Source organism: Apium graveolens, chromosome 6 (assembly GCF_009905375.1).
Source record: "Apium graveolens cultivar Ventura chromosome 6, ASM990537v1, whole genome shotgun sequence".
Classification (NCBI taxonomy): domain Eukaryota; kingdom Viridiplantae; phylum Streptophyta; class Magnoliopsida; order Apiales; family Apiaceae; genus Apium; species Apium graveolens.
In genome coordinates, this window is record NC_133652.1 from 140,372,982 (window position 1) to 140,445,070 (window position 72,089).

At 35.9% G+C, this 72,089-nt stretch overlaps 1 non-coding gene across 1 annotated transcript; it reads left to right on the plus strand.

The window, feature by feature from the left end:
* The first annotated feature begins 24,609 nt into the window (after positions 1-24,609).
* LOC141669580 (small nucleolar RNA R71) lies at positions 24,610-24,717 on the plus strand. Its single transcript, XR_012553851.1, has one exon. It is a non-coding gene; the product is annotated as a small nucleolar RNA R71 (small nucleolar RNA).
* The last annotated feature ends 47,372 nt before the right edge of the window (positions 24,718-72,089 follow it).

Here is a 72,089-nt window from a genome sequence, read left to right on the forward strand (position 1 = left end):
TCTGAATATCTTTGCAATTCTTTTTCTTGAGGCTGAATCAGCTGGATCTTTGTAGAGGAGAATAGATCTTGACAGAAGCTTCTTTTCATCAGGCTTGGGTGTCTCATACACAGAATCCATAGGGTTCTTCAAAGATGACTTTGGATAGTTTGCCCTTGGTTTAAGAGTTATCTCAGCCTTTGTAGTCTTGATGCAGGAAGATTGTCCTTTCTCCAGATAGTTCATGCTCATCTCATTCACATTAATTGGCTTGACATGAGAGTGATGAATGGCTGACTGATCTGGTTCCTTGACTAATTGAAACTTTTTTTGTATTTCCTCATCAATCTTTTTCCAGTTGATCAGAGTCAACTCTTCTTTATCAGCATCTTTCAAATTTGCTGCTGCTGCATTTATAAGATCTATACCATCTGCAACTGGTGGCTTGGAGATAGTAATTGAAGGTACAATTACTTTGTTGATTTGAACTTGAAGTTTCTCCCCCTCAGTTGGTCCTTTCTCCCCCTTACTTGATTCTCTCTCCCCCTTTTTGTTATCATCAAGTGGAGGAGTTAGGCCTTGTGCTTTAGCTAGTTGCATGAGAAGATTTGTCTGAGTCTGTTGATTTTGAAGAAGTAGAGCCACTGAATTCTCAATAACCCGAACTCTGTTTTCCAGCTTGGCTAACTTCTTGTCAGAATCTGAATCTCTCCTCAACCTTAGTAGTAGATCATGCATGGTACCATATGGCATTATTAAATCCAGCTTCTCAGAGTTATGTGTCTTTAAGTCAGCTATCTCCTTTTTCAATTCATCCACACTGAGATTCTGTCTTGAGTGTTGGATCTTCATTAACTGTAAGGAGTCTAGGTGAGCTTGAAGAATAGCCTTGGTACCAGCATATGAAGCTTCCTGAAGGGCCTGCTGAATAGCTATGACTTGTTTTACCAAAGACACCTCAAATTGCCCTGGTGAAAATTCCTTTGCCCATGCCCATTTAGGTAAACTGAAAGCAGAACTTGGGTCTTCAGCTCCCCCTATGTTCATGCTTCCATCCAAAGAACCAGAGTCATCATCATCAGAATTTACTCTAAATTCTCCAGATGGCTCTCCAGCTTGAGAAGGCAGTCTGTTCACAGCAGCTTTATCTCTTTGAAGAGATTCTGTGGTGTGCACTAAATTCAAAGTCTGCTCTACCTCCACATTGCCCTGAGCAGCCAACAGTTGATAGGCTGAAACAGGGTGAGTAAAAGTGTCAGCATCCAAGGAAATGTTATCAATTACAGCTTTGTAGTGTTGCTGAAATTGTCTTTCCTTTTCAGCATCATCCATAATCATTGACTCACTAGCAATGGCTGGTTCCATCCTTATTTCTCCAGTACCTGCCTTTCTCTCATGTTTTCTCTTTTGTTGCCTCAGGGTCTCACCCTGGCTCCCCACCCTCACACCCTCACCTTCACCTACTAAGGTGGGACTCCTCTCACTCACTTTTGCCAATCCTGAATGAATGGATTGCTGAGATTTACTCTTTTCCTCTCCTTTTGCCTGGGAGCAACCCAGCCTCTCACTCAATGCACTCTCCTTTCTCAGTCCTAAGGTGATTGTATTACCACCAAATCTTCTGCACTTGAAATTATTGAAGTTTGAAGTTGTGCAGAGACACTCGACGGATAAGTGATATCCGTCGGGTGAGTGGTAAAACTATCCGACGGATAACTGCTGTTAAGCTTATCCGTTGGGATACAATCACTACTCGACAGATGAGCAATATCCATCGAGAGAGTAGAAATGAATGAGGTGGGAAGAGAAACTATTGTTGACTCTGTGTTGATTGAAGTTATTTGAGGCACAGATGTCACAATAGAATCAGAAAGAATTGGCAAGTGAGCCAACAAATCATCTAAAAGATGATGCTCACTTGCACTGGATTTTGGCTTCCCCAACAGAGTTAAAGAAGGGGAATCAGGAATTGAAGTGTTTATCATGTCCACTTCCAGTGAGTTAGTTGGTGAGTATTGTGTTTCTCTGGCTTCTATAATGAGAGATTTTGGCTGTGACTCCACATTTGTTGGAGCCACATCAATCTGAATTTAAGAAGGTGCAGGGACTGTGTCTTTAGAACCAGTTTGCACTAAGTGTGTGCCCTGTGCATCCCCAGTTGTTTTGGATTTCTTCTTTCTAGTGTAAGTTTGGTGTGAGCTTGTGTCCCTAACCCTCTTGGCCTGTGCTCTTGGATGTGAGCTTTGTTCAATAGCCACATTCTTTTGGGAGGATGCAGCTAGAAGTGAGCTTTTGTCCTTTTTAAGCACTACAGTTTGTTGGGAAACTGCAGTGTGGCTAGGCTGGGATTCACTCAACTCTCCAACCTTATCCTTGGGGTTTCTTTGATGTTCACCCCTTCCCTCACCTATCTTACCCTCCTTCACACTCCCCTCTTTGGCTTTAGTAGATTTTTCAACTGGTACCTTTTGAGAGATACCAGAGGGGGTTTTCTTTGATTTGGATTTAGAAATTGCAGTTGTTTTGGCAGCTTTGGTAGGCAACTGTTTGGTCATTGTCACAGTTGCCATAGCTATGCCTGAAGTCAAAGAAATAGAAGAGATTGGAATAGTTGAGGGTCTGGATGAGCTTACCTCACTTACCTGAGGTGTAAGCATTGCAGGAAAATAGAACATTGGCACATCCTTGTGATGGTTGGCCCTGTTCAAGTCTGCAATGATTCTTCTCTCTTGAACCCAACAAGCTAATTTGTTGTTTGGGTTCTCAAGTTCAATCTCTTGACAAAGATGGTTAGCCAAAAGCATAAAAAATCTAGCATAGTAAATATTCTTTCCTCTTTTGGCTAAGTCACCTAATTTAAAACCTAACTCATACACAACAAGGTCACTGAAATTGTAATATTTGTCTGTAACTAGCATGTATAGCATGTTAAGCATGGAAATGTTCACAGAATCAAAATTACTGATTTTTCCAGAAAAGACTTTAGTTACTACATCACACAAGTAACTCCATTCCTTCCTAAGACCTAGTCTTCTAATTTCACTTAATTTTGCAGTAGGAAGTGCATAATGAATGGAATTGAGCATGTTGACAATATCAGTGTCAGTGTGTGGTGCAGTTACATTATCATCAGGAATCTTGAAACATGCTTTTGTGACATCACTATTGATACAAAAATCATTACCTTTGATGGTTAGAGTGATGGTTTTGTCAGTAGAGTTGTAGATTACTGTTGTCCACATCTCCTCAACAACTTCACAATAAATTGTGGGTTATTCCAGCATGGCAAAACTTAAATTGCAGTTGTTCACGAAGTCCATCATCTTATGATAGTCTTCAGATTGCTGAATCCCCTTATTGACCAAGGCCGTGAAGTTGTTCTTCTCATAGATGAACCCAGTCTGTGATATGATCTTAACTACGGGTGCCATTGTTAGAGAAGAAAAGCTTGAAGAGAAAGAGGATTTTTGCTTGAGAGAGAATGAAATATCACAGTTGAATTTGAGAATGATAAAAGAAAATGATTAGAATGAAATAAGCTTTTATACTTTACTCAAAATCAACTGATAAAAATAATGAAGAGAAGTAAATTACCCAATAGAAATTGTCTAAAATAGCCGTTTTAAAATAAACTGTAAAAATTCCACCCATTATCCGTCGTGTAATGCTTACAAACTGTAAGTATACTCGATGGATAATGTTCAGGGAATTAACGGTTAAGATTTAGACACTTCGACGGATGAGGATAAGTTGATATCCGTCGAGCTTTAAAATACTCCAGAAAAGTAATTGATTTTTATTTATAATTTGTATATCGACGGATGACTCAACTCGATGGATAACGGTCATCCGTCGAGATGCAAATTTTGACTTAGCCAAAATTTTTTTATCCAAGACTAAAAATCAGTTAAATTTCTGGCTACTTTTCAACTTGCAAAATAGTTTAGATAAATTCAAGAGTAATTAAGCATACCTAACTCACTTACCAACCTAGAAAAGGTGGATTCATCCAGTGGCTTGGTAAAAATATCTGCAAGTTGCTTCTCACTTAGAACAAAATGTAACTCTACAGTACCATTCATTACATGTTCCCTTATGAAATGGTACTTGATGTCTATATGCTTTGTCCTTGAATGTTGCACTGGATTTTCAGTGATGGCAATTGCACTTCTGTTGTCACAGAAAATAGGAATCCTTTCAACTTGCAAACCATAGTCTAGCAATTGATTTTTCATCCACAAAATCTGTGCACAGCAACTGCCAGCAACAATATATTCAGCTTCAGCTGTAGAAGTAGAAACTGAATTTTGCTTTTTACTGAACCAGGACACAAGCTTGTCTCCTAAAAATTGACAGGTTCCTGTTGTGCTTTTTCTATCAATTCTGCAACCTGCATAATCTGCATCTGAATAACCAGTTAGATCAAAGCCATAATCTCTAAGATACCAAATGCCAAGGTTTAGTGTTCCTTTGAGATATCTGAAGATTCTCTTAATAGCTATTAAATGAGACTCTCTAGGATCAGCCTAAAATCTAGCACATAAACATATAGCAAACATTATATCTGGCCTACTAGCTGTTAAGTACAGAAGTGAGCTAACCATGCCTCTATAACTTGAAATATCCACAGACTTTTCAGTAGTGTTTAGTTCAAGCTTAGTTGCAGTGGCCATGGGAGTTTTTGCAGATGTGCAATCCATTGGATCAAACTTCTTTAAAAGATCAAAAATATATTTAGTTTGACTAATGAATATTCCATCACTAACTTGCTTAACTTGTAAACCAAGAAAGTAAGTTAGTTCTCCCATCATACTCATTTCATACTTGCTTTGCATCAGTTTGGCAAAATTTTTACAAAGTTTCTCATCTGTAGAGCCAAAAATAATATCATCTACATAAATTTGAACAAGTATGCTAGAGCCATTCACATTTCTGAAAAATAAAGTTTTATCTACAGTACCTCTTGTGAAGTGATTTTCCAAAAGAAACTTTGATAAAGTGTCATCCAGGCTCTAGGTGTTTGCTTCAGTCCATAAAGTGCTTTCAGTAGATAATAGACATACTCTGGGAAATTTGGATCTTCAAAGCCAGGAGGTTGACTTACATACACTTCTTCCTCCAAATCTCCATTCAGAAAGGCACTTTTGACATCCATTTGATAGACCTTGAAATTGGCATGGGCTGCATAGGCTAAGAAGATTCTGATGGCTTCAAGTCTTGCAACAGGAGCAAATGTTTCATCAAAATCTATTCCTTCTTGCTGACAATAGCCTTTAACAACCAATCTTGCTTTATTCCATACTACTATGCCATTTTCATCCATCTTGTTTTTGAATACCCATTTGGTGTATATTGGATTATTTCCTGTAAGCTTAGGTACCAGCTTCCATACTTTATTCCTTTCAAATTGGTTTAGCTCCTCCTGCATAGCTAAAATCCAATCAGGATCTAATAAGGCTTCTTCTACCTTCTTTGGTTCTTCCTTAGACAGGAAGCTGCTGTATAGACATTCTTCTTGAGTTGCTCTCCTGGTTTGAACTCTGGAAGAAACATCACCAATGATCAGTTCAAAGGGGTGATCTTTTGTCCATTTTCTTGGTTGAGGTAGATTAGCCCTAGATGAAGAGACCTCAATGTTGTCTTGATGTGTGATTGAGTTTTGATTGCTAGAAACTCCCCCTGAGTTTGTGGATCTTTGATTTGAGATTGGGGTGCTATCTATGGGTGATCTGCCTTGACTTTCTGCTCCTTTTGATAACCCGACGGATGGTGAATTTTGAGTACCGACGGATGAGGCAGGTTGTCTTACGACGGATAATACAGATTGCCTTCCGACGGATGAAGCATTATGTAACTCGACGGATGTTGAGTTTTGTGCTTCATTTGTAGTAGATTTGTCTGCATTATCCTTAGACACTGTTTCTTGATCACTCTCATCATCACTTCCATCACTGACCATCTCAACATTATCGAATTTGAGGCTCTCATGGTAATCTCCATCTTTTAGTCCGTCAATCTTTTTATCATCAAACACAACATGTATAGATTCAACAACAATGTTGGTTCTTAGATTGTAGACTCTATATGCTTTACCAACAGCATATCCAACAAAAATTCCTTCATCTGCTTTAGCATCAAACTTCCCATTTTGATCAGTTTGATTTCTCAGAATATAGCATTTACAGCCAAAGACATGAAGAAAGTTCAGAGTTGGCTTCTTGTTCTTGAACAATTGATAAGGTGTCATGCATCTTGCTTGATTAATCAGAGAGATGTTCTGAGTGTAGCATGTAGTGTTTACAGCTTCAGCCCAGAAGTATGTTGGTAGTTTTGATTCTTCAAGCATTGTCCTTGCAGCTTCAATAAGAGATCTATTCTTTCTTTCCACTACTCCATTCTGTTGTGGAGTCCTTGCTGCTGAGAACTCATGCAAGATTCCATTTTCCTCACAAAATGCTCTCATGACATAGTTCTTGAACTCAGTTCCATTATCACTCCTGATTCTTCTAACTTTGAAATTAAGATGATTGTTCACTTGCCTTATGTGATTAATGATGATTTCACTAGCTTTATCCTTGGACTTTAGGAAATAGGTCCAAGAGAACTTTGAGAAATCATCTACAATTACTTGGCAAAATCTTTTCTTTGAGATTGACAATATATTGACTGGTCCAAACAAATCCATGTGAAGCAGTTGTAGAGGCTCTTCAATTGCTGAATCAAGTTTCTTCCTGAATGATGCTTTAATCTGCTTCCCTTTTTGGCAGGCATCACATAGTCCATCCTTTGTAAACTCTACCATAGGAATGCCTCTAACTAGCTCTTTCTTTACCAGCTCATTCATGGTCTTGAAGTTCAAATGGGATAACTTCTTGTGCCATAGCCAACTTTCATCTTGACTTGCTTTACTGAGAATACAAGTTACAGATTCTGCTTTAGTTGAGTTGAAGTCAGCTAGGTACACATTTCCTCTTCTCACACCAGTGAGAACCACTTTGTTGTTTTGATTATTAATCACAACACAGGTTTCTTTGTTAAAGGTTACTGAGTTGCCTTTATCACAAAGCTGGCTGATACTCAACAGATTGTGTTTGAGACCATCCACTAAGGCAACTTCTTCAATGATGACATTGTCCTTTGAAATTAAGCCATATCCCACAGTATAACCTTTGCTGTCATCTCCAAAAGTGATACTTGGGCCAGCTCTCTCTTCAAACTCTGTGAGCAGGGTAGAATCACCAGTCATGTGTCTTGAACAACCACTATCCAAGTACCAAAGATTCCTTCTGTTTCCCTGCACACATCAAAATCAAATCAAGTTGATTTTGGTACCCAAGTTTCCTTGGGTCCTGCCTTGTTAGCTTTCTTCTTCTGTTTCTTAGGTCTCAACTCATTTGACTTAGGAATTTCAGATTCTTCCTTAGTCATTTGGGTTGGGCCTTTGAAACCACTAGATGCAACAGAATTATTATGCTTGTTATGGCTAACAGGAAATGGCATGCTTGGTGCAAACATATTATTCCAGTAAGGCATGATAAATGGCATTTGAGGCATATTGTATGCAGCATAATATGGATTAGGTGCAAATGGCATATTAGCAAACTGTGCATTTATGTTCTGTATAGGCATAGCATTTACAGGCATGGGAGGCATGGCATTCATGTTAGAGAATTGAGGCTGAACAGACATGGGAGTAGGCATGGCAGATTTGCAATTAACAGACAAATGATTTACACTACCACACTTGACACAGATTTTTCTAGGAGCATATTTGTCAGGTGTGTAGTTATTATGTTTGTTAATCCCTACTTTACCATTCCTATTGTTTTTCCTTTTAGTCTCTGTTTTTACCTCTATCTTTTCAAGTCTGTCACTTAACTGTTTGACAGTCATGTGACCAACATTAGCCTTCTCCCCTTTCTTGGCTTGACTTGACTCTCCTGAAACAAAGTTCTTGGAAACAGACTCATACTTTTCATTTAGCTTGGTTAATTTGGCTTTGCTAATGGGTTTGCTCACAGCCGACGGATGAGGATTTTTATCATTCGACGGATAACACTTTTTGTTATCCGACGGATAGTCCTCATCATCCGTCGAGTCTACATCTGTCAGCAATCCATCTACCAAAATAGGTTCTAGTTTCTCCTTATTCTTTTTCCAGGCTTCATCACAAAAAGACTCAATTCCTTGAACCTTGGTGATTTGAGCATGAACATCTCTGGATGTTTTCCATGCTTTAATCACCTCCTGTTCATGATCGAGCTGCTTCTTTAAAATTTCTTCCTTTTTCAAGGACTCAGTTAATTCCTCCTTGGCAATTCTACACTCAATTTTTAGTTTCTCAAACTCAACAAACTGAGACTCAAGCACATTATTCCTCTCACTCAAAAACAAGTTGTTTTCTTTGATTTTAGCATTTTCTTTAGTGAGGGACTTAAGTGTAACATGCAAATGATACAATTCTGTAGACATATCATTTATTGCATCATTACACTCAGCTTTAGATAAATGTGCAAGGTTTGTAGTGATTACCTGATTGCTTGAAGAACTTGTCTCTGTTTCATCAGACTTGGCCATAAGGGCTAGATTGACATAGCTGACATCCTCATCTTCATCCAAACCATCCGCTGCCCAGTCATTCTCTTGTATAATAAAAGCCATTTCCTTCTGTTTGAGTAGATCAAAGTATTTTTACTTATAATCCACAGACTCAATTCTTTTCTTACTGGAATCTGACTTTCTACACTCATTTGCAAAATGCCCTGCCAAGCCACATTTGAAACACTTGAATTTTGATTTATCCACCATGTTTCTATTTGGCTTGGCAGCTCCAAAGTTCTTCTTGAACTTGAGCTTGGCAAATCTTCTTGAAAGGAATGCTAGGTGCTCATCAATGTCCTCCATGTCATCTTGACTCAATGAATCTTCACTTTCTGCAGCTAGCCCTTTACCCTTTGTTTTCACAGGCCTTTGAAGTTGATTCCACAGCTTCCATCTTCATTTCCTTCTCCTTTTCCAGTTCAGCCACTAGTGCAATGGATCCTCCTTTCTTCTTTCCTCTCTCCATTCTTTCATCCTGCTCTATCTCAAGCTCATAGGTCTTCAGAATGCCATACAGTCTCTCCAAAGTAAACTCCTTATAATCTTGTGAGTTTCTCAATGAGACTGTCATTAGTTTCCATTCCTTTGGAAGAGATCTGAGAAATTTCAGATTGGAGTATTTAGTCAAATAGACTCTTCCATGCAATTTAAGAGCATTTAGTAGCTTTTGGAATCTACTAAAAATATCAGTGAGTGACTCACTTTCTTTATTGTGAAAATGCTCATATTGCTGAATCAGGAGCTGCATTTTATTTTCTCTTACTTGCTCAGTACCATCACAGATTATCTGTATTGTGTCCCAAACTTCCTTGGCAGTCTTGCAGTTGATGATGTTATCAACACCATTGAACAGAATGTTCATGGCCTTTTTATCTTTCCTGACTTGTTCCATATCAGGTTCAGACCATTCATGCCTTGGCTTTGGAACAGATGGTTCATTTCCTGTTGCAGCTCTCATTGGAACATGAGGGCCTCTTTCTATGCAGTCCACATAGGCCTCATCTTGAGAAAGCATATGAAGATGCATCTTTACCTTCCAATGATGGTAATTATCTTTATCAAGAAAAGGAATCTTGACTCCAACATCTTTCTTGTTCATCTTGCTGAATTGTTTTGATCTTTAAACTCTTTGTAGATTAAGAGCTTGCTCTGATACCAATTGTTAGTCCCTTAACAATATAGCAAGAATTACAGAAGGGGGGTTGAATGGAATTCTTGAACTTTTTTCTTGAAATAAAAATGTTCAACTCGATTATGGATATATTTGTTTTGATTAGCACAATGCGGAATGTAAACTTGAATGAATCAAAACATAAGTAATTAAAAACAAGAGTCTTTAAAAACTTTCTGGTGGATTTAAACAATTCCACCATAGATATATTTAATATATATCGAGAGGACTCTGTGTGCAGAAATGCTCACAGCTGCTTACACAAAATAGAACTGCTAAGAACACAGGAAATGCTAAAGATAGTGCTTACAAAGATTTCTCTGTTGTTGTTTCTTAGCTCTCTTAGTTATTTTCTATTTGCTACTCTCTTGGTTTATATATTACCAAGATTACAAAGTCAAAAAGACTGAACAAATATAAAATCTAACAGTCTTGATCTTTGCTGCTTTTCGTCCTCTATTACCCAGTTAATGGGCTTCCACAGTGTGTTTGTATCCAACTCAACGGCTGTGTGTCAGCTTTCACTGTTCAACTGATGTTTGAATTCTTGATATGATCATCCGTCAACTTTCAGATCATCCATCGATGACTTGATTGATCATCCGTCGACTGCTATGTTAAACATCCGTTGATAGTCATTTGATCATCCGTCGAAGCTTTGTTAATCACCCGTTGGTAGCTATTTTGGCACTTGACTTCATTTCACTTATACAGAATTACAAGACATTGCTTATGTACAATTAATCAACCTATTCTGCATATCTAGTTAAAGTCAACATGACTTATATGCTACTTCAGATTCTATACAAAGGTGCATACAACATTGTGCTACAAACTTATTATTACATAAGCTACTCACTCGATGGATAATAAGTTAATCATCCGTCGGGACTATAATGAGTTATCCGTCGGGACTATAATTCTTATCCGTCGAGTGCTACATTATTTCACTAAGTAAAATCTACTTAGATGTTTTGTTTAGGTAATCATCAAGTACACAACATATTCACAACAAAAGTCCTCAGGGGCCTTTGCATTCCAATGCTCCTCTTGTGGTTTCCTTTATCGCTGTCCAATCACCCGGCGAATCACCGCGGGCTGATAATTAACAGTAAGCCCACGAACAACAGAAAACCCATTCTTGTCGGCCTTGGCGTTCGCATAGAAATCGTGAACGATACTCATCAGAACCACCTCAGGTGACTCGCAGAATATAATCCATCCCTTCACAGCAATCATCGGTAGCAACTCACCATCCCTCCCTGATGGAAAGAACCCCATCTCCCTCATAATAGGCTTAGTCAAAATCTTGTTGTACTCTTCTTCAGCAGCTCCATCCAACAATCGGGGCCTCGCAGCAGTAATCCTCGAAGAATCAGTAGAAGTCGGATTGGTGCTACTGTTATCCATAGTTCGTGATCTCTTTGGGGCCATGAGAACTGAGAATAAGAGTTGGAGAGTTTGTGTTTGGTATGCAGGAGAGATTTTGTAGAGTGAAAGTGTGTGGGATGTGTATGGAGAGGTTGTATGTATTTATAGGGCAAAATTGGGGTTAGAATTTAATTAGGGGTGGAGATTGTGGCAAGGTATGGGGGGAGAATCGTGGGTTAATGGATTATATTTTTTTGTGATTTTTTTAGGCTGAAAAATGATTTTTCAAAAGTCAGGGACGCACGCGGCCGCCTGGCACCAGCATGCGGGCGCCTGCTAGCACGCGATCGCCTGCTCCTAGCACGCGGGCGCCTGCTAGGCTTCTGGAAAAAAAACTTCTGCAACCTTTTTTCTGATTTTTTTGGGGTTTTGGATAAAGTACTATATTCTAAGGTGTCCTATGGTCTCATATCTTGGGTTGCCTCCCAACAAGCACTTCTTTTACGTCATTAGCTTGACGTGGAGTTATGCGATCAAGTTGACGATAAAACGGCACTAACCACTTAACGGTTTGCCGTATCCCCATAATAGTGCTTCAATCTCTGACCATTTACTTAGAATGTTTGGCCCGGATCATTCTCAAAAATCTCCACCGCTTCATGTGGAAGCACAGTTTTGACAATAAATGGTCCAGACCACCTTGATTTCAACTTTCCAGGAAAAAGTCGGAGACGAGAGTTGAATAGAAGAACTTGTTGCCCCGGCACGAATGACTTAGGCGATACCTTCCTGTCATGCCACCTTTTTACCTTCTCCTTGTGCATTTTGTTATTTTCGTACGCTTGAAGTCGAAATTCATCAAGTTCATTTAACTGAAGCATTCGCTTCTTCTCAGCTGCATCTAGATCAAGGTTTAACTTCTTCAATGTCCAATAAGCCTTATGCTCAAGCTCCGCTGGTAAATGACATCCCTTACCATAGACAAGTTGAAACGTGGACATCCTAAGTGGAGTCTTGTATGATGTTCTATAAGCCCACACAGCTTCAGCGAGCTTTAAAGACCAATCTTTCCTTGATGGACAAACGACTTTCTCTAGAATGCGCTTGATTTCTCTATTAGACACTTAAGCTTGACCATTAGTTTGCGGATGATAGGCAGTAGCAATGCGATGATTCATATTATAGCATTGCATCATAGAAGTGAACTTATGATTGCAGAAATGCGACCCTTCGTCACTTATGATAACTCGTGGCATTCCAAACCTTGTGAATATCTGCTTATGAAGAAAACTCAATACTACCTTTGCATCATTAGTAGGTAGAGCTTTGACTTCTACCCATTTCGAGACATAATCGACTGCCAGCAAGATGTACTGATTATTGCAGGACGAGATAAATGGTCCCATTAAATCGATGCCCCAAACATCGAAGACCTCAACTTCAAGTAGCATATTTAAAGGCATCTCATCCTTTCTGGAAAGATTCCCAACTCTTTGGAAATGATCACACCTTAAAATGAACTGATGTGCATCCTTAAACAACGTAGGCCAGAAAAAACCTGCTTGAAGAATACGAGCTGCTGTCTTTTCACCACCACAATGTCCACCATAAACTGTGGAATGAAAGTCTCGTAATATCCCCTCCGTCTCACAGAATGGGATACATCTCCTGATGATCTGCTCAGCTGCTTGTCTAAACAAATATGGTTCATCCCATATGTACCACTTCACCTCATGCAGAAACTTTTTCTTTTGAGCCGCATTCATATTAGGAGGCATTATATTGCTAACAAGATAGTTCACAATGTCTGCGAACCATGGCTCTTCCTCCAGAATTGCGAACAACTACTCATCCGGAAAAGATTCGTTGATCAATATCTTATCATGTGAAGTAGAATCGGGATTCTCCAATCTAGAGAGATGGTCAGCTACTTGATTTTTAGTACCTTTCCGATCCTTGATCTCTAACTCGAATTCCTGTAGTAAGAGAACCCAACGAATAAGTCTAGGCTTCGAATCCTTCTTTGAGACCAGATAGCGGATGGCAGCGTGATCAGTGAACATTGTCACCTTTGTCCCAAGTAGATAAGATCGAAATTTTTCGAAACCAAAAACTATAGCCAAGAGCTCCTTCTCAGTAGTGGTGTAGTTCAGTTGGGCTCCATTTAGCATCTTACTAGCATAGTAGACCACATGAAAGATATTAGTCTTTCGCTGCCCAAGAACTGCTCCCACCGCATAATCACTTGCATCACATATTAGTCTTTAGCATCCACTGCGTAATAACTGGTGCAGTGATTAAACTCTTCTTTAGAGTCTCGAATGCTGCTAAGCATTCATCATCAAATTTGAAAGGCACATGTTTCTCGAGCAAGTTGCACAACGGCTTAGATATCTTAGAGAAGTCCTTGATGAAACCCTGATAAAAACCCGCATGACCAAGAAAGCTATGGATTCCTTTCACAGAAATAGGTGGCGGAAGATTTTCAATGACGCCCACCTTGGCTTTATCCACCTCTAGACCTTTACTAGAGACCTTATGCCCAAGAATGATGCCTTGTTGCACCATGAAGTGACATTTTTCCCAATTTAGCACCAGATTGGTCTCAACACACCTTTTGAGCACCAAACAGAGATTATTCAAGCATTCATCATACGAATGTCCAAAGACGGAGAAGTCGTCTATGAACACTTCGACATTATTTCCAATCATATCTGAGAATATGGCCATCATGCATCTCTGAAAAGCGGCAGGTACACCACATAAGCCAAAAGAAACTCTGAGAAAAGCAAACGTGTCAAATGGACAAGTGAAAGTAGTCTTCTCTTGATCTTCTGGTGCAATGCAAATCTGATTATAGCTCAAATAGCCATCCAGAAGACAATAATACTCATAACCATCTAACCTGTCAAGCATCAGATCAATGAATGGAAGAGGGAAGTGATCCTTCCTCGTGGCTTTATTCAACTTCCTGTAGTCCATGCATACCCTCCATCATATGACTGCTCGAGTGGGGATGAGCTCGTTCTTCTCATTTGCTACCACAGTAATACCTCATTTCTTAGGTACACATTGCACGGGGCTCACCCAAGAACTGTCAGAAATAGGATATATGATTCCTTCATCCAGCCATTTTAGAATTTCTTTCTTCGCCACTTCTTTCATGATAGGATTAAGCCTTCGTTATTGCTCAACAGTCGGCTTGCTACCTTCCTCTAGCAGAAGTTTATGCATGCAGTACGAAGGGCTGATCCCTTTTATATCTGCTATAGTCCATCCGATGGCCATTTTGAATTCTCTCAAAATCCTCAAGAGCTTGTCCTCATCACTACCTGAAAGGTTAGATGCAATAATAACAGGCAAAGTAGATGCATCACCTAAAAAGCATGCCTCAAGTGTTCAGGCAGTGGTTTAAGCTCCAAAGTAGGTGTTTCCTCAATAGATGGTTTGAGCTTTCCCTCAGCATTCTTGAGATCAGTATTACCAAGAGATTCAAAAGGCATGTCTAACTTCCGTTTCCAAGGAGAAGCATTCAGATTTTATAACTGCTCATTGCCTTCATCATCTTCACTATCAAAATCCCCCAATAAGGCTTTTTCTAAGGCATCAGACCCTAGCACATGATCAAGTTCTGAAGTAACTGCAGAATCGACCAAATCCACCTTGAAGCACTCCTCATCTTCCGTAAGAAATTTCATCGCATTGATGACATTGAATGTCACATCTTGATCTTGCACCCTCATAGTGAGTTCACCTTTTTGCACATCTATCAAGGTACGACCTGTAGCCAAGAAAGGTCTTCCCAAGATTATGGGAATCTTCTTATCTTCCTCGAAATCCAGAATGACAAAATCTGCAGGAAAGATGAGCTTGTCCACCTTTACTAGCACGTCATCCATGATGCCTCATGGGTATGTAATCGAACGATCAGCCAATTGTAGAGACATGAAGGTGGGCTTTGGATCAGGCAAATTCAACTTTTTGAAGATAGACAACGGCATCAGATTGATGCTTGCTCCCAAATCGCAAAGGCACTTGTCAAATGATAACTTGCCAATGGTGCAAGGAATGGTGAAGCTACCTGGATCCTTAAGCTTTGGAGGTAACTTTTGTTGCAACACGACACTGCACTCTTCTGTCATAGCAACGGTATCAAGATCATCCAGTTTCACCTTCCTCGAAAGAATACCTTTCATGAATTTCGCATAACTAGGCATTTGCTCAAGAGCCTCAGCGAAAGGTATGTTGATGTTAAGTTTCTTGAACACCTCCAGAAACTTACCAAATTACTTGTCCAGCCTTTGTTTTTGCAATCGCTTAGGAAAAGGTGGTGGAGGATAGAGTTGTTTCTCCCCTGTATTACCCTCAGGCAGAGTGTGTTCAACAGTAGTCTTCCTTGGTTCCCCCACTTTCTCCTTTTGCATTCCTTCTTCATCTACAACTTCAACTTCTACATCTTTTGCTTTTTCAGCATCAGCAACTTTTCCAGACCTTAAGGTGACAGCTTTGACTTGCTCTTTAACTTCCTTCCTGCCTGGCACTTCAGTATCGCTGAGAAGTATGCCAGGTTGACGATTGAGCAAGGCATTTGCTATTTGTCCAATTTGATTTTCCAAGGTCTTGATAGAAACAGCCTGACTTTTGCACAACAGCTTTAACTCCTCGAAATCAGCACTAGAAGGTGGAGTAGCACCTCCTTGTTGAGGATATGGTTGCCTTTGAGCAAATTGCTGAGGTTGCTGGAATCCAGGTGGATTAAACTGTTTATTTGTAACTTGCTGATATGACTGCTGAATAGCATTCTGATTATTACTCTAGCTGAAATTGGGATGATTTCTGTTATTAGGATGATAAATAGCGGGCACAGGCTGCTGCGGTTTCTGGAAATTATTCACATACTAAATAGATTCATTAACAAGAGAAAACTGATCTGTAGCATGAGAGCCTGCATAAAGCTCATAGACACTAGATAATTGATTTACGCCATAGTTGGTTAAAGAATCGACCTTCATAGTCAGCACCATGAGCTGTGCTGCAATAGCTGTAGTTGCATCAACTTCCAGAATACTTGCTACTTTCCCAAGCATCATCCTTTGAGTTGGGTTTTGATACTCATTTGCAGCCATAGTTTTAATGAGATTATAGGTCTCAGTATAGCTTTTGGCCCACAAGGTGCCTCCAGAAGCTGCATCGAGCATGGGTCGAGATTGGACCCCCAAACCATTATAGAAACCAGTGATCACCATCCAGTCAGGCATCCCATGATGTCAAATCTTTCTCAACATCTCCTTGTAACGATCCCAAGCTTCGCACATAGATTCTCCTGGTTGCTGCATAAACTGAGTAAGAGCACTCCTCATAGCTGCAGTTTTTGCCATTGGATAGAACTTCACCAGAAACTTTTGTGCAAGATCTTCCTAAGTAGTGATGGACCCAGCTGGTAAAGAATGTAACAAGTCCTTAGCTTTGTCCCTCAGAAAAAATGGGAAAAGCCTCAGCTTGATAGCCTCATCAGTGACACCATTATATTTGAAAGTACTCAAGATCTCGACAAAATTCCTGATATGCATGTTAGGATCTTCAGTCGCAGCCCCTCCTAAAGAAACGGAATTCTGCACCATCTGTATAGTGCCCGGCTTCATTTCAAAAGTATTGGCCTGAATAGCCGGATGAATGATGCTGGACTGAATGTCATCAATTTTAGGCCGAGAAAAGTCCATAAGAGCTGGATCAGCTTGAGCTAGACGATCACCCATTGTTTTAGGTTCTTTCTTTTCACTTTCTTTATCGGAATCTTCAAAAACTATCTTCTCCGGAAAGTCAAGAGTTTTATCTGTCTCCTGAGCTTTATCCAGATTTCTCTTGCGAGTGCGAGAACGTGTTTACATAAACGCTCGCTTGAGTACCTGAAACACAACCAGAAGCAGTAAGTAACATGTCTTAATCAATGAATCCTAATGACCACTGATAGCAAGTACATAAACTAAACAAATTAACACCGAGTCCCCGACAACAGCGCCAAAAACTTGTTAGGCACAAATCATGCGCTAAATAATTCACGCAAGTATACGCTTTCGCAAGTAATATAGAATAAATTCTAGTTCGTTCCCACAGAGACTCTAATTAATTATATTTATTTAATACTTACTCACCAATGTATGATTATTCTTCAATGTCAAGACAATAACAATTAAGGTTGGTAAATTCATAATTACTACGAGAATTAAACACTTGAATTAACAATATTAAACACACATGAGATCCTAACTTCATTACTACTTCATTCAGTAGTTATTGTTATTAACCTTATCATGTAATGGTGATGATATTAATCGAACAACACAAAACTGATAAACGCCAAATTTTATTGTACGAATACCATTCTACCAAGCATCCACAATTAAGATAGAAGTTGTAGAGGCATCAATTATGTTGAGACCTTATATGTCTACAGAATTTGACAACATAATGATTTAAGCGCAAGTTATTCATGATGATTACACAGGGCAAGTAAAATGGTTAGAGTTACCCACTAATCATGTATACAATACATGAACCTATGCTAGCATGGCAAGTTCTAAATCTCAAGATTCATTGTCGCTTCACAAGAGATTAACAGGTTATCTTACATGTTCGCGACGCATATAAGATGAATAAGCACAACCTATACTGGATATCATACAATCACCACATACCAAGGTATTAAATAATTAACTAAAGAATTCCATAGTAAATCTTCTAGGATCCCATGATCACGATTAGCCCATAATAGAACTCATCGTCACCATGGGTTCATATGAAAGCATGATAATAACACAACGATATAAGACTAATAAAAATACTTAATAAATAATGAAGTACGTCACGAGAGTATTAAGGTTCAAAGCATAAAGAAAACTAGCATCCATTGTTACAATGAATTAAAAGAATCACAAGATAAACATATGTTTCCTCTTCTTTGTTGTTGCGTGCTAAAACGGTCTTCTCAATCTTCTTGCCCTTGCTCTAGATGGAGAAAACGTCTTCTCATAAGGTTTATATAATAGCCCAAGAGAACCAGCGCCAACAGAAGCCCAATTGTACTAGAATTAATAAAATCCAGATTCTAAATTTCCGCACACAGGCGGTCGCCTGCTGCCTCCACGCGACCGCTTGCTAGCCCGCGGTCGCCTGCTTCCGGCGCGCGGCCTCCTGCTTCTGGCGCGCGGCCGCCTGCTACCCTTCTAGAAAATACTTTATTTTGCTTCTGCTTTTGCTGATTTCTTCGCTCATCACCCCTAGACTGATTTCTCCTTAAGCTTTATTCGATGAAAACCACCTATCTAAGCAAGTTATACCCTGAAATGCAAAAAACACTAGAAAACGCGTCAAATACACAAAATACTTGAGTTCAAAACACCAATTCAAGACGTTATGAGACGCTCTAAGTGGTTTAAAATGCCACTTATCATACCCCCAAACTTAAATCGATGCTTGTCCTTAAGCATCACATACTCAAACTTAGAATAAAACATGCATGAATGCAACTTATATGAATGCAGCGATCCCCTCGTGATGAGTAAACCAACCAACACATGACCTATTAACAAATGCAATTAGGTGACTAAAACTTCAAAATCCCTTGGTAGATGTACTCACCAAGGTCCACATAATATTCATCATTCAGAATTCCCCATAACAACCTCGCCCTCTCCACTGTAACCTCATGTGCATGCAAAGAAGGAAGAATATTAGCACATATAAACGCATTCCAAACACGAGCATACCTGTTCATCGTGACAGTAGGGAAACTACGATAATCATTGGATCCCCTTTTGAACTTCCACACTGTGCCCGGCTGACAGAGAGTAGCAATAATCAAGTCCAAATCAAAGTCCTCAGGGGCCTTTGCATTCCAATGCTCTTCTTGTGGTTTCCTTTATCGTTGTCCAATCATCCGATGAATCGCCGCGGGATGATAATCAATAGTAAGCCCATGAATAATAGAAAACCCATTCTTGTCAGCCTTGGCGTTCGCATTGAACTCACGAACGATACTCATCGGAACCGCCTCAGGTGACTCGTAGAGTGTAATCCATCCCTTCTCAGCAATCATCGCTAGAAACTCACCATCCCTCCCTGATGGCAAGGACCCCCTCTTCCTCATAATAGGCTTAGTCAGAAGCTTGGTGTACTCTTCTTCAGTAGCCCCATCCAACAATCGGGGCCTCGCAGCAGTATTCCTCGAAGAATCAGTAGTAGTCGGATTAGTGCTGCTGCTACCCACAGTTCGTGATCTCTTTGGGGCCATGAGAACTGAGAATAAGAGTTGGAGAGTTTGTGTTTGGTGTGTAGGAGAGATTTTGTAGAGCGAAAGTGTGTGGGATGTGTATGGAGAGGTTGTATGTATTTATAGGGCAAAATTAGGGTTAGAATTTGATTAGGAGTGGGGATTGTGGCAAGGTATGGGGGGAAATCGTGGGTTAATGGGTTATATTTTTTTTGTGATTTTTTTTAGGCTGAAATACGATTTTTCAACAGTCAGGGACGCACGCGGCCGCCTGGCACGCGGGCGCCTGCTAGCACGCGGTCGCCTGCTCCTAGCACACAGGCGCCTGCTATGCTTCTAGAATTTTTTTTTGCAACCTTGTTTCTGATTTTTTTGGGTTTTTGGATAAATTACTATATTCTAAGGTGTCCTATGGTCTCATATCTTGGGTTGCCTCCCAAGAAACGCTTCTTTTACGTCATTAACTTGACGTGGAGTTATGCGATCAAGTTGATAATAAAACGGCACTAACCACTTTACGGTTTGCCGTATCCCCATAATAGTGCTTCAATCTCTGACCATTTACTTCGAATGCTTGGCCTGGATCGTTCTCAAAAATCTCCACTTCTCCATGTGGAAACACAGTTTTGACGATAAATGGTCCAAACCACCTTGATTTCAACTTTCCAGGAAAAAGTCGGAGACGAGAGTTGAATAGAAGAACTTGTTTCCCCGGCACGAATGACTTAGGCGATAGCTTCCTGTCATGCCACCTTTTTACCTTCTCCTTGTACATTTTATTATTTTCGTACGCTTGAAGTCGAAATTCATTAAGTTCATTTAACTGAAGCATTCGCTTCTTCCCAGCTGCATCTAGATCAAGGTTTAACTTCTTCAATTCCCAATAAGCCTTATACTCAAGCTTCGCAGGTAAATGACATCCCTTACCATAGACAAGTTAAAACGGGGACATCCCAAGTGGAGTCTTGTATGTTGTTCTATAAGCCCACACAGCTTCATCGAGCTTTAAAGACCAATCTTTCCTTGATGGACAAATGACTTTCTTTAGAATGCGCTTGATTTTTCTATTAGACACTTCAGCTTGACCATTAGTTTGCAGATGATAGGAAGTAGCAATGCGATAATTCACATTGTAGCGTTGAATCATAGAAGTGAACTTACGATTGTAGAAATGCGACCCTTCGTCACTTATGATAACTCGTGGCGTTCCAAACCTTGTGAATATCTGCTTATGAAGAAAACTCAACACTACCTTTGTATCATTAGTCGGTAGAGCTTTGATTTCTACCCATTTTGAGACATAATCGACTGCCAGTAAGATGTACTGATTATTGCAGGACGAGATAAATGATCCCATGAAATCAATTCCCCAAACATCGAAGACCTCAACTTCAAGTAGCACATTTAAAGGCATCTCATCCTTTCTGGAAAGATTCCCAACTCTTTGGCAACGATCACACCTCAAACGAACTGATGTGCATCCTTAAACAACGTAGGCCAGAAAAAATCTGCTTGAAGAATACGAGCTGCTGTCTTTTCACCACCATAATATCCACCATAAACTGTGGAATGAAAGTCTTGTAATATCCCCTCCATCTCATAGAATGGGATACATCTCCTAATGATCGGGTCAGCTCCTTGTCTAAACAAATATGGTTCATCCCACATGTACCACTTCACCTCTTGCAGAAACTTCTTCTTTTGAGCCGCATTCATATTAGGAGGCATTATATTGCTAACAAGATAGTTCACTATGTCTGCGAACCATGGCTGTTCCTCTTGAATTACGAACAACTGCTCATCCGAAAAAGATTTGTTGATCAATGTCTTATCATGTGAAGTAGATACGGGATTCTCCAATCTAGAGAGACGGTCAGCTACTTGATTTTCAGTACCTTTTCGATCCTTGATCTCTAACTCGAATTCCTGTAGTTAGAGAACCCAACGAATAAGTCTAGGCTTCGAATCCTTCTTTGAGATCAGATAGCGGATGGCAGCGTGAGCAGTGAACACTGTCACCTTTGTCCCAAGTAGATAAGATCGAAATTTATTGAAACCAAAAACTAAAGCCAAGAGCTCCTTCTCAGTAGTGGTGTAATTCAGTTGGGCTCCATTTAGCGTCTTCCTAGCATAGTAGACCACATGAAAGATATTACTCTTTCGCTGCCCAAGAACTGTTCCCACTGCATAATCACTTGCATCACACATCATTTAAAAAGGTTCTCTCCAATCAGGTGTCGTAATAACTGGTACGGTGATTAAACTCTTCTTGAGAGTCTCGAATGCTGCCAAGCATTTATCATCAAATTTGAAAGGCACATCTTTTTCGAGCAAGTTACACAACGGCTTAGATATCTTAAAGAAGTCCTTGACGAAATGCCGATAAAAACCCGCATGACCAAGAAAGCTACGGATTCCTTTCACATAAATAGGTGGAGGAAGATTTTCAATGACGCCCACCTTGGCTTTATCCACCTCAAGACCTTTACTAGAGACCTTATGCCCAATAATGATGCCAAGTTGCACCATGAAGTGACATTTTCCCCAATTGAGCACCAGATTGGTCTCAACACACCTTTTGAGCACCAAACGGAGATTATTCAAGCATTCATCATACGAATGTCCAAAGACGGAGAAGTCATCCATGAACACTTCGACATTATTTCCAATCATATCAGAGAATATGGCCATCATGCATCTCTGAAAAGTGGCAGGTGCACCACATAAGATAATAGAAACTCTGCGAAAAGCAAACGTGCCAAATGGACAAGTGAAAGTAGTCTTCTCTTGATCTTCTGGTGCAATGCAAATTTGATTGTAGCCCGAATAGCCATTCAGAAGACAATAATACTCATGACCAGCCAACCTGTCAAGCATCTGATCAATGAATGGAAGAGGGAAGTGATCCTTCCTCGTGGATTTATTCAACTTCCTGTAGTCCATGCATACCCTCTATCTTGTTACTGTTCGAGTGGGGATGAGCTCATTCTTCTCATTTGCTACCACAGTAATACCTCCTTTCTTAGGTACACATTGCACGGGGCTCACCCAAGAACTGTCAGAAATAGGATATATGATTCCTGCATCCAGCCATTTTAGAATTTCTTTCTTTACCGCTTCTTTCATGACAGGATTAAGCCTTCGCTGTTGCTCAACAGTCGGCTTGCTACCTTCCTTTAGTAGAATTTTATGCATGCAGTACGAAGGGTTGATCCCTTTTATATCTGCTATAGTCCATCCGATGGCTGATTTGAATTCTCTCAAAATCCTTAAGAGTTTATCCTCATCACTACTTGAAAGGTCAGATGCAATAATAACAGGCAAAGTAGATGCATCACCTAAAAAAGCATACCTCAAGTGTTTAGGCAGTGGTTTAAGCTCCAAAGTAGGTGCTTCCTCAATAGATGGTTTGAGCTTTCCCTCAGCATTCTTGAGATCAGTACTACCAAGAGATTCGAATGGCATGTCTAACTTCCATTTCCAAGAAGAAGCATTCAGATATTGTAACTGCTCATTGCCTTCATCATCTTCACTGTCAAAATCCCCTAATAAGGCTTTTTCTAAGGCATCAGACCTTAGTACATGATCAAGTTCTGAAGTAACTACAGATTTGACCAAATCCACCTTAAAGCACTCCACATCTTCCGTAGGAAATTTCATCGCATTGAACACATTGAATGTCATATCTTGATCTTGCACCCTCGTAGTGAGTTCACCTTTTTGCACATCTATCAAGGTACGACCTGTAGCCAAGAAAGGTCTTCCCAAGATTATAGGATTCTTCTTATCTTCCTCAAAATCCAGAATGAGAAAATCTGCAGGAAATATGAGCTTGTCCACCTTTACTAGCACGTCCTCCATGATGCCTCGCGGGTATGTAATCGAACGATCAGCCAATTTTAGAGACCTGAAGGTGGGCTTCGAATCAGGCAAATTCATCTTTTTGAAGATAGACAACGGCATCAGATTGATGCTTGCTCCCAAATCACAAAGGCACTTGTCAAATGACAACTTTCCAATGGTGCAAGGAATGGTGAAGCTACCTGGATCCTTAAGCTTTGGAGGTAACTTTTGTTGCAGCACGGTACTGCACTCTTCCATCAGAGCAACGGTATCAAGATCATCCAGTTTCACTTTCCTCGAAAGAATACCTTTCATGAATTTTGCATAACTAGGCATTTGCTCAAGAGCCTCAGCGAAAGGTATGTTGATGTGAAGTTTCTTGAACACCTCCAGAAACTTACCAAATTGCGTGTCCAACCTTTATTTTTGCAATCGCTTAGGAAAAGGTGGTGGAGGATAGAGCTGTTTCTCCCCTGTATTACCCTCAGGCAGAGTATGTTCAATAGTAGTCTTCCTTGGTTCCCCCTCTTTCTCCTTTTGCATTCCTTCTTCATCTACAACTTCAACTTCTACATCTTTTGCTTTTTCAGCATCAGCAAATTTTCTAGACCTTAAGGTGACAGCTTTGACTTGCTCTTTAACTTCCTTCCTGCCTGGCACTTCAGTATCGCTGAGAAGTATGCCGGGTTGACGATTGAGCAAGGCATTTTCTATTTGTCCAATTTGATTTTCCAAGCTCTTGATAGAAACAACTTGACTTTTGTATAACAGCTTTAACTCCTCGAAGTCAGCACTAGAAGGTGGAGCAGCACCTCCTTGTTGAGGATATGGTTGCCTTTGAGCAAATTGCTGAGGTTGCTGGAATCCAGGTGGATTAAACTGTTTATTTGCAGCTTACTGATATGACTGCTGAACAGCATTCTGATTATTACTCCAGCTGAAATTGGGATGATTTCTGTTATTAGGATGATAAGTAGCGGGCACAGGCTGCTGCGGTTTCTGGAAATTGTTCACATACTGAACAGATTCATTAACAAGAGAACACTGATCCGTAGCATGAGAGTCTGCACAAAGCTCATAGACACTAGATAATTGATTTATGCCATAGTTGGTTAAAGGATCGACCTTCATAGTCAGCACCGTGAGCTGTGCTGCAATAGTTGTAGTTGCATCAACTTCCAGAATACCTACTACTTTCCCATGCATCATCCTTTGAGTTGGGTTTTGATACTCATTTGCAGCCATAGTTTCAATGAGATTATAGGCCTCAATATAGCTTTTGGCCTACAAGGCGCCTCCAGAAGCTGCATCGAGCATGGGTCGAGATTAGACCCCCAAACCATTGTAGAAACCAGTGATCACCATTCAGTCAGGCATCCCATGATGTGGACACTTTCTCAACATCTCCTTGTAACACTCCCAAGCTTCGCACATAGATTATCCTGGTTGCTGCGTAAACTGAGTAAGAACACTCCTCATAGCTGCAGTTTTTGCCATTGGATAGAACTTCATCAGAAACTTTTGCGTAAGATCTTCCCAAATAATGATGGACCCAGCTGGTAAAGAATGTAACCAGTCCTTAACTTTGTCCCTTAGAGAGAATGGGAAAAGCCTCATCTTAATAGCCTCATCACTGACACCATTATATTTGAAAGTACTACAGATCTCGACAAAATTCCTGATATGCATGTTGGGATCTTCAGTCGCAGCCCCTCCGAAAGAAAGAGAATTCTGCACCATCTGAATAGTGCCCGGCTTGATTTTAAAAGTATTGGCCTGAATAGCCGGATGAATGATGTTGGACTGAATGTCATCAATTTTAGGCCGAGAAAAGTCCATAAGAGCTGGATCAGCTTGAGCTAGACGATCACCCATTGTTTCAGGTTCTTTCTTTTCACTTTCTTTATCTGAATCTTCAAAAACTATCTTCTCCGGAAAGTCAAGAGTTTTATCTGTCTCCTCAGCTTTATCCAGATTTCTCTTGCGAGTGTGAGAACGTGTTTGCATAAACGCTCACTAGAGTACCTGAAACACAACCGGAAGCAGTAAGTAACAAGTCTTAATCAATGAATCCTAATGACCACTGATGGCAAGTACATAAACTAAACAAATTAACACCGAGTCCCCGGCAGCGGCGCCAAAAACTTGTTAGGCACAAAGCATGCGCTAAATAATTCACGCAAGTATACACGTTCGCAAGTAATATAGAATGATTTCTAGTTCCTTCCTAGAAAGACTCTGATTAATTGTATTTAATTAACACTTACTCACCAATATATGATTATTCTTCAATTCCAAGACAACAATAATTAAGGTTGGTTAACTAATAATTACTACGAGAATTAAACACTTGAATTAACAATATTAAACACACATGAGATCCTAACTTCATTACTACTTCATTCAATAGTTATTGTTATTAACCTTAGCATGTAATGGTAATGATATTAATCGAAAAATACGAAACTGATAAACACCAACTTTCGTTGTACGAATACCATTCTACCAAGCATCCACAATTAAGATAGATGTTGAATAGGCATCAATTATGTTGAGACCCTATATGTCTACAGAATTTGACAACATAATGATTTAAGCGCAAGTTATTCATGATGATTACACAGGGCAAGTAAAACGGTTAGAGTTACCCACTAATCATGCATACAATACATGAACATATGCTAGCATGACAAGTTCTAAATCTCAAGATTCACTGTCGCTTCACAAGAGATTAACAGGCTATCTTACATGTTCGCGATGCATATAAGAAGAATAAGCACAACATATACTGGATATCATACAATCACCATATACCAGGGTATTAAATAATTAACTAAAGAATTCCATAGTAAATCCACTAGGATCCCATGATCACGATTAGCCTATAATAGAACTCATCGTCACCATGGGTTCATATGAAAGCATGATAATAAGACAACGATATAAGACTAATAAAAATACTTAATAAATAATTAAGTACATCACGAGAGTATTAAGGTTCAAAGCATAAAGAAAACTAGCATCCACTGTTACAACGAATTAAAAGAATCACAAGATAAATGTATGCTTCCTCTTCTTCGTTGTTGCGTGTTAAAACGGTCTTTTCAATCTTTTGGCCCTTGCTTTTGATGGAGAAAACGTCTTCCCATAAGGTTTATATAATAGCCCAAGGGAACCAGCGCCAACAGAAGCCCAATTGTACTAGAATTAATAAAATCCAAATTCTAAATTTCCGCACACAGGCGGTCGCCTGCTGCCTCCACGCGACCGCTTGCTAGCACGCGGTCGCCTGCTTCTGGCTTGTGGCCGCCTGCTACCCTTCTGGAAAATACTTTATTTTGCTTCTGCTTTTGCTAATTTCTTCTCTCATCACCCCTAGACTGATTCCAAGCACTTCCTTAAGCTTTATTCGATGAAAACCACCTATCTAAGCAAGTTATACCCTGAAATGCAAAAAACACTAGAAAAAGCGTCAAATACACAAAATACTTGAGTTCAAAATACCAATTCAAGCCGTTATGAGACGCTCTAAGTGGTATAAAATACCACTTATCATGTTCCTGATAGCAGCTTGCTGATTAAACTTGTTTCCACGAGTGAATTGCCCTCTAAGCCCTGTACCAAACCTGTATAGCCTTCTCTAGCAATCGAACTCCCTGAATCCTTGTTATCCAAGCTCAACTACTCAGTAACAAATGTTTACACCTTGAACAATACAAGATTTAATGAAAATTACAACTAAAACGATGAACTCTATGAATATAGATATGCGTGATTAAACTAGAGCTCAGAAAAAGAATATTCAATGAATGCAAGTTGTATTTCTCAGATGGTATGGTGTATATTTTGTGGATCAACCTCAAAACAAGTATACCCGATTATATTCATAGACTAAATTAACTTTCAAAATAATAAATCAACCTTTTCGTTCTTTACCAAGTCTCACGGCTTAGTAGTTATTATTTGAATGTTAAACTCATCTTAAATATATTTAAACTAAAGATAAGATAGATAAGAAAAAGTTTGAAAACATCTATCTTTAGTTTAAATTTAAATACCAATTGATAGAAAAGTTGTTAGGATAAAAGGATTTATAACAACTTCCTAGAAAATAGAAAATGGTTTTATAAAAGAGTTTGAACATCTGAGGAGCTCTAATATAATTAACACGTAAATCATATCAAAGATTCCTTACAAAAACTCATTTGCTATCCATCTCCTTAAAAACCGTAATTCTGATTTATCTTGAATCTCTTTCAGGCGGTTATTGTGAGCTAGCTGATAAGATTGTTATAACCATTGTTAGCTGGGTGACAGATTAAGTTTATATCTTCCTACAAAATAATGTTAGTAACATAAAGACATAATATATTCAGCAAGCTATGAGAGTAACAAGATAAGCTATGAGTTTGTTATCAGTGTGTTCATCAAAATCATAAGGGTGTCAATCTCCTCCTTGTTGATGATTACATAACTTTTAGGAAAGTACTTAATACTCACCATAAGTCATATAAAACATGTTCACAATTATATCTTAAACAATAAATAAAGCATACATACGGTGAATTAAGATAAACAGATAATATATTAAAAACAAACCAACATCCAGGTCAAAACACATAACACCTTATGATGAACTAAATCACCAAGTTCTCAAACAACCAGACTTAAACAAACATAGAAAGTAAACTTAATCACTTAGTTCAAAAATAACCACCATCAAATAAGTTTAAAAACCAAATTATAAGTATTTAAACAAGACAGATAAACTCCGATAAACCCTTTTCCTAAATTACTCCCCCTTAATCATTAAAAGTAAGTAAAATTTAGGCATTATCTTCAACATCCTCATCCTTATCCTTGTATTTGTCCTCCTTGTCCTCCTTGCTATGCTCTGCATCCTTGGTGGCAGTAGAAGTAATATGAAAATGCATGCCATACTGATTTGCAGCAGAAGCCAAAATATTTTCCACTGAGCTTCTTATTGGAGTGTATGAAAAGGCACCAGAAGGATCAGATGGTCCTGATGGGGTAGAAATACCCAACAACACATCCTTGAGTATCTACTGATCAACATTAATCTTATCCAACTTTTCTAGAATTCTTTGTCTGCTAGCCTTGACATCAGCCATTAAATCATTGAGTTTAATGGACAAATCCTTATCACACTGAACAACAGTATGAGACAAATGGATAGGGGAGAGCTTAGGAATTTCAACAACCACAAGGGAGCCATCAGCTTCAACCTTCAAACCACCTAGAGACAAGCACTTTCCATCCAAAAATCTTTAGCATTCAAAGTCTTAGTGTCAGAAACATCAACACCACACCACTCAAACACCTTGGTCAACTGAAAACCATAGGGTAACCCAGTGGTTGGTTTTCCATCAAAAACTTCAATCATATTCTTCAAGATAAATTCACTTAAATCAAATCTTTTACCAGCTAAAAGCATACTAACAGCAAGAACATCTTGTGCAGCAAAGTTGGACCTAGTTCCTAATCTAGGACAAACATTCTCCGAACAAATTTTAAACAATAAGCGTGCCATTGGCATCACTTGGGCTGTAATAGGAGAAAAGTACTCTGTCAACTCAGAATTACCAGTAATTAACTTAATCTGATCTAATGCGGTAAAATTATTAACATTCTTAGGTCCTTTCTTCCTATAAATGGATACATTGGATGGACTCAGAATATCTAACCAAGCACTTAACACACCAGCATTTAGATTAATCTTGACCCCATAAATAAATTTCATATATCAGTATTTTTCAACATGCAAATTACCTTAAAACTCTCTAACAAGCATTGGATAACATACTTTAGGTAAATCGTTCAAAAATGAACCAAACCCTAATTCTTGAAAAATCTTAACAGCACCACAGTTGTAGAAAACCTTACCAGCAAGAGCTTTATCGAGAATAATCTTACGTGTGTCAAGATGCTTTGATTTGAACTTTGATCTGAACTTGTCTCGAATCCCAAAGTTCAATTTGACCTTTTTAGAAGCACGACCAACTCAATTTCAGATCTTTGAACACATGACTATTCATCTACACTTTCAACAATAACTGAATTTGCCTCTGTATCATAAATCTCCTCATCCCTGAGTTTTCTCTTTTGCTTAGCATTCACAGGAGTATCATCATCACTCCATCGTCCACCAGCCTGACCCTTGGCGTTTGCCTTCTACTTTTCCTCATGATTAAATGACCGGCTATAGTAGCAATGACGAGAAGGGAATACTTGTTGAAGAGAAAAGTGAAAACCCTGGATCTAATTGAGGGCCGTGTATATAGGAATTGCAAGAGTCTGGTATAATAAGCCTCTTTTAGACTCCTTTTTAGAATTAAATAAGGAGTAGTTTTAGGAATAAAATTAAAACAACTCAACCCGCGAATAAAATTCATGGTAAAGAATAATAGAATATTATATCAATAACAATCTCTTATCTAAAACATAATTTATATACGAGCATAATCAATTCAAAATTCAAATGTGACAAAAAATTAATTATACAATTTTAAAACTAAACAAACACATAGATCAAGATATTTGAAAGTGTGAAAGAAGGATAGAACATGAGTTATTTGAATATATATATATGATGTGTGTATATCTGTGTAAGAGAATAGAGGAAGTAACCCTTAAAACCCCTTTATTGGGGCCTTTTATAGGCCCCCAATTTAGGGTTTTGAGGGTTTGTATATTTTCATCCTGGCCATTGGTGATTCTTGGTTGGTGGACAATTGGACGCTCTAGATGGGGGATAGGGCCCAACTGTCTCCTGGTTGTTGAAACAGCTTGAGGTCTTGACACATGGACGCCCGAGATGTTGTCATGCTATTTTGGATAATATTGAACCATTACTACCCTCAGTGGTTTCCACGTTTCCGGGGACCACCCCAAGTTGGGCTTGGGCCTCTCTCTATTGGGATTTAGTGGTATTTTTGGGCTTAATTGCATTATGGACTATCACTACTCTTAGCCGTTGATAGTCATAACAAGCTTTTGGATTTTCAGTGGTTATCTTAGCAATTGATGTAAAACTTCATCAATGGCTAGTTCCTTTCTTCTTAGCTATTGAGAGTGGGTCATTTTGAACTGTCGGATATGATAATACGTGTGCCAATCATGTATCTATATTCATGATCATTTTAATTAATTGTATATCCCACTTTTATTTTTCAAAATTATATTTTTTGCATAAATTTGGAAATCTCTTTTCACTTCTTCTAACTTAATGTGTGAGAGTATAAATACGGATTTGATGTTGTTAATTCATTCTTACACACCTGGCTGCAATTTAGTGGATGTTTGGGAAATCTTAAAATAAGTAATTTATGACTTAAAATTAATAAACAATTTATAAGTGATAAGTAAGTAAATACTTATAAGTTATGTAAGTGTTTGGATAATTTCACTTACGAGTCAGATATTTTTTTAACAAAATGAACTAAAATAAAATTGTTTTAAATTTAATTATATTAATTTGTGAATTTTACGTTAGAAACACATTTAAAAATATAAATGTTAAAATTAAGTTAATAAAAAATTGAAAATTCAAAATAAGTTGAGAAAAAATATGTTGTTGCTAACATTCAACTTATCAACTAATAAGTTACAAATTCGACTTATAAGTTAGATCGACAAAAACTTGTCGATAAATACTTACAGGCTTATAAGTGGATAAGTCACTTTAATCAGGTCAGCCAAACAGGCCCTTAGTCTAAAAAAATATTTGCTTCCGTTTTTAGGTATAGATGGGATGTTATGTCGGCTATGTCCTTTATGGCACACTCATTCAATCTTGGACAAAAATGACTGAGAACACCACTTTTTATGGGGTTTTGGCGTTCTGGTGCTATTTCTTTTTATTATTATTATTATTATTTTCCTCTCCTCCTACTTAAAGGCCTTCAATTTTGTAGGGGTAAAATTTAGTCTAAATTCCCGATTTTGAACTCTCATACTAAATTAAATAAAAGAATATTGGGATCAATTTTTTTTGTTGACAAGTGATTTAAACCTATTTTTAGTAGATATTTTTTTTTTTAATTTAAAATTTATTTTTATATAGTTTTAGTTGCTTGAAAAAGGGTATTATGAAATAATATGATTTTTTTTACGAGAACTCATAATCATGAGTTTTAGAAGTGGAGTTCTACACAATTTATAAAAATGTTATTTGTTTGATGTAAACGTACATTTAATGTATTGTGAGCATTAAAATTAAAAATATTTTCAAAAAATAGAAAACATGGCAATTTGTACCGTCTGAAAATGGTACCGCAAGTGTGTGAAAATAATACATCAAAATAACCCTAACAGTTGTGAATGAAAAAAGTAATGAAGATGTATAGGTTGTTATTATGTTGTTAACCTTGTTAATTTTTAAGTAATTTTTTTATCATAGGTAACCCGCAGCCGCTACCCTTCGGGATTTTGAACACTATTAAAATAATTAATTAAAATATCAAAAAAAAATTAAAATTATTGATATATTTTGTACACTATTTATTTCATTGCCTAAAAGTAAAAACTAAAATTTATAATAAAAATTATCAATACGTGCAAATTAAAAATTATTTATACATGTGTATATATATTTTAATTTGATTTCATATAATTTTTTTAGTCGGTTTTGAATAAATTTGTTAGCAATTATTTAGTGTTATCTAGCATAAAGAAGATCTCCAAATATAAAATATATTATTTTATTTTCTTTGAATATGTTTATAGAGTTAAAGGTTTTAAATTTTACTACAAATCATAGAATAATGAAAAGTAAAATACATAGAGTTTAGTTTATAATTTAATAAAATAGTTCTATAGTATAAAATACTAAAATTAGTGAAGATTAAAATTAGAAGTTTTAATTTATAAAGAATCGTAAAATCTTAAAATATTGGATTGCTTCAACTTTATTTAGCTATTTCGTAATAGTATTTAGTCTTGTAAAACACTTTAATTTTTTTTGAATATTCATTTAAAATAAAAAAAAATTGGTCATAATCAGTTTAGATTTTAAATTTCCCACTAAATTCGATGATAGTAAAATTATAAATTATTCTGAATATTATAAAATGCTGAATATTATCAATAACATTATAGTTTTATATTTAGTTATATTATTATATACTTTTCATTCATTATACCTATTTGATTCTAATTTTTTTTTATTTCCAAAGAATTTTTTCACACGTTTCATGAATTTCCTTCGAGTTGATAGTTTCATTTTCAATTTATTGTTGTACTATTTTACACACTTTTTTTAGTACTAAAAAATGTCATGTTTTCTATTTTTTTGAAAATAAATTTTAAATGATCAAAATACAGTAAATGTACTTTATATCAAACAAATAATATTTTTATATATTGTGTACAACTGCAGTTGTAAAATTCATGAATGTGAGTTCTCGTCAAAATATGTACACTCCCACCAATCATTTTTCAAGCTACAAAAATCATATATAATTAAATTTTTTAATTAAAATAAAAAATTTATGCTTACGATAAGTTAACATCACTTGCTAACTAAAAAATTTTGATAGAAAAAATAAAATTTATTAATTAATAACAAATGGAAAAATATGACCTTATTAATAATTTTACACCTACAATTATGCGTTTGTCCAAAACAAATAAAGGGAGATGAGGAAAAAAAAATTATTATTCTAGAATGCCACTTTATCCCATTTAAAGTGGCATTATGTGCCATTTTTGAAAAAAATTGAACACATATGCTACTTTTGGAAATTAAACACGAAAATGTGCTGAAAAGGGGACGGAGCCATGTTATGTCATTTACTGAAGTTATAAGAAATCATTTTTTCTCTTCTGAACCAAATGGAGGTGAATGTTCTCGAAAGATTGTCTTGTTAAAATAAATAACAAATTCATTAACATCAATGATTTATGATTAATGTCTAAATCCAAACTAACCGGAGATAACATGTATCTGCTACATAATCGTAACATTTAACAAACTCGAGATTGCCAGAGAAAAACGCAAGGGTGGCTTTGAGATAACGATCAACTCATTTAACCTGTGTCTGCCCTCATCAACCGCAGCAAACTTTATTTCTTTTTATATTTTTTGTTATCAATCTTGTATGATATAGACATTATTATATATATTGAATATATAATTAATTCACAAGAATATTTCTAATTATTAAATCACATAAGCATATAAGAATTAACAATTAAATTAGGAGAAGGGTTTGAGAAAATAAACAGAGATTGGATTTATTCTGGAGCCAGAAAACTGTCTCCTTAAAATAGTTTCGCCCCGCACCATCCATGTTTAGGGACATGCTTCCCAGGATAAAAAAAGATACTAGTATAATCGATAAATCGAAAATACTCTTAGCAAACCTGAAATAAGCCCGAGAACTATCATCGGAATATTTAGAAAATTTAAAACTAAAAAGACCGAGAATTAAAGAGAAGACTCTTATTTTCTCGACTTAATAAAACTGGTGCCCTAAGACTCTATATATATAAAGAGAGGCTTGAAAGGATTTATTATTCTTTTCGATATGGTACATTGTATTTATAAGAAAAATCAAGGAAGAGGTTCGTGCTACTCTTGATGTGGTACAAAACCCACTTTTCACATTAAAAGATTACACTTTGGAACATTAGTTCTCATTCACCTTTTACTCGTTTTAAGCGTGTAAATATGCGTTGGAATCCCCTCAAAGAGGAGAATACGTTCTATAAAGATTCGAAAGAATTTTTTTAATTTAGTGGGTATCGTATTCAACCCGCCTTCTACGATACTTCGGGAGCTAACAATTGGTATCAGAGCTGACTGATTGATACACAAATCAGGATCCTTAAATAAATTTATTTTATTAATTTTTCATTTATATAAATCTATTTTGTAAATTTGATTTAGCAAATTTATTTTATAAATTTAATTTAAATAAGTTTATTATGAACTTAGTTTAAATAAATTTATGTTATAAATTTTTACTAAATTAATTTATTACTTAAATTTTAGTAAATAAAAGATTTTTAATTTAAATTATTTTATCGGATTAATTAGCTGCCAAACTGATTCATTTGTTACTTGAATTCTCCAGCTTCAGAAGGAAAGAATTTGGCAGCTTGTTTCTTTATTTGATTGTTTACTTGCAAATGACTGCGGGACAAAAGAAATGGAAACATAAAAGAGATCAGCTTTGCAAAATGAATGAGAATTGGCAGGGTCTATTTTCGGTATTTCAAACATAAGTGCAAGGCGCGTGGATTCCACTCTCTAGTTTCTTTGTTACCATCCAGCACGTGACTTTCAAGCGCTTGCAGCCTGGTTCCCTCGGAGTTTAAAGATAAAGAAATGCATGCAGTGTTTGTTTGATAAATCAAATAAGAAAAATATTACAAGTCCTTGCATTACTTCTAGGGGTGAGCATTCGGTTCGGTTAACCGAAATACCGAACCGAAATAATTCGGTTCAGTTACCGAGCCGAAATAATTCGGTTTTTAATTCGGTTCTGATTTTTTATGTTATTCGGTATTTCGATTTTTCGGTTTTTTTACCGAAATACCCGAATTACCGAAATTACCGAAATATAATAAAAATATATATTAATATATACATAAATATATTTATTTATATATTACTTATTTTTACCTAGCTCCTTTTTTTCACTCTAATTATCAATTCTCCGTTCCCAACTTCACTTTTCTCTCTTTTCATTTGTTATATTTAATTGCTATTTGCCTAATTTAGATTTTAATGTATTTAGTTTTCATGATCTTCAATTTAGTTGCTAAAAATAAAAAAATAAACTAACTAATTACAAGTACTTTTATTGTAATCAGGACACCACACCATAATAATATTCAGGTGCATGAAAGTGGAGCTAAGAGTATAAGTTAACTGTTGTACGATCATTTGTAATTTATTAAATATTTTATTATTAAAATTTTAAAAAAAATTCCTAATTCAGTTTTCAGTTTTAACCGAAATAATTATTTCAGTTCGGTAAATAACCGAAATTATTTCGGTTTACTATTCAGTTCTGATTTTTACCCTTATTCGGTATTCGGTAACCGAATTATATTTCGGTTCGGTTACCGAATAACCGAATACTCAGCCCTAATTACTTCTCTACCCAGAGTCGCTGGTTAGAAAGCTAACATACAAAAGAAAAATCTAAGGCAAGTGATTCATGTCTCTTTTAGTCGCAAGATAGCAATTCCAAGGGATCCTCTACCGAAGTTTTGGTCGTAGGTTAGGCTGTCCAGAGAGGAAATGTCGCAGGTTAGAGTGTATTTACTTTTGCCAAGTAAAATTGCTCCTACTTCTACTGCTACAAGAGATCAGTAGTCGCAGGTTAGGCTTCTCTGCAGCCTGAAGTCGCCAATTAGCACTTAAGCAATTTAGTAGCCCCAAAATTTTTAATTTTGATTTATTTATTTATTTCAGAAAATTTAAAATTCTTAAATTTAAATTTTTCTTAAATATTAGTTTACGTTTTTATTTTAATTTTAAAGAAAATTCAAAATTCTTGAAAATTAGATTTTTCAAATATATTTATTTTTGATTAATTTATTTTTTAAGAAATTAAAACTTTTGGAAATTTAATTTTTTCTTAAATATTAAATTAAGGGTTCTCAAAAAATTGGTAGACTCGAGATTTATCCGGGCTTTAAAGATAATTTTAATCTTTCGAAGAAAACGAATACCATGTGGTATTTAGACGGAAAATTCTTGAACACAGAAATTGAAGATAATGGTTTTCTTATTCCAATGAAGTTGATTTCAAGACCTACAGAAGAAAATTGTGAAATTTTCTCAAAGACTTACTCCATAGGATACCACTGGGTTTTCAGATGCAGGAAAGGAATGAAATTTCTACGAGTATAATTTTTCACGAAGATTTTAAGACAACTCTAATGATTCCAGATTATACAGTCACACAGTGTTTTGTACCCATGCTACATTTATCCGAGAATCAATGAGATCATAAAGAAAGAAATCGAGGAGATTAGAGAGAATAGTGGGGACATACAAACCTCTCAGCTATATGCATTAAAGTTGGAACCTCATGAAAGAATATAAGAGTTACTAATAGCTGAATCAGAGGAAGCTCAGGTAGAAGTACTTGAGGGACTGGACGTCAGGGCAGTGTTTCACATGTCAAGGAAGTTTAGTCACATCAGATTCACATGGAACACAGAAGATATATCCAAGGATCAATCTTATCTATTCCGAAGCAGAGACTCCTAAAGATTTAGTTCAAGAGGTGGTTACAAGACTGAGATTGGGACAGAAATAAGATTTGATAGGTACAGTTCTGACAAGATATATGTAACAAATAACTATCAGGGCTTTTGCTACAACAGAACAAAAAGCTTGACAAACAAGGATGAGTAGGGATTCAGTTGGAGAGTTGTGAAAAAGGTGAAATATTTTCTAAGGGAAACAGCCAATCAAAACTTATAGTGCATTGGGAAAGAGTTGGGATCGATCAGATGACGAGAAGAAATATCATGAATATCTTGCTTTCATAGCAGTCTCTGAAGATGATCCAACTCACATATCTCAGATTTCAATTTTTTGAACCACTACAATATTTTGTTCTTAATATTCAATGCATGATAAGATCTTAGTATTTAAATGCTTAACACTCGCACAAGCGTGATAACATCACACATATATAATCTTGAATTAGTTCACTAAAATATTTTTCTGGCAACTAGGAATGATTTTTAACTTGTGCATGTTACTTTAGATGATCTTAAATATGTGTTTGAATATTTGTTGAACATGATTAATTGCTTTAGTGAGATATATATTTTCCAGCACTTAAGACCTTTGTTTATACTTACTCTGTATATCCTATTACAATAAGATTTATTCATTTGATCTGAATTGTTTGTTAAGATGTATTAGTTTATAATTGGATTGAGATAGCTAGATGAGATACATCAACATGATTGGACTAGATAGAATTAGTGATTTATTTATTAATTTGGTTTGTTCCAAATCATATTGTTTTGCTTAATTCTTATGGGTAATATTTCTGAATGAATGCCATGTATTCTTAATTCAATGCTCGCTTATTTCAATGCTAGGAATGCATCTCTTAGTAATTACATTAATTATAGAAAAAACATGATTAGAATTACAATAGGGCAAAGACTGCTAGTCCTCCTTATGTAAGGTTGGAACCATTTTCCCCTAGCCTAGAGACAAATTTGTCAAAGGTATTTAAATGGAGAAAATGATCAGTAAAAGATAAGAATTAGCATGATAAGGTTGCAACTGTTATTATTTCTGTTTATAGTAAAATCTCTAACCCAACTGGACTCAATCTGATAAGGTGGGTACCAAGAACTGTTAATCCATTTGTGAGTGCAGGATATAACAGGTCAATTGATTCATATGTATTCTTGGTAATTTATACTCAAGGCATATGATCAAAGAAAGAGCCTCATAATCAAATGTGATTGATAAAATCTATTCTGTCAATAATCCTTGGAGATGACAACAAAGGTTTTCATTACGGGAAAAAGCTATGCAGAAAAAGGAATGTCATCATGGACTCAACAATTGGTATCACTGACAACAACTAATCATTGGTGTCATTGATAACAATTGAAGCATCTTTCTTGCTGAAGAATCAAGGCACAAATTTTCTTATCAGACAGTTCTGCATCAAAGGACAAAATGTCAATTCAATGAATGATTAATGTCTCATCTCAAGTAGGAAGGTTTAGAAGCTTGCTCTTGTTAGAGTAAGGAAAGAAAATGCTCGTGGCTAGACTGAAATCTCAGAAAAAGTGAAGTAAATGGTTTCTACTGTAAAGCTTCATCTGACAAAAGTGTAGCTATGGCATTAGAAGCTCTCACCCTTGAACATCAACTCGAGGAACTCTTTTGTGAAAAGGGGTAGTGAAAGGACTGCCTCATCTAGAATTCAGAAGGATGATAAGAGTGAGGCATGTCAAGAAGAGAAGTCAAAGACAACATCACATCAAAGTAAAGTTATACCTTAGTGATGGTGGTTGACTACTCTTATTGAAAAAAAGCTATTGTTCGTGCATTCTCAAGACAAGACATCACATACGGTGATTAATCACATCAAAGAAGATCAAGTTGGAAGCAACTGTAAGAAATGATCTTGTGGTCAGATAATGGGACTGAATTCAAGAAGCAGTTCTGATTAATATCTGTAACATCAAGAACATTATGAGATATATTCAGCACTGGGAGCTCAGTGTCAAAATGGAGTGGTATAAAGAAAGAACTGGAACTTGATTAAAGCTACAAGGGACATATCAAGCTAATCAAGACTTTCTAAATACCAAAGGGCTGGAGTAGTCAAAATAATTTGCAACAAGTAAGATCACGCCTTGATCAAGATGTATACATGAAGACCACTAATGAGTTAATGGCCAACAAAAGTAAACACTGGATAACCTGAAAGTATTTGGAGAGAATGTTCTACAGAAGCAAATGATAAAATATTTTCAGTTGTTTGAAGATCTTGGCATTTGCAGCTAAGACTAGTTAGGATATTTTCCATGGCTACTCAGTGGAGTCTACAATCTACAGGGCATTTGTGGTTGATCAACAGAAGATGATTGAAAGTCTAAATGCATAATTTAACAACTTCTTCCTTCAAGCTGTTACAAGAGAAATTAATGGTATTGATGATTCATATCCAAGCAGTGGAATGGCAGTGTATAACACAACTCATTATTTCAATGAAGCTAGTCAACAAGGGTAAGGATTTTCAGGAAATCTTAGCAACAGCTTAGGGGGAGCAATAGAAGGATCATCTAGTCAGACACAACACTACATTATAAACCAAGAGGACACTACAAGAACATATCTGCTAAGACAAAGGGTTTGATGTCAATATTATTCTCTGAGTCTAGTTCTTAAGTGATCCAGATGGTAGAGTAATGACTAGCAGGGCTACTGAGTATGAATGATTATTTCTCTAATTTTCTATCTGAAGAAGAAACTAAGAAAGTTACAGAAGTTCTGATAGATCCGGATTAATTGGGTGATTGCAAACCAAGATGAACTCAATCAGTCAGTAAGCAGATTGTAGGGAAGCTGGTATCCAAATACAATAATAATCAAAAGTCAAAACTGGATGACAATGGCATTGTTACGAGGGAAAAGGCCAAACTGGATGCTAGGTTATTACCTGGAAGCAGTATCTGACAGAAAGCACCAGTGACGAGACTTGAGGATATTACGACATATCAGGCACCTGATGCACATTCAAACTTGGAATTGGACTCTAGTAGATGTGTACAAGTGCACTCCTGGTTTGTGAGTCAAAAGAGGAAGTCAATGCACCACAGTTCATGGAATTTGCAGTTGCAGATCTATTGGACTCTGTATATCTCTTCTTCACAAGCTCACTTTAGGATGGTATAAAATGGTATCTTACTCGAGAAATCATCGAGGACATGGTATGACACTCTAACTGAAGTTGCAGTTAATATGAACTAGTAGATTCGTCTTATTAATAACTCTCTTATCACTAGGCACGAACATGATGTTATATATATGCGGTGATATAATGATAATGTTATATGTTGTTCTACTAACAAAGACTTGTGCAAGATTATTTGCTAAGTAATTGCAGAGTAGGTATGTAGGAGCATGTTGGAAAGGTTGTATTTCTTTTTGGAATTACTCCAAGCAAGCCATTAGAATAATTCTTTTAGGATCTCAAGCAAGCCAAAAGAACAATTCTTTTAGGAGCACAAGTAAACCAAAAGAATGATGGCAATACAAGTAAGTTAAGGATCTTTTGGAAATATAAAAATTTTGGAAGATTCTGAACATGCCAAGACTACTTACCAACAGAACCACTAAAGCTTGATCAATGCAACTCAGTTATAATGATAAGCTATAGAGGTATGACAAGCTCACTCTTTTACTCAAATGCTAATAGACAACATGTAATATTCTCAAGATGCAAATGTGTAAGGTTCCAAGTGGATCCTATAGAATCTAATCGTATAGCTATTAACAAGATTATTAGATATATTAAGGGACTATGAACTCTTGGAGTAAAGTACCCTAAAGATATTGTGCTTAACATGTTTGGCTATATAGAGATAGATTACACAGGTTGTAAGAAAGACAGGAGAAGCGTCTCTGAAGCTGTCAACTTCATGGAAGAAGATTGGTTTCTTTTTATGGTTAGAAACAAGTTCAAATCCAACAACTCTGTGGAACACTCTATAATAAGGCACCTTGACGCCATGTATCAATTATTTCGAGAGCATCTCTTTTAGTCAAAGAGTCACTTGCAGAAACACTTATTAAATCATTTGTTAAAGTTAATCTTTCAAGACTGGTTTGTAAGTGTGGGATATCATTCATTGCATATTAGTTGGAAATCTTATATGTAAAGAATTCTTAATAAGTTCACAAGTATTAAATCTTCAATATTTAAAGGACTTGTGAATTTATCGGTAATCCAGTACCTCATACTTAGTGCTAGTATCTTGATTATCATGATTACAATGTCATTTACATTTGTGGTAGTTAAGTATTATAGTATTAAGTTTGAATATTATTTTGATTGATTTAAATTATGATGGTAGACAATTTCATTCCATATCAGTCTCATAATTTAAATTATGTTAAAATAATATGCAACATAGTTATTTGTATCTTGTACGAATAATTGTGGTACTTTTGGTATTAGTGATATTATTTAGAATTTTTATTCTAAGTAATCAATGCTTATTTCTAAAATCACTAATATTAGAAGTTGAAGTATTTTCTAAGTTATGTGTATAAAAATATCAATATTTTATATGCTTAGAAAGTATTTCTAAAATTACTAATTACCCACAGAGTGATTACCATGTATATAAGTCATATATCCTACTGGTGATTATTCAAGGATAATTATAAATATTTAAGTGCTAGTATCTAACTCATAGATATTTAGTATTTATTTATTTAATATTTATTTTAGGTAGTTTAGATTATGGAAATTGAAGCAATTCAATGATTTTATTTTCTCCATAATTCACACTAACTTAAAATAAATAAGCAGCATGATTGATTATAACTAAATCTGTCAACAATTGATATCTAGTATATTGATTGTAACTTATGTGTTATAAGTTAATTATGAGATTTTGGTTTTAGTGAATTTAGTAATGTTTACATCTCAAGAATTCACTGAAATCAGAATCATGATTGTAGCACGATTAGTTGTATGCTAATTTTTGACTTATATCAGTTAATGATATTTAGTTAAGAGTTCAACTATGAAATAATTGTGAAGTATTAGTATTTGTGACATTACTTAGAACTCCTCTAAGTAATCAATGTTTATCCTCAGTCACTTATACTAATATAAAAAGTGTTAAAATCTCTCTTAAGTATAACTATGGTCAATGGGGATAATGCTTTATTAGAAGTAACCATATGTTGTCCACTTAGAATAATTTTTATACTTATTTGTAAATTCCTAAATACTTTGATAATAGATTCAATACTCAATGGATCAAAGTATATGGATTTTAGGATATTTTTCTAAGATTGCAAACAAGACAATGCTGGTTAATGTTGCTTTATTTATCGAACCAGTATTGTCTGAGATATTACAGTTGTTAGGAGTTAACAATTATATAATATATGAAATTGAATGCTAATGTCTATTTGATAGATAATTGGTATTTAATTCATTGATATCTTATTTTAATATATTTGAATTATAATGTTAGACAATCCCATGTTAAATCAGTTTCATGATTTAAATTATATTAAAATAGGGTACAACATAATTATTGGTATCTAAAGTACTTGACAAGTATCAGTCAATGATATATTTTTAATATTTTGCTGCAGATAATTGTGAGATTTTAAGTTCTAGTGAATTTATATGAGTTGCTATATCTAACAGATTCACTATAATTCGAAATCAGAAGCATAGTCATTCTTATTAAAATTATATATCAATAAACAATGTTGTTGGTAATAGTTTTATAAAGATAGATTATGGAGCTTTTGACATGAATGAGAATTGCTTAGACTTTACCCTAAGTGATCAATAATATTATAAAAACTCATTCATATTAAAAGACAAAATCTTTCTATCTCTTCTTAATACTGCTAGGTCATTAGTTTGTGTCTTATCAAATCATTTATCTTTTTAGGCATAAAAACAGACTTGTGCACTCGAACAGTTTTAGAAGAAAATCAAACTTCTTTCTACCATGGTGATTGCTTATTTCATGAAAATCTTTGTGAAATCACTATTTTACATCATTTATTAAACGCATAATTTCCACTCATTATAGATCTTAAGTGCATTTTATCTCTATATTGCCATATGTTCTATAATGCAGGTTCAGCCTCCAATGGCCTTCTTTTAATTGATAGTCATGAGGTTGAAAACCCACAACTTTTATCCCAGAATGTAAAGACAAACACAGAAACAGAACCAACCAACACTCTCTTACCATTAAAATGAAGTATGAATGAGCATGAGGGAGAAAGTGCATTAGTGCACCACATACGGAAGGTTCTGAAGTCAACCCGCAGCTCTGTCTCCTACAAAGTTGAGTAGTAGTTTTCAAACTAAGGCAACTGCTAACTCCCATACATCTTCTCAAAAAGATATAATGGCTAAAAAGGCACAAAAACAGTTACTAGATTCATCCTCTCAACAGGGGGCATTTATTGAAATTCAATTATCGGCTAGGGTATCCGATGTAGTGTCACCATCTCAAACATAAACAATTCTTGATGCACAAGGAGAGGTTACACACACAAAGGAAGAGTTGACAGAAACAAGAGTTTCAACCATTTAATGGTCAGATTTGATTGTTCAAGGTTCTTTAATGGACCAATTGCCTTTACAGGTGTTAGGAGAGGATACTGATCCAATAGCCATATGTCAGTGGTTAGTGTCTACCTCCCCAGACTTAAATTCCATGGATGCATCTGCGGATAGTGGATATGACATAGGTGCAGATTGGAAAATTTTTGATAATGATTCAGATTTACCTGATGAGTCACAAGGAAATATCTTCACATACATTAGAATGAAACTTTGATCTTTATGCTAAATTCTTTGGATCATTGTTTACCTTCTCAGAGTTTAAATCTGGAACCCTCAAAGGGAAACTAGCTACTTGTAGATTAAGACTCAGATTCATCTGACGATTCTAACGAGGATAGGGATTTGCGAACTTCCATTGCACAACTTGTGACCTCCTTAAGGATGACTACGGTGATTTTCCTTGCAGGTACATCTGGATTTTGGAGCTATGAGAGGAGTGATACACTTGTGAGAATGAGTGTAAACACGAGTGGAGAGAAGAGTGAAACACTTGTGAGGTACATGAAATAGAATCACACACTCATAGTGAGGAAGAAAGAGAAATACCATATCCCATTCCCTATCCCTAAACACTGGTTCTTGATACTTCGGGTCTCGAATCTATTTATGATTGGAACCTAACTTTTAGGGACCTAACGTTTACAGATTGGAATGAGAATATTTTGGGACCTAACAAGTTCGGGACATAATAATTGGTAACAATTGGTGATCTCACAGTTGGGAGGTATAAGGAGTTGGGAAGATTGGTTAACAGGATGATCAACGGTGACGTCATTCTTGCAGCATTTAAAGGGACATGGTTGATCATATATGACTTGTTATTTCTTTTCCAACCAAGTAAAATATGAGAACTCCTTCAGACAACGACATATATTTCTTCTCTAAGGGGGAGATAAAAGCTTAAATAATAGTTTGGAGGATTCCTCAACTAAGGGGGAGAAATAGCAGGCAGGAGGAAAAAGGTAAAGCGCATGTACACTACAACACACTATTGTTATTTTTGTAACTACGGATCCAATTGTATGGGAGATTTGGTAAACACGAAGGTGATTTCCTAATGATCAGAAGAAGTGGATTTGGTTCATCATTGTTCTTTCATAAGGGGAGAAGCAGGAGAGATATGTGCTTCTTAACAGGAAATGTGGTTGTACAAAGGAAGCTGCAGATGATTACTTCAAGACTAAGAAGTGTTATCTGGCAGAGATATGAAGAACCAAGGAAATAAAGATGAAACTACTTGAAGATCAGTTCAATTCTACAGGAATAAGCATATTTCATTTCAATTACTCAAGAAATCTGGAAATGCAGTATTTGGTCCAGAAAACCAGTAGCATTATTTACAAGTCCTAGTACTTTACTTTTTCCAAGTTTTTAGTTGAGTTATCCTTTCTATTTAATTTGTTTGTTAGGTTTAACAATCAAATAGGGGGAGATTGTTGGTGAGACTGCGTAGCTGTATGAATAGTTACGTGATAACTCAACACGAGAACAAGACTAGAACATGACAGGTTAATAATACTACGACTACACAACAAATCAGAAGAAATAAAGACAAGGAAAATACAAAGAATCAAAATATTAGAAGAAAGCTTGAAGTCTGTTTACAGATCACTGAAAGAAGTTCATTAATATGTTCATGCCTCAGTGAAGAATAAAGGTTAAAGACTTTCAGGGTTTCAGAAATGATGAAGATTCAGTGTATAAGTGCTACCAGCAGATTTCAGTGTATTGGCATTGATTAAAATAGACAGTGTTTGAAGTATAGGAATCTGAAGAATTGAAGACATGGTATATACAAAGGTTAAAGAAGACAGCTGCAGTCTTGAAGTTATACTCACTAACAGGAGTTCATTTATATGTTCAAACGTCGATAAAGAACAGTGAATGAAGTATTCAAGATTGTAGTAGCAATGAAGATGGTGTCTAAAATATCATAAAGGATTCCAGTGAAAGTACATTAGTTTATTGACAGTCAGTGTCCAAAGCGATAAATTTGTTGCAAGATTAACAATGTAATCAAGGCTATAATACGAAGACTTGAATCGAAGTTAGTCATCTATGAACCGGACGAGTTGCACTAGGTGTCAACAGCTCGTGAAAGAAATTTGGGTATTATTTATAGAAGAATTGTTAAATTGAGGAACATACTTGAATTGAACGTTTATCTGTTAAAGTATGAGAAGAGGTGCACAGGGTATACAGATAAAACAGCTTGAGGGATTGGCCAAGTTCAAAGTTTAAGTGTTAACTTAAATAAATTTATTTAATATACTTTAATATAATTTATTTAATAAACTTAAAATGATTTATTTGATAAAATTTAAATAAGTTTATTTTATAAAAATAAATTAGTTATTTATATAAGTTATATTTAAGTTTATTTTATAAATTAATTTAGTTACAATTTAAACTTAAAAGAAAAGAAAAACAAAAAAAAAGGAAATGAAAGAAAAGAAAAGAAAAAGAAAAGAAAAAGGAAATAAAAAAAATGAAAAAAAAAAAGAAAAAAAAAGCAACCATGTGGTCGCAGGTTGTAAATCAAAGGCAAAAACTAAGTACAATGATTGTACTAGTAAAGCAACGGTCGCAGGTTACTAAACTTTTAGGTTGGCTTTGGATTGAATAAAAACTAAGGCAACCTATGTACAAGCCCTTGGTCGCAGGTTAGGGAGTGTGAAAATATTCTAAGTACTACAAACTCCTCCCCTTGTGGTCGCAGGTTGGTTTTTATGAAAATAAACTAAGTAAAAAGCCCCTTGGCAATCTGGTCGCATGTTGGTTTTTGTGAGAATAAAAGCTAAGTACAAAAGCCTTTCTCTGGTCGCAGGTTACAGGAAATAATCTCTGGTCGCAGCTTACTCCTCAGCCACAATTTTATTGTACTATCAATTAATTTGTGTGGTTTATTTTTATCCACATATTTTGAATTGATATAAAGTCTACACTAAGCAGCAGAAGGATTTAGCTATTCAGATTGTATTGTTCTGTTCATCTTCTCTCCCAAAGAGCTGAAGAACTGAAGCAAAGAGAGACAGAGGAGATACACACACAAATCTATATCAGTTATTCTTCTCACTGGAGTAACGTTATAATGCCCGATTAAACTCTTGTATATTCATAGGGTCGTTATAAACGTTACCCGGTAATTAAATCCTTAAACAAACAAAAGCTAGTTCATTGTATAGGATTTAATTTATTGATCTTTATAGTAGCTAGGAACTTTGTTGTTCTTAGATTGTAGCCGGTTAATTTATTTACCGGAGTGTAGCGACACCACTCACGGATTTATATATGAATATATACTTCCCCGAATATCTTGTGTTCCTCGTTTTATTGTTCCAAACACTATTCATCTCAAGAACACGGAACCACTAAATGAACACTAAATTATATATCCACAAAATATTCGAAAGAATTTTTTAATTTAGTGAGTATCGTACTCAACCCCCCTTCTACGATACTTCGGGACCTAACACTTTACTAGTTATTACACAAGACTTCCACTTGTTATTGATATTAGCAGATTTTAGCGTCCCAAAAACCAGCAATTTAAGTTTTGCATCATTACCAAGTTTAAGCATCCTTAACTGGCAATCCTTATTCACATAGCAACCAATTTTGAGCGTCCTTAAAATGGCAACCCTGTCGTTTATTTGAAGCCATTTCTTATCATAGCAATATCAAATTTAATATGTCATTATTTCGTGTCTATGTTGTTTCACTCAACATGATCACTGAAAATACAGATTTTCTACTCTTGCTTTATCTAGAGCAACCCTCAGGTTCACGTAAATAGATATTTCTCCGAATATCTATTTAGAAAGACCGTCTCAATGTTCATCGATGCACTTTTAAATTTCACAATACGATAATTATAATATCATCTTAATGAACCTTATTCTCAAAACTTGAGAATATTTCATAAATTATATAAGGTTTTGACGGGAATATTTTATTATCAGTCTGACCTTTTGCTTCCTTCAGACCCATATATATTTTCCCAATTTGAAAATTCATTTGGGTCCTAATGTTTCTATCTCATAAGAAGATCCATATATTTTTTAAACAAGATTCTGTCAAACAGAACCACTCTTTCTATTTCTTAACATCCTTTCCCCCACAAAGGACATAGAGAGAACATGCACGATCCATTTTCTAGTACACGTGCTAGAAAATCTTGATTTATTGACTTCTCAATTATAGTCAAATTTTCTCTTGATATATTCACTTATCAAGGAATTATACGAGAAGTGCATTGCTTCTATTAAATTTACTGGTTAACCTTCAAGCAAATTATCAAGACATTCGGGACAAGCAATTATCCAAGTCTTTTGCTCTCAACAGGTTCATCCTCACATTCATCCAATAACTCGTAAGTTCATTTAGATAACTTTTAATTACATATCTACTAGGAACTACTAGCTTATCGCATAAGCATTCCTACATTTTGTAATAGTATTCTTATGAATCTCGCAAATTAGATTCATATATCGGATATTATTAGACTCAACCATTGTCTGTGTATCCATCCAAAATATCTCAATTGATTTTGGATCTCATGTTACCAATTGAGGTATTGGTATCAAATTTCGAGATACCCCCACATTTCAATCATTATCAAGAATGTTCCATTACATTCCACTATTCATAAAAAATTCAATAATTTTCTATTCTAGATACCCCACAATTTTAATATTTCACATACTGTCAGAAAACATTCCAAAATTAATAAGGAATTTAATTATTTCCTTATGTGGTATCTTGTTTAAGGAACGATTAGCCCTTCGTAACTAATATCATCAAATTCAGTGATAGTCTGAGCTGATCACAATCGTTTTGCATCTCCCTCAGAGCGCAACTCAAACCTGCATCTACTCCATTTATTTAACGCGAGTAAGGTGAAATGACATAATGAATATTCACGTTGTAAACAGAATTCACCCGGTGATTATTCATTATTAAATTTATTCATTGCCATCTTAATTATCTATATTAAGTTGGTTTTTACCCTTGAGCTTATAAAGCACATGTCTCTCTATTTAGCTTCAATATTGACCCGATTACGAGTACGAGTGACAAATGTTTTACTATCAAACCAGAAAGTAAGCACATATCGTGTCACTAGCTCTCATCTGAGCAGGTTTTACATCATTGATTAAAAACTCCAAGGTTTTTAATATCATATCTAAAGAACTTCTTGTAGTTCTTGTCACCAGAAATTCAATTATTGAATTTCTCTAAAATTTTAACATAGTTCTCATGAACGAACATTCTTCTTCACCTACTGGTACAACCAGAAGAGAATCATAGGCTTCCAATAAACCCACATTCAGTGATCCTTGATCAGTTAATGCGTTAGGGTTTACATCATTCCGGATTTTTCCGAAATTCAGCTGACATCAATTGTCGCCATATTAGGTATCACATGGATCACCGTAATAGGCTCGTGTGTTACTGCCGCAGCATACCGACACCAACATGAGACATAATAAATTAACTGGAGAATAAAATTCAACCAGAAAATTTTAGTCTCATGCCAACCCATAACCTGTATTTCAGGCATATTAGGTTTTTAACGTTATGAATTTTCACGAGGAATTTCAGTTCACTGAGAGCTTCTTCCTGCAAATCATCCATATATGGACATACCAAATTATTTGATTAGTCAGGAACTAAATTAGCATAAAGTCTCAATGAATATCCAATAAATCAATTTAAAAATTGATTTTGTACCGATCAAACAAGATTATCATATGCCCGTATTTTTCCTCGATTATATTATAACAAATATAAATCAACACTAATGAGCATTGCACATCACAAAATCTTAAATGAATGTCATGTACATCACATCAACTTGTAGTATACTGTAGACTAGCATACATTAAACTAAATTCCACTTAATAAATTAATGTATCACAAATTCAACTAATTAATATACCATTAAATTAACTAGTTATAATGGCAGACCTCCTACAAATCATGTTTTTAACATACTAAAACCATGTTATTGCTCTCTCATAAATAGCCATTATATTAATATATCCAACAGAGATGGGAACTGTTGGTTTGAACAAACAAATATACTAATATATTACGCATGTGCTCAGTATGCCAAACTAGTAATTTATGGCTATATAGGTTTTTAACTAACCCAACAAGCTAACATTCATATATCAAATCAGCCAATGTCATTATATGACTAATTAAAATAAATTCAATTAGTGCATGAAGGACAAATGAATATACCATGTAACCAATTACAATGTCACTAACAAAAATACCTGGTCTATAACAAAACTAAAAAACTCATCACAAAGCTCAAACCCGCATGATCAATTATCACGTATAAATTCGTTGAAACACATTATTTTCTAATTAATATAAAGTAAATCACAAACAAAAAATAACAGCATGTCATGTGATAAATCTATGGTTTTAGCATGCCTATTTGACCATGATTAAACCGAGTATGTGTACAACAGATTAATTTCAGAGTTTTGCAATTTCACAAACATATGGTGCACACCAAAAAGCAACGGATCAGAATCTTAATAATACAAAACAATTCAACCGAATTGTGTAAACCTCTTAACCGTTAGAAAAAAAAAGAAACTGCTTTATTATTGTTATCAATCTTGTACGATATAGACATTATTATATATATTGAATATATAACTAATTCACAAGAACATTTCTAATTCTTAAATCACATAAGCATATAAGAATTAACAATTAAATTAAGAGAATGGTTTGAGAAAACAAACAGAGATTGGATTTATTCTTAAGCCAGAAAACTGTCTCCTTAAAGCAGTTTCGCCCCGCACCATCCATGTTTAATGACCTGCTTCTCAGGATAAAATGAGATACTAGTATAATTGATAAATCGAAAATACTCTCAGCAAACTTGAACTAAGCCCGAGAACTATCACCGAAATATTTAGAAAATTTAAGACTGAAAAGACCGAGAATTAAAGAGACGACTCTTATTTTTTCGACTTAATAAAACTGGTACCCTAAGATTCTCTATATATAAAAAGAGGCTTTAAAGGACTTATTATTCTTTTCGATGTGGTACATAGTATTTATAAGAAAAACCATAAAATAGGTTTGTGCTACTCTCGATGTGGTACAAAACCCACTTTTTTACATTAAAAGGTTACACTTTGGAACATCAGTTCTCATCTACCTTTTACTCATTTTGAGCGTGTAAATATGCGTTAGAATCTCCTCGAAAAGGAGAATACGTTATAATAAATACACACCACTGACACATAATGTGTCTCACTCATATAGTGTCAAAATCATTCACAACTTAGTCTAAAATATAAAGTCTGTCCAATACTTTCATCATATAATTGTTAAGTAGATCAACTTGGCTGTATCAATCTCTCTCTCCCCCATCTCTCTCTTAATTATGAATTTATGTGTTTTTCAGTCTATCATATCACTTGTTTTCTTGTTAAAATATACAACGCTTCTGTGTTATCTTGTCATCTGCAGAACTAGTGATGGGTGTTGTTAGGCCCATTAGTATATTTAGGCCCATTAGTATGTTTAGGACCATTGGATACTCTATAAGGCTGGAAATCCCACTAAATGGGGTTGGCAATTGGATCATTATTTGTGGTTCAACAGTGGCACTAGAAGGAGGGGTGTACCTCTCCAAAACAACCACAAATCAAATATGAACTCTCAGAAATGCATATCGAGGATGGATCATATTGTTTTGAAAATTTTCCTTGTAGTTGCATTTCACACTCTCCCCCTTTCACTTTCTCTCTCTTCCAATCTATACTTATACACTCATGTATCTATCTATGCATACATCTCGTTCCCTTTCCTCAAAGATGAAGAAGCCGATTCACCGCCTCTTGTGAGTTGTCAACTCATCTCAATACACTCTCCTCCGATCCTCAAGTCGGTCTTTGACTCACTCCTCGACTCAATCTCTCATCTCAAATTCGTCTTGGTCACTAAAGCTCCGTATCTCTATAGGCGTTCTGGTAGGTCACCCGCTCATTTAGCGATGGCAGAAGAGACGGTTAAGAACGGGGATGCTCACAACGGAAACACCAACACAGTGTCGTTCTCTGCATATTAAGTCAACCAAGGGGATAAGCTTTCCTTTGTATAAATAAATGAAGCAGGGCTTGTACAAGGATTGAAAAAAAATGAAGTCAAAATCAGCGAAGTAGTTTAGTAGTTGTTTACCACAGTACGGTGCAAGGTGGTGAAGAAAACATGTGAATAATCCAAGTACTTGTACTGTAGGTTAATTTGGTGGGATCAGTGCATGGATGTTACAAATATAAAATAATAAGGTGATCTAGTCAGGCTTCATGTACGAGGCTTCCTCACTTGTTCAAAAAGGATAATAATTCATTGGTCCACCGGTTTGCCTCCTTGCTCCGTAACTCCAAGTTGAAGGATACGCAAGCCTCATTGACTTCATCCATCTTCATCAATATCAATATATTCTTCATCTCTTCTACTTGCTCCATATATGAACTAAATGCACCCCATTCCCTCAAGAAATTCAACACTTAAAAAGACCTCACAAGCTTCGTCCGACTTCATCTCCCCAATTCGACTTCTCCTAAGACTGAATCTATAAACACCTCGCCAAGAGCGAATTTAAAGACCTCGAGCCTAAAGACGTCAAAGGCTCACCAACTCGCATAGTACGAAGCAAAGACATCCCGCCAAAAGATGAACAAAGACACCTTGTCACCTCATCCAAAGATCTCGAGCCCAAAGACCTCGAAGGCTCGCCACCTTGCATAGAGCGAATAAATGCACCTTGCCACCTCGCATAGAGCGAATTCAAAACACCTCACCTTGATCGAATAAATAAACTTTGCCATCTCGCCTAGAGAAAATCCAAAATATCTCGCCAAGAACGAATAAGTACACTTCGCCACCTCGCATAGAGCGAATCCAAAACACCTCGCCTAGAGCGAATAAATAAACCTCGCCACCTTGCATAAATTCACTCATAAAATTCTACGCCTAAAAGATCCTCACCAAGAGGGAATCCACGCCAAAAGCAGATTCAAAGACTTCGCGAGTGGTGCATTCGAAGATCTCACCAAAGAGCGAGTAAAAAATAGCCAAAAGCGAATCCAAAAAACCTCATGACCTCAATCTACAACATTTTCTTAAAAGCTTCCTCAAAATCTCAACATCGTCTCACGCGCCTTGAGAAAACCTCAATAACCATCACATGTTTAAAAAGCTCATACCCCTTAAGTGGCTTCATATCGCCTCATGTACCTCATTGGCTCAAATGATCGTGAACCCAGCTTATAAGAGTTTAAAGGCATCACAGCCTCATTATATCATCAACTCAACACAAGGTATACAAAGGTCCGCCTCACGACCTCATCATATTATAAGCTTCACTCAAATTATACAAATATTCGCCTCACGACCTCTTCACGTCATCAGCCCAAACTATATAAACGTTCACCGCGCGACTTCATTAAATCATGAACTGTACATGAGTTATAGAAAGAATCGACTCACGACCTCATCGCGTTGTCAACTCCACAGAACTTATACAAAGGCTTGCCTCACGACCTCGTCACATCATCAACTCCACACAAGTTATACAAAGGATCGCCTCACAACCTCATTATATCATCATCTCCGCACAAATTATACAAAGATTTGCCTCACTACCTCATTATATATTTATATCATCATCTCCACACAAATTAGAGTGGCACGATCTCTACGCCTCACAAACTTATCAAATCATTGATTCAACTCGTGAAGTATAACATCTGAACTAGAAATTTGAGAATTTTGAGCTATCATGTCTCACAAAATCTCCTCAAAAAGACTTCACAAATTCTTCTTGATAAATGAGTAATCTCTAATCTCCACATAAATCACCTCCTCAAAAAAATAAGGCGGCAAGACAAAGCCACACGCAAAAAAGAGCAAATCCCAAAAATATGAAGATTTAATACTTCAAAGGGGGGACTATTATTTGGCCCATTATTATGTTTAGGCCCATTGAATACTCTATAAATAAGGCTGAAAACCCCACTAAACAGGGTTAACAATTGGATCATTATTTGTGGTTCAACAGGTGTCAATTGAATTAGAGATTAGTTAGACAAGGTTCTTCTTAGTTATAAATTTGTGAATGGATATTAGATGACTAGGCAAATACCTTTGACTCCAATAATTTCTTGATTTCGACATATAAGAACCTCTGAACCTGTGCGTGTTGGAAACCTGATACAATGCTATAAATCACTTTAACTAGTAATGTAATCAACTAGACTGACCCTTAGCTGGTAATTTTACAGAAGGCAATTTGAATTAATTGAAGTTGGAGTTTTGGAGGTCGATTATATAGACTGTAATATATAATAAATAATGTCAAAGATTACTGGAGCTAACAATATCATTAGCATCTATGATCTGAGTAGAAGATTAATGAATAGTTATTTTCAGTAATTAGTTAATCTTGGGGCCAACCCTAAGTTAGTTGTATTGTTATCTAAATTTGTATTATGTACTTGTAACACTTAAAGTCTGTAAAAATGCAAAGAAGCAGACTGGAGTCTTTTTCCTAAAACAGTATCAAGCCTAAGGATTCTATCTGAAAGAAGATCAAGAAGATCATGCCTCAGAAGAATTTTGAAGAATCTTGGAGTTGAATAAATTTGTTTTGGAGAAAAATGTTCTAAGTCAAGATCTCTACAAGTCACAGATTTAATGTTATAGAGAAGTCATTCGAGAACTCCAGAATGACTTATCGAGAAGTCATTCAAACTTCAGAGAGTACCGACGGATAATTAATATCTACTTGACGGATGAGCTATATATCTACTCGATCGATGAACAACATCTACTCGACGGATGAGCAATATCTACTCGACGGATGAGCAATATCTACTCGACAGATAAGCTATATATCTACTCGATGGATGAGCTATATATCTACTCAACGGATAAGCAATATCCGTCGGGAGTAGAGAAGTCAGGAAAGCTACTCGAGAACTCAAAAAGATATCTACAAGTCATTCTTTCATAGAACTCAGAGTTATCGACAAGTCTATATCCATTCGAGAACTCAGAGATATCTACAAGTCAAGTGAAGTTATGAAGACTAGAGATCTCGATGAGCTGAAGACCTTTACAAGCCAAACTCAATATGGAGTACTAGAGATCTCGATAAGCCTTTGTACTTATCGAGATATCAAGTGTTCTATTAATTCAAACTGGAGATCTCGAGGTACAGTCTCAAAGTACAGAATTGCAGATCAGTTTAATATCCAAGATAAACAATCAACGAACAATCCAACAGCTGGATTGACAAGTCTACAAAAAGCAGCTTGAAGTGTGTGCAAGATCAATGGTAAAGATTAACTGACATAGGAAGATTAAAGTAAACATGAGATGCTAAATATATATTAAGCCATAAATGGAAGATTTGTTTTTCTATAAATAGAAATGACAAGTGACAGTTTAGAAAAGCTAATAGAATGTTTATTATCCACTGTGTAAACCAGCAGTTAACTGAGCTATGAAGTTAACATTGGTCCTCTAGTTAGAAGTAACAATTTAGATCTAAAAATCTTGTAACACTCTTGAGAAGAAGCCGAGCTCTTTAACTTCGAAGAGCATAGAAATTTTGTAGCAAAACATCTTAATTTTTAATATAAAAATTAAGTAGTTTTGAAGATCTGTTTTCTTTATTTTTTGCAAGTTTAATTTCTGCATGAACACTTTTCTATACAAGATTTAATTTACTATGTTCAACCATTATCTTTCAAGAAAAGCCTAAAATCAGACAAATATATTCACCCCCCTGTGTGTGATTCATTACCTAACAAGTGGTATCATAGCAAAATCTGAAAGAAAATAGATTCAAGATCTTGGAAGAATGAATACACAGATATCAGTAGCATCAAAATTCCTACCTTTGACAAAGCTAACTACACTCTTTGGAAAAAGAAAATGATGCTGTTTATCAAGATGGCAAATCCACTCTATGTTCAGATTCTCAAGAATGGACCCTTCACTCTTATGGTAAGAGTTGAGGAATCTACAGATGGAGACATGGTCATACCAGCTCATTATGCTCCTAAAGATCCAGCTGAGTATTCTGACCCTGAAAAGGAGAAAGTCTCCCTGGACAACAACTTACAATTGATATTGATCGAGTCACTTGACAATGTGATGTACAACAACATTGTCAACTGTGACACTGCTAAGCAAATATGGTAGAAGATTGAAAAACTCTGTGAAGGAACTGAGGAAGTTAGATCTAATCAAAGAAGGATACTGATTTCATAGTATGAGGGTTTCATGGCTAAGCCCAATGAAAGCATTACTGAAGTGTTTGAAAGATTTAATAAGATGATAAATGACTTGCAGCTTCATGAAAAGTACTATGAAGCTGAAGAGGTGAATCTAAAGTTCTTGCTTACTCTTCCTGATCATTTGTAACAGAAAATCTCAGCAATCAGGGAAAAGAGAGACTTGAGCAGGATAACTCTGGAAGTTCTATATGGAATTCTCAAAACCTATGAACTAGAGATGATTCAAAGGCAATCATTGAGATCTGGCCAAGGACATGTTGTAGATGGTTCAAGTGCTTTAATAGTAAATGAAGGCCAAACATCCAATAATGAACCCAGATCTCATATCTCAATTGCCTCAACAAGTGAGTAGAGAACAATTGATTCACAGGAGCAAGTCATACTAGAATTGGAAAAAAATGAGTTCTACACTCATGAAGAACTGGATGAGCTAGATCAGTCAATGGCCTATCTGGATAGAAAATTCTCTAACATTAGAGTACGGAATCCAAGATACTTCAAAAGTAAAGGACAGTCTTTCAACAAAGACAGCAGCTGGAAAGAGAAAGGGAAGTACAATTCGGATAGCAAAAGTGGTTACAAAACTGGATCTGTTGACAGTCTAATATAAGGTGCTTCAGCTGTGATGAACTAGGCCACTTTGCTACAGAATGCAGGAAACCCAAGAAGGCAAAGAAAGATAAGGCTTATCTTGAACTTGAAGCAAAGTATGAAGCTCTTCTGAAGAAACAACAAAGCAAAACTTATATTGTAAAAGGTAAAAGTTGGGATGATTCTGAAAATGATGAAGATGAAGAACTTGGAAACTATGCACTCATGGCCTTGGAGCAAGGAGAATCATCCTCATCTAAATCACAGGTACCAACTCTTACCTCCATTGATTTAAATGTGAATCAATATAAGAAAACTGTTGAAAAGATGAGCACGGAAAGGTTTCACATTTATACAAGCATGGTTGCTGCTAATGAAGAAGTTAGCAGATTAACAAGGTTAAATGAGAAGCTTGAAAGTGAAAAACAAGAAGCTGAATTGTTGATAGTGGAGCTTGAAGCGTTGAAATAAGAAAATGGTTATCTGAAAAACAAGCTCAAGTGTGCAAATGAGATTGAGGCTGTGCTGAGAGTAAAACTGGAGAAAAGTGAAGTAAAGTTGAAGTCCTTCAAGAATACATCTGAATTGGTTGGTCAGTACCATGAGAAAAACAAACCATGTGCAAACATTGCCATTGGTCTTGATTATAATACCTTAAACAGTAAGAAGAAAAATACTGGTGACAGAGGAAAAGCAACAAAGAGTGAAAATGTTCCAGCAATGCTAAAAAATGTTAGGTCACCAGTATTTAAGACTTGTGAGGTAAACTTCAGTGAAGAAGAATTGATTAACAAGCAAGAAATTACAGATGAGGATAATGAGAAGAAGAATGCAGATTCAATTCAATCTTCCAAGGCTGAAGAAAATCTTATGGACAACCAAAGTACCAAGACTCCTATCAAAGAAACCAAGATTGAAGATGCAAGTAAGAAGAAGAAAAATAGAAATGGAAGAATGGGGAAAAACAAAAGTAATAATCTGGACTATGTTGCAGATATTCCTGGCAAGAAGTGTGGAATATGTAGTTCTACAAATCATCTAACTCATCTTTATAAAAAGGGTGTTAGTAAGCCAACTGAAGGAACTTGCAAATACAATGAAGCAGATTTAGATGATCCCTACTCATTCTGTGATAAGTTTGATGACATCCCTTGCAACTTGAAAGTGATGAAGAGTTGTCACAAACTGAGAATAGACCTAAAGGAAACACAAATTGAGTCTACATCAGAAAGGGGAAATGCACAACAATCATTGAACTCTATTTTATCTAAAACAAATCACTCTACTTCTAATAAATCAGTTAACAAGAAGAAAGTACCCAACACTGCTTGGGTTACTAAACACACCTGAATCTCATTGTGTGCAGGGCAAAGTGAAGAAAGTCATATGGATCATTGACAGTGGATGTTCCAGACATATGACAGGTGTTAAGGCCCTGCTATCACAGTTTGAGGAGAAAGCTGACCCATTGGTGACCTTTGGAGACAACAGCAAAGGATTCACAATGGGATATGGCAAGATTGTTTCTGAAAATGTTGTCATTGATGATGTAGCACTAGTAGCTGGTTTTGAGGTGAATCTTCTCAGTGTTATCCAATTTGTAGACAAAGGCTTTGAATTTTTATTCAACAAAGAAGAATGCATCTTTCTCAGCAAGAAAATTGGTGAAATTTCTCTGAAAGGAGCAAGGAAAGGAAGCTTGTTTGTTGCAGATTTGGACTCAACAAATAAGGATGGTATTTTCTGCTTCTACACTAAGGCATCAGAAGAACAAAGAAAGCTATGGCATAAAAAGTTGTCTCACTTGAATTTCAAGGCAATTAACAACTTAGTCAAAAAGGAGTTAGTAAGAGACATGCCCAAGCTGGAGTTTGCTCAAGTTGAAGTCTGTGAAGCTTGTCAGAAAGGAAAGATGAAAAGATCTAGTCACAAGTCAAAAACTGTAAATTCTATTAGCGCACCCTTACAACTTATCCACATGGACTTGTTTGGACCATTAAATGTCTTATCAATTTCAAGAAAAAGATATGCACTTATTATGGTGGATGATTTCTCAAGATACACTTGGGTAGAGTTCATGTACTCTAAAGATGAAACTCCACATATCATAATTAAGCACATCAAGAAGATAGAAAAGCAGGCTGGAGATTTCAATTGTGTGAAAAGACTGAGAAGTGGCAATGGAACAGAATTCAGAAATGCTACATTCAGTGAATTCTGCAAAGGCAAAGACATTGTTCAAGAATTCTCAGTTGCCAGGACACCTCAACAAAATGAAGTAGTTGAAAGAAAGAACAGAACATTGGTTGAAGTTGCTAAAACAATGCTGCAAGATGCCAAGTTGCAAACAAGTTTCTGGAAAGAGGCTTTCAACACTGCATGTTATACTCAGAATAGATATCTCATTAACAAGGCACATGGCAAGTCACCCTACTCAATCATGTCCAAGAAAAAGCTTGTTGTAAATGTTAGGTCCCAATGTGTTTGTAGAAGGGGGGTTGAATACAAACGTTACCAAATAATCGAATAAAATGCGGAATAAAAAATGTGAAACAAAATTCAAGTTAAATAAAAATATTATTAAACTTGAAATGTGTTACAACAACTGTATCGATTACAAGGTATTAATCTCAAATCAATTATCACAAATCTAGAATAAATTCGACATGAACTTTTTCTATTTTTGCAATAATTAGAATCAAATGCTAAACGCGATTTGAGATTAAGTTCTAGGGATTTTAATCCGCTAGATTGATACACAAGAACAAGATAAAGATTTCTAGTGGATTAGATTTAACATTACAATCTAGAAATTATGATCTTTGAAATAAGCAGATGAAGATAAAATGTTTTGCTGCGGCTGCTGTCTCTTGTTCTTGAATAATGATTGAGATAAAAATGATATGCTGCTTCTCTGCTTCTATTTAATCAATCAGCTGAATCAATTGAATTGGAATGACAATCCTTTAAGCTTGCAAGACTTTCGGTAGGACAATTGAATGAACTAGCAAGACAATCTGAATGAACTAGCAAGACAATCAGAATGAACTAGCAAGACAATCATCCTCCTGATGTAACTTTCGGTGTGACAATTGAATCTGGCCTAGCATGACAATCGGTATGACAATCCTGATTGTCATGCTAGTTCATTTTCAATTGTCTTGCTGATTTAATGCTTGAATTTAATCCAATTAAACTTCTGAAAATTCCTAAAATTCCTAGAATTAAATCAGAATTAATTAATCAATTAATTCAATTAATAAATAAATTATTCTTCGCAGATATAATTTATTTTCTTAATTAAATTAGATGACTTAATTAATTAATAGAGAATTAATTCTAGTCTTGAGCAGCAACCATTCTTCTGCAAATCTTCTGAAAATCACTGAAAATTATGAATCAATTCCACCACTTCAACGTTGACACTCGATGTACTGTCTGGTTCATGAGTGACTAACTTCCGTGACGTTTCTTCATGTCTTGACTCTGACACTTTGATTTTCTTCAGATTAAATCCTTGTAATTAATTGATACTCTGACGAGATCTCTGTCATTTGATTAAATCCACAATCTTGACTTATATCACTGAGGCATGATCAAATTCTTGAACTTCTTCCAGTGAATTAACTCCTCAAGTCTGTAGATGAACCTTGTTTCTGAATCTTTTGACAGATATTACTTTGCGAGATCTCTCTGACGGTCGATCCACTATTTACTTATTACATTCTTATTTGAGTTGAGTTGAATCCTCGAATATACAAATAGGTCTATGACATATGACTTACAATCTCCCCCTATTTGTTTGTTAGACAATAACACACAAATACCTAGAGGATAACTCAACTAACAAATAAGAAAAAGATATAAACATACATGCAAAGTAAATAGCAGAAAAGTTCTGGATGAGATTTAACATTTTCCAGATTCCAAGTAGATGTTCCTCTAGACTGAACATATCTTCAAGTAGTTCCATCTTCATTTGTACAACCACATTTCCTGTTGAGAAGCCCATATCTCTTGCTTCTCCCCCTATGAGAATCAACTGATTAAAGAAGATCACCTTCGTTTTACCACCTCTCCCGTACAATAGGATCCGCAGATAAAAACCAATGGTACTCCCCTAACAGCTTCTTCCCTTACTAGGAAATCACCTTGTGTTTATCACCTCTCCCGTACAATAGGATCCGTAGATACAAACAACAATGGTGTGGTGTACTGTACATGTAGGATCTTTTTCTTCCTCCCTGCTATTTCTCCCCCTTAGTTGAGGAATCCTCCAAACTATTACTTAAGCTTTTATCTCCCCCTTAAAGAAGGAATGTATGCCGTCGTCTGAAGGAGTTCTCATATTTCACTTGGTTGGAAAAGAAATAACAAGTAGTTTCTTTTTCTTCCTCACTGTGAGTGTGTGATCCTGTTTAGTGTACCTCACATGTGTTTCACTCTTCTCTCCACTCGTGTTTACACTCATTCTCACAAGTGTATCACTCTTCTCTCATAGCTCCATAATCCAGCTGTACCTGCAAGGAAAATCACCTTAGCAATCCTTTAAGGAGGTCACAGGTGGTGCAATGGGAGTTCACAAATCCCCATCCTTGTTAAACTCATCAGATAAATCTGAGTCATAATCTACAAGTTGCTAGTTTCCCTTTTAGGGTTCCAGATTTGAATTCTGGGAAGGTAAACAATGATCCAACGATTTTAGCATAAAGATCAAAGTTCCCTTCTAATGTCTGTGAAGACACTTCCTTGTGACTTATCAGGTAATATCTGAATCATTGTCAACAAGTTGCCGATCTGCACCTATGTCAGATCCACTATCCGCAGATGCATCCAGGGGATTTAAGCCTGGGGAGGTAGACACTGACCACTGATATATGGCTTTTGGATCAGTATCCTCTCCTAACACCTGTAAAGGCAATTGGTCCACTAACGAACCTTGAACAATCGAATCTGACCTTAAAATGGTCGAAACTCTTGTTTCCGTCAACTCATCCTTTGTGTGTGTAACCTCTCCTTGTGCATCAAGAATTGATTATGTTTGAAGTGGTGACACTACATCGGATACCTTGGCCGACAGGCAAAATTCAATAGACTCACCCTGTTGAGAGAATGAATCTAGTAACTGTTTTTGTGCCTTTTCAGCCATTACATCTTTTTGAGAAGATGTATGGGGGCTAGCAGTTGTCTCGGTTTAAATACTACTCATCTATGTAGGAGACAGAGCTACTGGGTTGACTACAGAACCTTCCTTATGTGGTGCACTAGGCACTATCTCCCTCACGCTCATTCATACTACATTTAGTGGTAAGAGAGTGTTGGTTGGTTCTGTTTTTGTGTTTGTCTTTACAGTCTGGGATAGACGTTGTGGGTTTTCAACCTCATGACTGTCAATGAAAGAAAGTCATTGGAGACTGAACCTGTAACACAGAATATATGGTAATAGAGAGAAAATGATTTACAATAGTGATTTCAAAAGATTTTACATGAAATAAGAAATCACTAATGTAGAAAGAAGTTTAATTTTTATTTTTCACTATGAATGAGTTTTTGATAAAACATTGATCACTTAGGGTAAAGTCTAAGTAATTCTCATTCATGTCAAAAGCTTACAAATATCTGCAACATAATGTTAACAACATATCATTGACCGATACTTGTCAAGTACTTTAGATACTAATTGTTATGTTGCATAAACAATATACCACTGCACATATAAAACAATATGATTGTGCTTAGTGATAAGATAGTTATAAATATGACGACTCTACTAGTTCATATAAAATTATAACTGCAGTTAGAGTGCCATACCATGTCCTTGACGATTGCTTGAGCAGTATACTAGTTCATACCAACCTGAAGTGAGATTGTGAAGAAGAGATTGCATAGTCCAACAGATCTGCAGCTGCAAAGTCCATGAACTGTGGTGCACTGACTTCCTCTTTTAACTCACCAACCAGGAGTACACTTGTACACATCTTACTAGAGTACAATTCCAAGTGTAATGTGCAGCAGGTGTCTGATATGTCGTAATATTCTCAAGTCTCGTCACTGGTGCTATATGTTAGATACTGCTTCCTGATAATAACCTAGCACAATATACAAAATTACAATGATAACATTCCCAGCTTGCAAACAGCCATATCCCTCAGATAAACCTTTGCTGTTATCTCCAAAGGAAATCAGGGGGCCAGCTTTCTCAATCCACATTTGATAGCAGGGCTCTATCTCCGGTCATATGTCTTGATGATCCACTTGTCAAGAATCCACACTACCGGTTACACCTGTATACTTCCCTGCACTTCAAATGGATTAGACCTTCTTCGGAACCCAAACTTGGTTGGGCCCGGCATACTTGTAGAATTATCCTTTGTCAGGCAAAACAACATTTTTAATTTCAACGATCTCAACATCCTTAATGACTGAACATTTGACCTTGTAAATAGCCTTAACAAATTTCTGTTTAAGCTTAGGCACAAATGTCTCCTTTCTAGCCTTAGAAGGACTAGCAGTCTTAGACCTATCATGCTTCTTGTTATTCACATGCTGACGAGGAGTAGTCTTATCATTAGACACATGCTTACCATTAAAATAAGCATACATCATATTAAAAGCACAAGACATACAATTAGCAACACCACATGCTTTATGAGAGTGATTAATAGCAGGTAATTTATGCATGGTAGACATGGCATTATTGTTATCCAACTCATGTGTGTCTGAGTTAGTCTCAGTTGCTTTCACAACTTTGACTGGAACTTTCGACTCGCTTGACTTGGAAACAATCTTCTCATAAGCATGATCCTCAGCACGTATTTCTTCTTGAATAACAGAAGAGGTCGCATCAAATGGTTCAGCAATTGATGCTTTATAGAGGGGTTCATCAACACCCTTAAGCACATATGGTACTTCCCTCCCTTTAGCACATACATGAGGAGGGGAGTTTATGCCTAATTCTCCAATAGCAGCATTGTAATCATAACCTATTCCAGATGTTTGATTAACAGCTTGCTTACTGTAGAACTCTTTAGCCTTCGAACAAGAATTGAAGTAGGCTCTAACCTTAGTCTCAAGACCGGTGATCTTGTCTTTGAGAATAGTTTCGAGTTTTCTATAACAGTCAACTCTATTCTCTAGAAAAGATACCTGTTCTTTTAATTTGTCTTGATTAATGTGCACAAGTCTTAATTCATTGACCTCTTTCTCAAGGTCTGTGATCTGTAAACTTAACAGTTCATTATCACGACGTGCACAATCTAAGTTACCTCTTAGATGATAAACCATTTCAGCATCAGAAAGTTTTACCTCTATTCTTGACGATGAAGCTTTTCCATCAATAGCCATAAGAGCAAGATTTCCTTCATCTTCATCTTCACTGTCAGTATCATCCCAGCTTCTTCCCTTTGCCAGATAAGCCCTTTCAGAGTTCTTTCTTACTTGCTTTGGCTTCCTACATTCTGTGGCAAAGTGTCCCAACTCATTGCAGTTATAGCATCTGATGGTGCTCCGATCAACCATCCCTGTTTTGTATCCACCACTGCTGGTGTTAGAGGATGAAGATCCACCTTTCTGGAATTTGTTGTAGTTGGACTTGTACTTAAGCTTGGGATTCCTCTTGAATCTGACATGGGAGAATCTCTTGACAATTTGGGCCATTGACTCGTCTTCCAATTGCTCCAGCTCTTCCAAGGAATAAAAATCATCACTTGATTGATTTGTAGTAGGAGGATCATATTCTGCTACTAACATATTTTCCTCAGCCTTGGAATACTGTACCATTCTCTCCAATTGTTGAGATTGCTGTTGTTGTTGACCTTCAGCTACAAGTGCAGTAGATGTGCTGACCATTCTATCCTTCCCGTAGACTTCCTTCTGTTGAATCTGCTCCAACTCATAGGTTTTTAACACTCCATGGAGCCTGTCCAAAGAAATCTCATTCAGATCTCTAGCTTCTCTAATGGCAGTGATTCTATGTTCAAGATGAGCTGGCAGTGTTAAAAGGAACTTTTTGTTGACCTCCCTGATTGAATAAAACTTTCCATTGATGTTCAGGTTGTTGATCAACGCATTGTACCTCTCAAACACTTCAGTAATTCCTTCTCCTGGATTTGATTTGAAATGTTCATATTCAGAGGTTAGGATTTCCAACTTGTTCTCCCTAACTTCCTCTGTGCCTTCATTAATCACCTCAATAGTTTCCCACATGTGTTTGGAATTTTTACAGTTCATCACATGTCTGTTCATCAAGGGATCAAGGGAATCAATTAATATTAATTGAAGGCTGGCATCCAAGGAGGTTTCTTCCTTTTCAGCAGGAGTAAAATCTTCAGGCTCTTTTGGATAGGTTCTAGCTTCAGTAGTCACCACACCATCTATTATTACCTCCGGTTCAATAATCATCGGAGTTTTTATACCCTTCTTTAACAAGTTTGAATATTTGGGATTAGCAACTTGTAAAAATAATAGCATCTTCTTCTTCCACATGATATAATTCTCTTTATCAAATTGTGGAATTTTAACGGTTCCAACTTTATGTGAAGTCATTATGAATTTTTGAATGAATAAAAATTCAAAGAGTTGAAAAATCACAAAAGTCTAGGATCTTGATTTGTTCGTTAATCAGAAGGCTCTGATACCAATTATTAGGTCCCAATGTGTTTGTAGAAGGGGGGTTGAATACAAACGTTACCAAATAATCGAATAAAATGCGGAATAAAAAATGTGAAACAAAATTCAAGTTAAATAAAAATATTATTAAACTTGAAATGTGTTACAACAACTGTATCGATTACAAGGTATTAATCTCAAATCAATTATCACAAATCTAGAATAAATTCGACATGAACTTTTTCTATTTTTGCAATAATTAGAATCAAATGCTAAACGCGATTTGAGATTAAGTTCTAGGGATTTTAATCCGCTAGATTGATACACAAGAACAAGATAAAGATTTCTAGTGGATTAGATTTAACATTACAATCTAGAAATTATGATCTTTGAAATAAGCAGATGAAGATAAAATGTTTTGCTGCGGCTGCTGTCTCTTGTTCTTGAATAATGATTGAGATAAAAATGATATGCTGCTTCTCTGCTTCTATTTAATCAATCAGCTGAATCAATTGAATTGGAATGACAATCCTTTAAGCTTGCAAGACTTTCGGTAGGACAATTGAATGAACTAGCAAGACAATCTGAATGAACTAGCAAGACAATCAGAATGAACTAGCAAGACAATCATCCTCCTGATGTAACTTTCGGTGTGACAATTGAATCTGGCCTAGCATGACAATCGGTATGACAATCCTGATTGTCATGCTAGTTCATTTTCAATTGTCTTGCTGATTTAATGCTTGAATTTAATCCAATTAAACTTCTGAAAATTCCTAAAATTCCTAGAATTAAATCAGAATTAATTAATCAATTAATTCAATTAATAAATAAATTATTCTTCGCAGATATAATTTATTTTCTTAATTAAATTAGATGACTTAATTAATTAATAGAGAATTAATTCTAGTCTTGAGCAGCAACCATTCTTCTGCAAATCTTCTGAAAATCACTGAAAATTATGAATCAATTCCACCACTTCAACGTTGACACTCGATGTACTGTCTGGTTCATGAGTGACTAACTTCCGTGACGTTTCTTCATGTCTTGACTCTGACACTTTGATTTTCTTCAGATTAAATCCTTGTAATTAATTGATACTCTGACGAGATCTCTGTCATTTGATTAAATCCACAATCTTGACTTATATCACTGAGGCATGATCAAATTCTTGAACTTCTTCCAGTGAATTAACTCCTCAAGTCTGTAGATGAACCTTGTTTCTGAATCTTTTGACAGATATTACTTTGCGAGATCTCTCTGACGGTCGATCCACTATTTACTTATTACATTCTTATTTGAGTTGAGTTGAATCCTCGAATATACAAATAGGTCTATGACATATGACTTACAGTAAAGCATTTTCATGTGTTTGGAAGCAAGTGTTACATTTTGAAAGATAATTCTGAATATGTGGGAAAATTTGACTCAAAGATCTTTGAAATAATTTTTCTGGGATATTCACTGGAAAGAACAGCCTACAAAGTCTATGTAATTAATCAAAAGAAGATTATGGAAAGCACAGATGTGACATTTGATGATGACAAGTGTCCAGGCTTGAAATGCCTTGATGATAAAGAAGCTGAAGCCCTTACATTTGAAAAACTCAACATTGATAGTGATTCTGATGGAGAAGATGAAGTCAATGCACAACAAATATTGAATAAAGAGTCTACTGAATAAGGAAATCATGGTAATGGAAGCTCATCTCAAACACTGAACTTGATGGCACAAACTCAGGGGGAGAAATAGAAGAAGGATCTACCAGTCTTACCAATAATGGAGAAAATAATGAAGACACAAGTCAACAAACTCACACTAGGAAGTGGGATAGAAGTCACACCAGAGAAGCAATTATTGGTGATCCTACTGCTTGTGTGAGGACTAGAAGTGCAACTGCTAATGAGTGCCTACATGCATATTTTCTGTCTCAAGTAGAGCCTAAGAAAATTGATGAAGCTCTACTAGATCCTGACTGGATATCTGCCATGCAGGAAGAGCTGAATCAGTTTGAAAGAAGCAAAGTCTGGAAGTTAGTTCATGCACCAAAGAACAGAAGCATTATTGGAACAAAATGGGTGTTCAGGAACAAAATGGATTAAAATGGTATAGTTACCAGAAACAAAGCAAGGTTGGTTGAAAAAGGCTACTCACAAGAAGAAGGGATTGATTATGATGAAACTTTTGTTCATGTTGCAAGACTTGAAGCTATAAAAATTTTCTAGCATTTGCTGCACATTCAAATTTTAAAGTGTATCAAATGGATGTCAAAATTGTTTTCTTGAATGGTGAGCTAGAAGAAGAAGTTTATGTGCAACAGCCTACTGGCTTTGAGGATCCAAAATTTCCCAACTTTGTGTATAAGTTACTCAAGGCTTTATATGGACTAAAATAGGCACCTAGAGCTTGGTTGACACACTATCAGATTTACTATTGAAGCATGGTTTTACTAGGGGAACCATAGACAAGAATCTCTTTTATAAGAAACATGGTGAAGATATGATCCTAGTTCGGATCTATGTAGATGATATCATCTTTGGTTCTACTAATGAAAAGTTATGCCAAAGATTCTCCAAGATTATGCAAAGTGAATATAAAATGAGTATGATGGGGGAACTAAGTTACTTCCTTGGAATTCAAGTCAACCAAAGTAGTGATGGTATCTTCATCAGCCAAACTAAATATATCAAGGATCTTTTGAAATGGTTTGGAATGGTTCATTGTTCACCTGCATCTACACCTATGTCTACTGCATCAAAGTTGGATGAAGATAAAAAGGGCAAGAGTGTAGATATCTCAAGCTACAGAGGGATGATTAGATCATTGCTTTACTTAACAGCAAGCAGACCAGACATCATGTTTGCAACATGTCTATGTGCAAGATTTCAAGCCAATCCAAAAGAATCACATTTAATGGCTGTAAAGAGGATTTTTTCAGATATTTGAAGGGAACTCCAAACTTGGGATTATGGTATCCTAAGGGAACTGGTTTTGAAGCTGTTGGATACACAGATGCAAATTTTGCTGGATGTAGGGTTGAAAGAAAGAGTACCAGTGGAAGCTGTCAATTTCTTGGAAAAAGACTTGTATCCTGGTACAGCAAGAAACAACAATCTGTATCAACTTCTATAGCTGAAGCTGAATACATAGATGTAGGGAGTTGTTGTACTCAAGTGCTTTGGATTAGAAATCAGCTAATGGATTATGGCCTAGTGTTACACAAAATTCCTATAATGTGTGACAATACTAGTGCTATATCTATAGTAGCTAATCCATTTAATCATTCTAGGACAAAGCACATTGATGTGAGGTACCATTTCATTATAGAACATGCTACTAATGGTACCATTGAGCTCATTTTTGTACCAACAAAAAAACAATTAGCTGACATTTTTACTAAACCTTTGGATGAAGCAACTTTCACTAGACTTGTAAGTGAAATTGGAATGCTCAATTCTTCATCCTAAGGCAAGAACTCAGCTAATGTTTTGCAGCAGATTAATCTCCAGTAAATCAAAGTTAATTTGATTAAATTAGAAATTAACTGAAATATGAATTATAAATATTTTAGAAATCTATGCATATTTGTTTTTCAAAACTCAATTAACTTAGAATTTTTCAAATTCTGAGTAAACTGCTTAAGTGTTAATTTACATCCTTAATATGTAAAATTAACTCAAGGCAGAATTACAATACCCAAAAGTATCTAGAGAACTGAGTTCTCGATAAGTATAGAGTGACTTCTCGACAAGTCAATTTAGGGCTTTTCGAGTGAGTCTTCGATAAGTCAACTTACTGACTTCTCGAGTGACTTCTCGATAGGTTCAAAATGACTTATTGATAAGTCCTTATAGAGTTCTCTAGTTGTATTCATTCACAGAGTTCTCCATAAGTATAAACTTTAACTTATCAATAACTCAGAACTGAGATCATTTAAATTGATAAATTATTTTGGTAAAATACTTTTGGAAAATGCATTCTAATTTTATTTTGAATTTATTCAAGTAAAAGTTAGAATTAGTTCAGTCCATTTTTGGGGACAAACTGGGTATTTATTTGACATTTTGATATGTCAAGTTTGAGTTCTCTATAAGAGTGATTTAAAATGACTTCTCGACATGTACTTCATTTCTCAAAATGGCTTCTCGATAGGCAACTCCAAATGTCTATTTTTGAGTTCTCGACAAGTCATCTACTTTCACTATAAATACCCAGACTTCTCGATTAATTTGAACTTGGAATTATTTTTTAATCCTAAGAAAACTGAATATTTATTACTTCATATCCTCAGTATATAAAGTTAATAAATAACAGATCAAAAGAAGCAAAAAGTATGAAAAACTGAACAAATTTAATTCATAAATTCTGTTCAGAAAAATACTTTTGACATACTTTGTCTCTAATTTCTCTGACTTATTGACACATTTACATATTCATGTGATTTCTTGTTTATGTGAAAATAGGTTAGTCTAATGTTGGTAGACTAGTACAATATATGTGTTGTTTTAAGTATGATGATAGTGGTTAAATTATTTGACTATATGCTGATAGGAGTAGTTACTTTTATGTAGGGAGTACTTGTTTATTTGCATGGGGAACAATTATTCTAAATAGTGAACTAATATTCTTGAGTACTTGCATGGGGAATAGTAACTAGTCATTTCTAACTGTCAAATGTGCTTATGTAATTATTACTCTTATTATCCGGGCAACTCAAGAGTCTATTGGTTTCTATTTTTACTCCCTCTATAAATGAAAACGCTTTACTCTTTATCATTCATCACTCTCCTATTCTCAACAAACATCTGATTTCAAACTCACCTCTTGTTCATCTCTCTCTCTCACTCAAATGGATTCCCCGGTCTTTTACAGACTTATTCATGGAGCTTATCAGCTTGTTCATCATTTAGATGAAAACCAAATTTACTTTGATCCCTTCGGACTCCGTGTCCATCTCAGGGGGGTTGTTTGTAGCCCCTTTACTATTTCAAGAGAGATCTTTGATGAACTCTCATGGGATGATCAACTCAGCATCCTTTTCTTTGAGATTGAAGTCTCTCTCGAGCAGGAGAGATGTGCAAGAGTAGCTGAGTAGCAACGCCTTGCTGCTTTGGAGTTGTAGGAGAGAATCATTTCTCTTGCACACTCCATGTCCAGAGCTTATCAGCGCAGGGCAAGGAGGTTGGAGGCAGAGAAGAAGAAGCCCAAACTAGAGTAGTTAGGATTAGGATTTACTTGTTGAATCTATGTCTTAATGTACTCTGTTTCCATTATTAATGAAAATCCAAATTCTTCTCTAAGCATTCTCTTGTTTGTTTAATGATTCCTATGTGCTTATATCTGTATTGAATTTTATCTTCTCTGCAATAATGCTTGCAACTAAAATATCTTACAATGTATTTGTCTAATGAAACTCTAAAAAGATACATTTGTACAATGCATTACAGGTCTAATACAAGACATCAACAGGGAATTCAAATAATCAATCCACAAGTATTAGTGCTAAAACTGCAGCTAAAACATTTCAAAACCAAACTGCAGTTTACCCAGGCACAACAACACAAACACAAACTCAAACACAATTCCACTCAGGTAACTCTCAAAAGAAACCTGTTTTACAAAAGGACAAAATCCCCAGAATGTTCTTCAGTTGTTTTGTTGTTTGAAAAAAAGAAACTGGTATCACAAACATGGAAACTTATCGGGTTTTTTTTATGAATATCACTAATGCACTTTCATATGCAAAACAGTCTTAACAAACTGATAAGTTTGAGGGTAGTACTCCTGAGGGGGAGCTATCTAAATCCTCTCCAATTCAATTGGAGGTTCCTCAAGACGGAACAACTCCCCTCATAACTCTAGCAAAAGCTGCCTTAGCAGTAAGAGCTAGAAGTACAATTGCCTATGATAATGTCATGAGAAAGGCAAGCATAGCACATTCAAGTGCCAGTATGTTGCAAGACATACAAGGGTTTGAGGCTGGTGCACATGGCAGTAACCCAGTCAAATCCCCTCCAATTCAATTGGAGGTTCCCACTATAAGTGGAGGACAATACACTGTCATAACCACAGAGCAATCTATGAGTCAAACTGTGACCCTAGTCACAGATGCTTATGCACTCACTCTTCTGGTGAAATGAGTATGATTAGACCTATATGGATTTCCCCTAATCATATGATCACATATTAACTCTTCGCAGCCACCTCTTATTTCTGTAGGACAAACAACAATTGAGCCTTTCATGTGAGAATGTGAGAAAAGATTGAGAGAATAACAGAGAATAAGAGAGGCAGGATCCTTCCTGGCAAAAGGAGAGGTAGATGAGTGTCTGGATTTAGCAATCCTTGTGAGCTTACTCTGACTCTTAAAAGTCATGAGGCTAGTGTAGTGAGAAGTAGTGAGACTACTTATTCAAAAGAACAGAGAGCTTAGGAATTTCCTATTCTATTCTACTTGATAAACTCATCACTACAGACTTCACTAAAGCTTGAAGATGCTGATAGTGTTCTAAATGAACATTGACAAAAGCTTGAACAATGTGCATCTAACTGGATCTTTCTTCCTGAAGATAATATCAAAAAGGGGGAGAATATATCTAAATGCCAAAACAGCTAATGGATGTTTCCAGATAATAATATTCTTTTCTTGATAGGGGGAGAAGGAAGAGTAAATCTAAATGCAACTCACAAAAGAAGATCAGATGGGAAGATTGGTTTCTGCATTTAGATAAAATTTTGACATCATCAATCAGAACTTGTGCATAATTTCATAATGAACAAATTGGGGGAGATTGTAATATATAATAGATGATGTCAAAGATTACTGTAGCTAACAATGTCATTAGCATCTATGATCTGAGTAGAAGATTAATGAATAGTTATTTTCAGTAATCAGTTAAACTTGGGGCCAACCCTAAGTTAGTTGTATTATTATCTAAATTTGTATTCTGTACCTGTAACATTTAAAGTCTGTAAAAATGCAAAGGAGCAGACTTGAGTCTTTTTCCTAAAATAGTATCAAGCCTAAGGATTCTATCTGAAAGAAGATCAAGAAGATCATGTCTCAGAAGAATTTTGAAGAAGCTTGGAGTTGAATAAATCTGTTTTGGAGAAAAATGTTCTAAGTCAAGATCTCTACAAGTCACAGATTTAATGTTATAGAGAAGTCATTCGAGAACTCCAGAATGACTTATCGAGAAGTCATTCAAACTTTAGAGAGTACCGACGGATAAGCAATATCTACTCAACGGATGAGCTATATATCTACTCGATGGATGAACAACATCTACTCGACGGATGAGCAATATCTACTCGACGGATGAGCAATATCTACTCGACGGATAAGCTATATATCTACTCGATGGATGAGCTATATATCTACTCAACGGATAAGCAATATCCGTCAGGAGTAGAGAAGTCAGGAAAGCTACTCGAGAACTAAAAAAGATATCTAC